This window comes from Microcaecilia unicolor, chromosome 1 (assembly GCF_901765095.1).
Source record: "Microcaecilia unicolor chromosome 1, aMicUni1.1, whole genome shotgun sequence".
NCBI classification, from domain to species: domain Eukaryota; kingdom Metazoa; phylum Chordata; class Amphibia; order Gymnophiona; family Siphonopidae; genus Microcaecilia; species Microcaecilia unicolor.
This window is the reverse complement of record NC_044031.1, coordinates 29,872,853-29,944,941: the sequence shown is the minus strand read 5'-3', so window position 1 is coordinate 29,944,941 and position 72,089 is coordinate 29,872,853. Positions and strand designations below refer to the sequence as shown.

General features: G+C 44.5%; 1 protein-coding gene across 1 annotated transcript; it reads left to right on the top strand.

Annotated features, from left to right (window-relative positions):
• The first annotated feature begins 19,256 nt into the window (after nucleotides 1-19,256).
• LOC115463006 (zinc finger protein 501-like) lies at nucleotides 19,257-52,247 on the top strand. The gene is made up of 4 exons (XM_030193200.1): nucleotides 19,257-19,350; nucleotides 34,827-34,940; nucleotides 50,161-50,597; nucleotides 50,831-52,247. The coding sequence occupies exons 1-4, from the start codon at nucleotides 19,257-19,259 to the stop codon at nucleotides 51,470-51,472; spliced, it is 1,287 nt and encodes a 428-aa protein (XP_030049060.1). The 3' UTR covers nucleotides 51,473-52,247.
• Nucleotides 52,248-72,089: the final 19,842 nt, after the last annotated feature.

The window sequence follows — 72,089 nt, the reverse complement described above, 5'->3', positions numbered from 1 at the left end:
CTCTTTTAAGTTTCCACTACTCACTTGCCCTGTACCTTTTATCCCCACCTCTTTAATTCCCTTACCTCTTGTTCTGTCTGTTTGTCTGTCTGTCCTATTTAGATTGTGAGCTGTTTAAGCAGGGACTGTCTTTTCATGTATGGTGTACAGCGCTATGTATGCCTTGTAGCGCTATAGAAGTGATAAGTAGTAGTAATTGCATGAAAGTATAATCTCTCATGCGGTCTCCTGGATATTGGAAGAAAACGGTATTGTAGATTATGTCAAGGGGATAACCACAAATATTTCAGAAAGTTTCAACTCTATATTGAAATGCGTTGTGGAACAACAAAAGATACAGATGGAATGCATGGTAATGTGTTTGTACCATCTACAAAACTACTATGTATGAGAAATCATTCGTGGGCAGTGCCACCTGGGAAATTACCACCTAAAAGACATTTAAAGATCACATAGTAAAGATAAAGACAAAGTTATGCTCCCGAAAGAATACTGTACCCCTGAGGATATAGAAAAATTTATCAGATTGCATTCAGATTCCAACATATCAAAATCGAAGATGGAGCCAACACCATCTGCTTGCAATATTGCAGAGGGACGAGCATTAATAAAACGGCAAAGCATTGTTCTTGTACCCTCTTTGGGAATATTTGTTGTATAGGGACACGGTGGGGATGACCACAATGTAAGGCTATTCCCAGAAGAGAAGTGCTCTTGCAACTCAACTAGGACATGCCTTCACATTCTAGGTGCAAGGGATTCAGTTGGTATGCTTCCTCCAAAGATAGGCATAAAAACTATCAACCTTACAACACTGGCTAGAAACAAAAGGGGAAAGGCTCGTTCTGGAAGGATATTCCCATGTAAAAAAGAAACCTATACATTTATTCCGCCAAACGATTCAATAGTTGCCTCCAAAGATTTTCTTGATGAATATGAAGAAGAGGAATATTTTTTGACCCCTGTGTTGGTGAAACGAATATAATGGCAAGCACAAAAGTTGATGAAGAAGAAGGGTTTATGGATAATGAAACCAATATTCTCCATGAAGGTAAGAGAAAATTAATCAACATTGAAGAATTATCAACACACAGCAATCTGGAAGACGATAAATCTTGTATAATTATAGTACAGCAAGAGGCCCTCACTGGATGCCCACCGGAAGGGTGGAAGGCCAGATTTTAGGACTCAGGCTGTAAAAATACCAGCTAGGTTTAAAAATCTATGACTGGCTGAGCAAGGACTTGCTTTTCCTCCGTTAATATGCGTTCTAGTTAAGATATATCCACTGGAATAGTGGTGGGCCAAGCTACATAGCTTTGTACAGCTGAAAAGCACTGACTAGGCCTGATAACCTACTAATGGCCTTATAGATGAGTCTTAATAAAATCAGGTACAAATTGAATGTAGCACTTATTAAAATGGAGTTTGTCTTTCTATGAGATGAAACTTAGATCATAAGATAATAGAAAAAGAGGAAGTGAAACTGATATGCTAAAAATAAGATGTTCTGGCAGAAGAGAAAAACATGTTGACAAAAGAGGAAATTGCGAAATAACTTGCAATAGCTAGAACGGAAGGAGTTGGGTACAGATAAACATCTGGCCGGATAGGAAAGTATGATCTCAGAAATTGAGAAATATTAGGAAAAAAAGGTACCTCACAATAGACTTCTATTGGGACTTGGGGCTATAAAAGGGATAAGATTTTGATAGAGAGTTGGAGTCCTTCCCCGACACCTTGGAAGCAGCGAAGCTCTGTCCGGTTATATCCAGAATCTGTCCAACTTCTGTACCTAACTGAAGACCCTATTTGGGGTGAGCTGTCCAACTGAATCTGTAATTTGTACCAACTGGAAGACTTGTCTTTGGGTAAGAAATAAAATGTACTTATCTTCCTAAAACTATGTTTGTCTTAATTTCTATCTATTCTTCATTTCCCATTTATTCTACAAACTAATCTACACACACACCTGACACTCATTGTGTGTACAAAATACTGTTACATTTTAATAGAATACATTTGGGTACACAGATGCCCAAGGATTCATTTAAATTCAGATAAACAGAAAGCTGTGGTCATGGGAATCAGATTGGAACTGAGCCTTCTGATGCCTCCACAACGCCGCAAACAGATTGTGGAGGCACAAACCCTCTGTACACCTCCGTGGGAAAGGGTCTCCCCGGGGCGTAGAGAGGGGCAATTAAAACAGTGGTGACCGCCGTCTGCTGCCCCATTCCCTGTCCCACGCTTTACTGTCCTTCTCCTACTTCTTTTTGGACGCAGTGGGGATACATTTGTGCGTCCAAAGCCTCGTTTCTTCCCCCTACGCTCTGTCTTAATCCCTCCTCTTTGAATCCCCTTCCCCATTCCTTTCTTTGTTCTCTTTCACCCTAACTTTTCCTGCTTCTACCTGTGCTCTTGATTTGTACTCCCCTAGATCATGTGTGGGGGTCTGATCCAGACACAGTTCTGTTCCGTCTTACCCAGAATCTACTTTCTGTTCCTTCATGTCCCTTATTTAAGTTTTTTTTCTCCTACTCTCTATGATTTCACTTTTTCCTGTGGTTATCTCCTCGCCACTTGCTCTTCCGTTATACTTTTCTATTACTGTCAGTGAACTCTATAACCTTCGCATCTCCTGCAGTGCACTCTATGCTTTCTCCGCTCCTTTCTCCGTACTTGGTTTTGTCATCTGTTCTTTGTCTGCATCTATGCAGCCCATTTGTCATTGTCATTTTTGACCCGGTGGTCTTACCCTGGTTTGCACCACTAAAATTCCTTGATACACTATGCCTATTCTTTAAAATCATTTTTGTTTGTGACTTTTCACACACTCCTCAGAGCTGACAGCCCCCACTTCCCTGCTTCTGCTTTTTCCTTTTTTTCTGCGATACCAACTTGTACGGAGAGTGTTGTCCACGAGATCTGGGTCTATTTCCTGTATGCCGTACTTAACCCTCTGAGAGGTACTTAACCTCCCCCTTTTACGCTCTCTAATTCTGTTTCTGGCAACTTACACCAATATTTAGTCTTTCTGATTTCCTTGTACCCTCTTGCATGTCTCCTCACTCTGTTTGACTTTTTATAACTTGCTTTTACCGTCAGCTGGAAGCACTGATTATGGTGTGCAGCTCTCTAGTTACTTATGGCCGTTTTATCTCTGCTTTTCCTTTTTTCTCAGTACGCCATAGATGAAGGAAAAGCCTGTTTCCTCTCTACGGCTGTTTTAAAGTTCTCCGCTTTTTATGACTGAGATCTCTCGCTCTATCTTTATTCAACGCCTGTACAAAACCCTATTTGCCTATATTTTTTGTCCGCTATTTACCGTCCCATTTTTCTATATCTTTAGCTTCTCCTTTTCTAAAATTTTTTTTTTTTTTTTTTATATAGCAAATTACAGGTCTGGAGCTTATTTGTAGACCCTTGCTCACTAGGTCCCGTTATTATACATATTAGGTAATGTTGTTCACTACCCATTATATCATATCTTCCTCTCCGCATCCAACACCAGATACTGGTGATCTGACATCTATTCAGATCTCTGGTAAGGACTTTCCGTCCGAAACAAAACCTTTATATTTTGCGGTATGCCACCGAGATTTCGTACGGGCTTAGTGATCCCGCCAACTGTCCTCTTTCTCTATTGATTTTCTGCCCTGGAGATTACATTGCACGAATCGTGAGTATATTTTCATTTATTGCATGTGTTACTATTAAGCTTGCCATTGTATATTCGGTTTTTTTTTTGGAGATAATAGTAACAGATAGTAGTGATATAGGCGTTTTATAAGACAAGATTTGCCAATACTATTTGACACAACCCAGATATCGGTGTTCTACCATACCAGAGTTCTGGTACCCAATTCATTATGCTGCCTCTTGAGAGAGTGATAAATCACTTCCCAGGAGACCACATAAATCTTATAAAGTTTTGCCAAATATGGCATTCCTGGAATAAGTTTCAGCCTGGACTCTCGTGGCCCCGTAAGGGCACCTTTAATACCAAAACTCTGCAAAGGTTATTAGACTTTATTTACACATACACACCCGATTCCACCCGTCATCTCCACTATCAGATTCTCAGTAGATGGGTATCGACTATCACTGATCACGTGATCCCAGACACTGTCGATCTGACATCGTTATTGATACCTGGTGAGGTCAATCTTAATCCGCGGCCTAGTAGACGGCCCCCTGCAAGAGCCGATTCACTTATTCCACATAACTCCAATGCTCCTAGTGCTAACAATCAGTGCCGGGACTATCGCTCTCAGCCTACTCCCAGCCACCGAACTGAAGTACAGTGCAACCGTTGTTTCCAATTAGGACATTACGCCATGGAATGTCCGTGCTGGCACTTTCCTCATAGTCAATACCGTCAACCTCCTTTAGACTCCCCATCGCTGCGTGTCTCCCGGATGCAGATACGACAGCCACAGAGAGACCGCAGGCGACCGAGTGACCTCCCCTCGCTAGACAACCCACATCACCAGGACTGTAGGAATCATTACCCTGATGATCGTGGCCGCCGGTCTCAACCTGAAAAAGGCCCACCGGACACTAATAGGCGACCAAGAGACTATCGTTCCCAGCCTAGCTCTGATCGCTATGCCAATATTCTGTGTTATCGCTGCCAGCAATATGGCCATTATGCCTTCCAGTGTTCTCAACCACCACATCATCTGCCCCGAGCTCAAGTTCGGGCAATGCGGCTATTACGAAACCGTCTGTCCACGACCACGACTACGCGTACCTATAAAACACAGATCTAATTTTGTTGCTCTCAGTTACTCATACTACTCAGCTCCTCATTTAATATCCAGAAACCATTTATCTGTATATGTGTTGGTGTGATGTTTCTGTTTCTATTACAGGTGATATGTCTTTATTTTATATTTTTCTAGGTTTAATTGCAAGTGTATATTTATGGTACCATACAAATGACCTAACTAAGTCAGCAAGTTATTTATTTGTTTCTATGCGTACCTTCCCTGGGGAGTTCTTATCAACTGCAGGGATGAGCGATCCCCAGAGGATATTCATTTTATGTTTTTTTTATATATATACCATTAACTGACTTATTTATGCCATTTTACTTTATACGGGATCCCTTTTAAATAAAAGCTGTGTATTGCTCATAGTTAAAATGTTTTCTGCTTCAACTGTTACGCTGTTTAAATAGATGTGACATTCACTTCTTTAGTTTTTTTTTCATGAATATAAAGCCTTTATTTTTGAAATCTCTTTATGGTATGTGTGATATCTGAAAGCTTTTCATTATTTCCTTGTCTAAGAAAGAAGCAATATTTAATAACCATTATCCGTTCTATGGAATAAATGCGAGAAATATTCCCTTGAACTGGCCATTCGGGGGAGCATTTTGCGCTGATCATAGATTTTGTAGTATTCTTGAACAGAGAGTTGGTGAAGCTTTCAGACATAAACAAGGAATATTATGCACTCCACTTTCTGATTCCTTTCTATTTAAAACAGGTTATCACAATAACCCCTGGAATGCCAACTATTGCGCTTTTTTATCTCTCTGCCTTTCACTGCTAGTGATTGTGAGAAAAACTGGAGATAAACTATTTGTGTGCAGCGGTCCTGGAATTTATGCTTTGTGTATTTAACTAACACCTTGCTTCAACTAACTCTTGCCACGTGGTGATTTTGTCTTGAAGCGATATGCTTCTTCTTACTTCTTTAATTGATTGAAGAGGGTTACTTAAACTGTATGTGAAGGTCAATCAAGGGTGGCTGCACTTTTGAAAGTTTTTTTCTTCAATTTATCTTTTTCAAGGAACCTTTTTCTTGCATTGCCATCTGAATATGCCTTGCTGCAATTCAGATGTATAATATTTTGTTTTATTTATTTTTATTTTTTTTTTATCCTATTTTTATCTTACACCCCTCAGGGTGGTTTTCTAAAATTTTTTTTTTATTTTTCATTTTCGATGCTTTTTTGTTTTGGGACGCACTATACTTGGGATACACCTCACGGCCATCCCCTCTGATGCTCTACCGACTCTTGCACCTTTTCTTCCCTGCCCTCCTCTCTGATGCTCTCCTCTTACATAATTTATTTATTTTCCTCCTTCCGATTGCCCCTCATATCCTCCTCCCTGGCCCCCATGTATACCCACGACCCGCCTCCTAACCCCTTGTCTAATTCTTGTATTTACGCAATGGTTCTTCATGACTCCCGCTAGCATTATGACTTCTTCCAATAAATTAACCACATTAATTGCACTACTGGTCTGTTTAAGTTTTGCCTTTCCCCAGATGGATACAGGAATCCCGTTGACGTCCCTCACCGAGGAGACGACTGCTAGCAAAGAAGAGCTACCCGATAATGTATCTGATCTGAAGGCTATGTTGCAGCAAAGAATCGCTAGATTAAAGGACAGATGCACAGACCCCAACATTACCCGGTGTGAGATACGAGACATTATTGAGCGTGAGTTTCAACAGATGCATCAATTGGTCCATCAGCAAAAGAGACAGGCTCTCCACTTACTGGAGTTGCAAGAAGCTTTGGCCTCTACCCTTCTTTCTGAATCATCTAGCTCGTAAGTCCTGCTGGCCTCCTGCAGCTGAGGGCCCAACCCTTGGTGAATGGTAGTCATTGCAGGTGAAGACTCTATACCTACTGGCCATACATAGCAACGCATTATCCGTGCCTTTTGCCTATTTTTGTTCACCATATTCCTGACCCTCCATACATCAATAATTTTATTGTGGGTTTTTTTTGTTGTACCCTTTTCGTTTGTTCCATATATTTTACTATTGTTATTTGATCATTTCTTTGTAATAATTACCAATCTGTCTTGCACATTATGCAAGCCAGAAGTGGGGATATATTATGCAAATCCCAATTTCTAGTATTAAGAGGGTTGCAATTGACCCCTACCAAACAGGAGATATAATTTTATATATACTATTGCTATTTATGTAAATTGGCTTTTCATTATTGAACCCTTATGGTTTCGCTTTTGCTTTTGTATAGCACTGTTTTCTCCATGTTTACATTGTCTTTCATTTCTCTTGACATCTATATATTATTTGACTCTTGATGGACTGATTATGATGGTGCATGCCTAGAATAAAGACATGGAAAGATCCGAGTTTGTACACCACAACTATGTCTTCAAGATCTATCCAGGCCCAAATGATGTTAGATCCCCTAAGGTTGTGGCAATAATCTTTACACCTTGCAAACTACTGGATCACAAGTTTTGGGTCCATGTGAAAGATATACGGGTTTACTCAGCCGTAGAACCAGATGTTACCAGCCTAACCATCTCAAGACCAGCCACTTCCTTCAGCAGGCCAGCCTGAAAACCCAGATCTCCGTCCAGATTATTCAGCGCTTCCACCGCGTCAACCATGATCGATGAAAGAGAATTCAGAACTGATACTTAATTTGAGATTTACTGTTGCTGTTTATGGACATTATAGATTCATATTTTGTTTTATTTTTAGTTGAGCAGTAATCCTGTCTATCTATGGAAAAGGTTTTATTTTTATTTTCCTATTATTTCCTTTAATGTTCTAATTGTTTTTCTAAGAGTTTCCCCGTTATTTCTGTTTATGTAATTGAAATTGAAGTTGATATTGCTCAGATACAAGGGTAACATCAAACCCTAATACTGACTATGATATCATAATGTAGGTGTAAACTCTGTTAGTATCAACCAGTTATGCAATTGTTTAACTCTGGTGTAGGCTTACTTAAGTTGCATGTCTTTCTGTAGGTTTGACTAAGCTCCAAGTGGGGTAACGGATATATAAAATGCTTCCCATACTTCCAGGTCATTATGCATATGTCAAAATCCATGCATGACCTTTGTTAATATACATTTTCCTAGGATTGACCATTTTTTTGCTGTATGAGGCAACCTCATACTTGCTATCCACTTTTTAGTGCTCATGATTGGATGCCAATGATGAGTAATAGTAAGGTCCAGGCATTCCGACCTGTTTAAAGATTCTGAATACCTACAACCTAAAACAGCCTGCAATCTGAGTACTAACCATATATTTGTTGAGCCACCATAACAATGCTTAATCGAAACCACTGTTCCTTCCGAGGACCACTGAGATAGATACATTAGATTATCTCCCCATGTATTATGCAACAGATACAATAGAAGTCATATCAAGACCTGAAAGTATTTATTAGTATGATCCACCTGAAATTGCTAGTACCCGCATACCTATACCTTCATGGGATTTTGTAGATGAACTCATGGATTTGTCCCATTCATAAAACCTCAAGAGAGATGACATCAGGATTAAGCCCAAGGGGTGGGGAAATATAAAGGGAATTCCATATGCCCAAAAATATACCACCTAAGAATGAAGTTTCCTGTCTTGCACCATACCTTCTAGCAATTTGTAAGACCAAAACTCCCCCTCTCGTTTGATAGCTTGCCACCTTCTGGAATGGATGATGACGAGCTTGACGAGCTTTGTGTCACCCCTCCTCAGAGGGGGTGACAAGTGGGGAATGTATAATTATAGTACAGCAAGAGGCCCTCACTGGATGCCCACCGGAAGGGTGGAAGGCCAGATTTTAGGACTCAGGCTGTAAAAATACCAGCTAGGTTTAAAAATCTATGACTGGCTGAGCAAGGACTTGCTTTTCCTCCAAGTTAATATGCATTCTAGTTAAGATATATCCACTGGAATAGTGGTGGGCCAAGCTACATAGCTTTGTATAGCTGAAAAGCACTGACTAGGCCTGATAACTTACTAATGGCCTTATAGATGAGTCTTAATAAAATCAGGTACAAATTGAATGTAGCACTTATTAAAATGGAGTTTGTCTTTCTATGAGATGAAACTTAGATCATAAGATAATAGAAAAAGAGGAAGTGAAACTGATATGCTAAAAATAAGATGTTCTGGCAGAAGAGAAAAACATGTTGACAAAAGAGGAAATTGCGAAATAACTTGCAATAGCTAGAACGGAAGGAGTTGGGTACAGATAAACATCTGGCCGGATAGGAAAGTATGATCTCAGAAATTGAGAAATATTAGGAAAAAAAGGTACCTCACAATAGACTTCTATTGGGACTTGGGGCTATAAAAGGGATAAGATTTTGATAGAGAGTTGGAGTCCTTCCCCGACACCTTGGAAGCAGCGAAGCTCTGTCCGGTTATATCCAGAATCTGTCCAACTTCTGTACCTAACTGAAGACCCTATTTGGGGTGAGCTGTCCAACTGAATCTGTAATTTGTACCAACTGGAAGACTTGTCTTTGGGTAAGAAATAAAATGTACTTATCTTCCTAAAACTATGTTTGTCTTAATTTCTATCTATTCTTCATTTCCCATTTATTCTACAAACTAATCTACACACACACCTGACACTCATTGTGTGTACAAAATACTGTTACATTTTAATAGAATACATTTGGGTACACAGATGCCCAAGGATTCATTTAAATCCAGATAAACAGAAAGCTGTGGTCATGGGAATCAGATTGGAACTGAGCCTTCTGATGCCTCCACAACGCCGCAAACAGATTGTGGAGGCACAAACCCTCTGTACACCTCCGTGGGAAAGGGTCTCCCCGGGGCGTAGAGAGGGGCAATTAAAACAATCTGTTCCCACAATGACTCACCCGGAACCGCAGACAGAAATAGAGCCTCTCAGCACCCTTAAGCCGTGGATGAACAGAAATGACACTTTTCCACACATAGACACCAAGGCAGAAATATGTATAGGTGGATACAAACTTGACCAAAAAGATTTTGAAACGTTGAAAGACAAGGGTTGGCTAACAGACACTGCACTGGACGGTTTCATTACAACAACAGCAATACAAAATAGAAAATTCCAAGTAAATGCAAGCATTTATCCATTCAGTGCCCTTTTTATGGAATACATAAAGGGCCAAAAATTTAGAAAAAGATTAATTGAAAATGAGTTGAACAATCAAAAAGTGCTTGAGCATGACATCTGGCTTTTGCCGGTGAATATTGACAATTCCCACTGGGTGCTTATGGTGGTTATCTTTAAGCATAAGAACAGACTGTATCTGGATTCTCTGCACAATGTGAAAATCGATCCTGTTAGGGATATAATGGCATTTATAAAATGTCAGGCAGGAAAACACCAAACATAGATGAATGGAATTTCTATGCACCCATGGGTATACCATGGTGTTTTTGTTTGTGTCCTCGCAACATAATCATTATAGGAGAACAATTTGACTTCTGTCACACTGATATGAAATCGGCACGTAAATGGATATCACATGAAATGCTAAATTTCAATAGAGAGTCACTTATGGGTGATCATAAATATTATACACCAGGAACGAAGGCGGAGGACATGATGACAAAGCCATGTGTCCCACCTTTCGATATATCACCATCCAGCTTATTTTCGAAAGAGAAAGACGCCCATATTTCGAACCAAATCGGGAGATGGGTGTCTTTCTCCCGTGGGCGAACAAATCGGTATAATCGAAAGCCAATTTTGGTCGTCTTCAACTGCACTCCGTCGCAGGAACAAACAAAGTGGATGGGGGCATGTTGGAGGCGTGGTGACGGCGGGACTGGGGCGTGGTTATCGGCTGAGGAGAGATGGGCGTCTTTAGGTGATAATCGAAACAAGAAGGGCATTTTGGACGAGAATTTGGTCCGCTTTATTTGGACTCTTTTTTTTTTAAAGGTCCAAGTCCCAAAAAAGTGCCCCAACTGACCAGATGACCACCGGAGGGAATCGGGGATCACCTCCCCTGACTCCCCCAGTGGTCACTAACCCCCTCCCACAAAAAAAAACCCCACTTTACAAACTTTTTTTCCCAGCCTGTATGCCAGCCTCAAATGCCGTACCCACCTCCATGACAGCAGAATGTGTTCTATCCTCTGACAGCCTTTCCCTGGTTCTGATGTGGCTCTCGGGTGAGTGTGACACCTTTTCTGTTATGGGCACTGCAGAGTCACATCAGCAATGCATTGTGGTGGGTGTAGGGTATTGGGCTCCGTGATTCCACTAGCTTGTGTTACATGCTCACAATGTTGATAGTTGGTAGGCTCTACTCTCATGGTGCTTTTCCCTCTGCTTACTGGGTCAAAGTGTGCCATGTTTTGTTTCCGGTAGTCCATGAGGTAGTGGCCATTTTTGTAAGCCAGTTTCAGCTCCATTTCATGTGTTACCCACGTTACTGAAAGTGGGCATTGTACAGCATTCTGCCAGCTCTGGCCTACTGCTAATCTCAGTACCAGGGAGACTCTTTGCCAGTGGGGCACAACCTCTGATCTGCAGTTAACTGTGAGTAAACGTGCTTATTCCAATAAAGGACGTTTCTGAGACATTAATGTTCAGGTGTCAACTGGTGTGCCAAGGTTCTACAGCAGCAACAAGTCCTAGAGGCCTGCGTGTATGCTGGTCCCTGGAGCACTTTTAGTAGGTACCGCCGTGCACTTCAGGCAGGCGGACCCAGGCCCATCCCCCCTACCTGTAACACTTGTGCTGGTAAATGGGAGGCCTCTAAAACCCACTGTACCCATATGAAGGTGCCCCCTTCACCCCTAAGAGCTATGGTAGTGTTGTACATTTGTGGGTAGTGGGTTTAGGGGGAGGGGGTTGGGGGCTCAGCACCCATGGTAAGGGAGCTATGCATGTGGGAGCTGTTTCTGAAGTCCACCGCACTGACCTCTAGGGTGCCCAGTTGGTGTCCTGGCATGTCAGGGGGGCCAGTGTACTACGAATCCTGGCCCCTCCCACGACCAAATGGCTCGGATTAGGTCATTTTTGAGCTGGCCGGTTTTAGTTTCCATTATTGCTAAAAAAAAAAACCCACCCAGCTCAGAAATGAACAAATCCATGGCATTTGGTCCGTACAAAGTGTATTTTCGAAAATATGGTCTGTCCCTCCTCTTCACTTACCCGTTTTCAGACATAGATGCCCATGGAGATAGGCGTTCGCATTCGATTATGCCCCTCTATGTCACCCTCTACAAAGTGCAAGCACCTTGACATACTGCAGTGTACTGGCCTAAACTTTGATTGAAGGAACATGGAAAAAATGCTATGCAAAAGATGCATGTAACAGCCCAGTAGATAACAGTATGGTGTTCTGTGATGGTGATTGCCAAGACTGGTACCACTACAGTTGTGTGGGAATACAAGAAGTGAATCAAAAGACACTATACCTATGTCCAAAGTGTCAGGGTTGAGTTAGCACCATGTAGCAATATTCCAGTTTGTCATCATTTAAACATTTAAGTCTGTATTGATGAAGCCAAAGAAATCAACTTTTGAAGTTAGAAAAAATAATCGAGAACGTGATACATATTCCCAGGGCTTCCGATAAGGAATAAATGGCAATCAACCACAACACAGATTGGTTGCCTTGACGTATAACTTAAATGATAACTATGTGCAAAAACACAAGATAAATCAGCATTAGATTAAAGTCTTGTGAAAAAGTAGCATGTAATCATTTGAGATAATGCAATCAATATGAATATTTGTTGGACGACACAGGTAATAAAAATGTGGCTCCATCCAATCTCTGACAAGGTGGTGTTAATGTAATACCTTGTAAAGACTATTGAAATATGCAAATGAACAAATGATTTTACATTAACATCTTGGTAATTCAATGTGATCGGAGCTATGCTCTGCAAACCCAACATAAGTCGACATACAGAGAAAAATATAAAGAGAAAAATTCATACAGTGCTCAATAGCTACTCAAGTGAGCAGAGAGGGAAAGTGACACAGTATTTGAACAACATCAAACTCAACATCACGGATGTTAAAACCATGTAATCTGGCTGAAGCAGCACTATGAACCAATGCTTGGACACCACATCACTAGTAACCGCCAAAACTCACCAACAGGCAATCAGGTCGTAGTAGCACTGCGCTCAAGCTGATCAAACACCCAGTCTATCCATCACTTGAATTCGCAGACATGCACCACCCTCGCTCCATGCTGTTACTCACCATCTTGTGTTGGATACTCTCCCCTGTATCAGACCTCTCATGCACAGATACAGCGCAGCAGATGAGAATAGAACCCGCAGAGCAACACAACACTGACCACGGGAACAAACAGACGATACCCCAGATTGTATATCCACAAAGGGACAACAGCTACATGAAATGTACAAATTGCTAGACTTTGTTGAACAACCTCAACTCATCCAGGGAAGCACAAAACAGCAATGCAACAAATAAATGTATTCCCAAAAGCAAATAAATAATAAAAACAATCAGTGAGGGGTGTACAACAAGTGAATATCAACATTTTGTGAATGAGAGAACAAGGTAAGCGGCCAAAACTCGTATAGGTGAAGGAGTCACAGGCTATGTATGTAACCGCAATATTCATACCTTATGTGCCAGAATACACAATGGAAAAGAAAATTGAAAATGGAGCCCACCAACAGTTATTTTCAGCATCATAACTAAGAATTGTTGACAAGTGTACTTTGATCATGAAACCAGTTGCATGTGAGGCAACAACACTGCTGTACAACAGCACGGAAAAGAAATGTATTTTTACTGGCGTCAGTAAAGTATTCAGTTTATCAGAGTGCAAACATCGTTGTAATTGACAGTAAAAATAAAGCAAGAGAAAAAGCTGGGATTGAAAGGTGCATCAGGATGAACTTTGGTAAGTACCAAATTTCCAGAAATATATATTTATAATATGTGATTTGCAGATCACATTGCAATGTAAATCTATTTTCTTATACATTGTTTGAAGGATAACAATAAACGAAGACAGTGAAATTCAAGGCGGTTTGCCAGTAGCCCAACCATTCCGAACCATGCATACAGGAAGAGCAAAGAGAAACGCTGCAAGGAGAAAATCTTAATTGAAGGACATGGGTAAGGAACAATTACATTTGTGAAGTGTGTGACTTAAAATGGAAAGAACCAATCAATGTACAACACTCCAAACAGTTTGGTGCTAACTAACATACGTAACAAAGAACTGGAAAAGGTTTCATGGCATGCATTTGCATGAACGGTAACGTACAATCTATGTTTGTAATAGATGCTTATCCCTATGTGTCCTGTCTGTCTGTCCTCACCCTTATCCCTTATTTGTCCTGTCTGTCTGTCCAAGTTAGATTGTAAGCTCTCTAGAGCAGGGCCTGTCTCTTCATGTTCAATTGTGAAGCGCTGCGTACGTCTGGTGGCACTATAGAAATGATAAGTAGTAGTAGTAGATGCTTGTAGACAAGGTCCAGTATCATTACAAACAGGAACTGTTGTGTCCATACCAATGCAGTGTCAAAAGATTGTACTTTAAGCCTTTGCTGCTAGTTGTTGAGGATTGCAAGTACACTGTAGCACTTTGGTGATACCAGTATAAGCATCCTCAGAGACAGTACAAGAGCACACAAGTCAAAGTGGTTGACTAACGTTATGAGTAGACAATGAACAAAAGAGATGAGACATGAAGGTAATGTCTTATTATTGGTTGGCCAAATGATGAATATTATTTCCATGTTACATAAAATCTGAAAACAGGAATTTTAAACATTCAGGTGCACAAGATCAAAAGTCCAGCGCTGTTACAGACATTGCTCTAAAAATAGCGCTGGCACAGCGTGCGGCTTTACCACCCCTATGATCAGAGATTATAGCATGCAAATCTATGTAGCTATTATCTCTGATCATAGGGTTAAAGTGCAGGAGGTTTGTGCCTGAGCGCATCCTCACTCACTTGTTTGACATTTCCGAGCTGTCTAAAGCCCAGACCTGTGAAAAGCAGGGGATGGAGGTCCATGGGACCAACAGACCCCCTGGAACTGCAAGGCCCTGGTGGCCTTTTGCTCCCCCAAACCCCCATCTCCCCCACCAAAAGCCAGCGACATGGCAGACAGACAGACCTCCAGTCCCTCAGATCTCACCCTCCGACACAAATTCATGGGGAGCTGCAAATCCGGCGGATCTTCATCCCTCCTAACACCCCCTCACACCTCCTCCAAAAAAAGCCCTGCTGACCCAGTTGGCCGCAAACCAAGCACCACCAACATGGTTACCAAGCGGCCTTTTTCACCACACCCCTTACCTTAGTGGTGGAGGAGAGAGTAGTTCGCTCCCTCCTGTTCCAGTGTCGCCTTGAAAATGGTGACGCACAGCCCTGCCCAGTGCATCATTGTATGTGTTGTGTAGGTCTTTACCACCATAGAATGGCGTTGTCCCTTATATGGTGGTGAAGCGCTGTCTAGCGCATCCAGGATGCATGATCTCCAGCATCCCGTGAACTTGGGGGGGGGGGGGGGGCGGGTGAGTGGAGGTCTGGCAGGCTTCCATCCACCATGTTGGTAGGTTGAGGTGGGTGCTCAGGGCTTGCTCAGTGGGAGGGGTTCCATTGGGGTGGTGGGGGAGGGCCTGCTAGCATACAAATGCATGCTGGACAGGGCTTTCCATTCTTCCACAAACCCTAACACCACCTCAGAACCGGCATAGGGTTTGCGATGATGGCCGCTGATCATTGGGGAACAATAATATAATCCCTGTTTTGAATGCATTTGCATGGTACTTGCGGTCAAAGCCCATGAGCATATTGTTTCACATACTCGGGGGCTGTGATCATGAGGCAGGAGCAAACACAGATAGTACGGTACTAATAGCCTCTAGTGCCTGCATTAGCTTTTGATCATCTGCCTCAGAACCATGACAGCAACAATAAAAACAGAAATTGAAATTGTAGGGTACGGTTGAAAGAAAAAGTAGTGCATTTTGGCACAACAATTCATACACACATGCACCTGACATTTATTCAAAAGACAAAGCAAGTGAAAGTGATAGATGGAAATCCTTTTTTCCATATAAGTTTGTTAGATGGAATGGAAGACGAAGATAGATAAGAATGGTGTAAAATAATGTAATGATTAGAAAAGGATTGAAAAACAGGAAAGAAAGTGAAACCTGATACACGCAAAACATGTAGCACATGTGTGATATGTTTCTGAACATTTGAAACATTTCAAGAATGGCATTAAAGCAGAAGGAAGGGAACGCAAGATATATACGTTGTATTGGCCTTGTGTTCAAAATAAGATGTTTTTTTGAAAATCTATTTACAACTAAAGTTATTATTTTTCATTTCTCATTTAGGAATAAAAGTAATGGAGTGTAAAAAATTATAAGCATGAATAAAAAGCATGCTAACATATTTATAATCGACAAGCAAAAATCACAAACAGTAACGTAGTGTTCATATCATGCATGAAGACTAAAAAGCCTTTTTAGGACAAAAAAGATGATGAAAGGTTGTTAAAACAGTGCGTTACAACTCTTGAGAAAAAGAGCATGCGCAATTTACATCGAATGTATCAAACCAAGGAATGACATCACAGTGCCATGGACTATAAGAGAAATGTGGATGCATGCAAATTATTAGGCCGGTACAAACGTGTGAATAGTGCATTTTTAGAGTTGTGTAATCAGGATTTAAAAGCACACACATGATGTCTTCTAGGGATCATGCACCCTCTGACATATGCAAGCCAAGACTGAAACAGACCGAATACATAACGTGTGGCACACAGAATTGTAATCGATTTCAAACAGGTATTGCAGACATATATTTTCAAAACACTTAGACTTACAAAGTTGCATAGTAAGATATGGACATTGGCAAGTGTAAGTGATTTGAAAATTAGACCAATATTGTTGTAAAATCTAAACAGATTAAAAGGGCATAAAAAGTTTTAAAAACATTTTTTGTGGTACGCTTACAAAAGAATTGCAAAGGTGCAATGAACTTGCAACTGAAAAATCCGTTGGTGATGACGGCATCAAGCTGTATCCAGTGGTAGGGATGGACTGCTCTGAAATAATGGTATACGGACATATGGTAACCCTAAGCGCGGCAAGTACTTTACTTGCCGCCTGGTCATTTCCTGTAGGAAAGCGAGACTTCCCTTTTACCGGCTACTTATCAACAAACATGTTATGCTTTTAATAAAGGTGATTAACACATTTAAAAAATAAGTTTTGGATGTTAACTGAATTCTATTATTCTGTCTCTGTGTATTTCCAGTTTTAGCACAGTATGAGCTATCAAAAGAACAAAATATAAGAAAACCAATAGGCGGCATTAGGAGCTTGTAGCCCATTTAGTTATGTTTCCACAAATGATAGATCTGTTTGACAGAAAATATTTTTATTATTTTGACTTATAATCCACTTGTCCCTGAAATATGCTCAAACAACAGAATAATCCATTTGTGTATCTAAAAGGTAAAGTTCTACAAAACAGATGAAGATGTGATTCCATGTGCCCCAATGAAAAGAGAGTTTAATTCTACTTCCATTGAATTTCAATATATTCCATCATCGTTATAACACCAGGCTTCCCAGGGCAGATTACAACATCAGTTAAGTTGAACCCATAAGGAAACAGGATATTCTCATTGAAATTTGGCCATCTGTATTGTATACAATGTATTTATTTTAGGCTTACCATATGTCTGGATTTACCCGGACGGCGTCCGGATGGGTTTTGCCATTCCGCCCGTTTGTCCGGATTTCTGGACAAACGGGCGGGCGGCGGGCCTAACCTAGCCTCTCCTTCCTTTACTTACTATCTACTGCTCTGGTTGTCTAGTGACCTCTTCGGGGCAGGAAAGAGCCCCCTCTTTCCTGCTCGGAGAGCTGCCCTTGCCCTGCATCCTGTTGCTGTGACGGTGTCAGGATTCAAAATGGCCGCCGAGAGTTGAAGCAGACTCTTTCCTGCCCTGAAGAGGTCACTAAACCACCAGAGCAGTAGATAGTAAGGGGAGGGGAGGTGACGGGAGGGGGGGTAGGGAAGGGGAATATGTGACCCGGGGGGAGGGGAGGGGAAGGGAATATGTGACAGGGGGTGGGGTGAGGATGTGAAAGGGGTGGGGGAAGGGCAGGGGGTGGGACATGTGTCCTCTTTTTGAGGACAAAATATGGTAACCCTAATTTATTTAGTTTTTAGTGTAGAAAAATGAGTACAAAATACCAGCTCTAATAATTTTTAAAGCTGTTTGTGATATTCAATTGTGATTTCATGATATTCATATCTACAGATGGGAAGCATTCAAATAAATTAAAAAGCTGTCTAATAAGAAACAAAAACCTTTTGTCCTCCACCTTTTAAGGCACTGTCTATCCAGTTGAAACAGCTTTAGACTTGTTTCAGATGGAACAACAATTAAAAAACGACAATGTGGAGCAGCAGCTCCTAGGTTTGCATGCTTTGTTTTGAGTGAACAGGGATGACGGCTGCGCTGGTAAGGGGAAACATAAATTGTCCTAATTGGCTTCCTTGCTTACAGTGGACTAGATAGGCTCACTTCCACTCCTGTTTATTTAACCTCTTTATTCTACACAGATGCACTTTAAGGAAGTAAGAAATCCCAGAAACACCTCACACAAGGAGCGTGCATGACCCATTACGTTACCTGAAGTTAGTAGGCAGAGCTTATCATCCTATCAAGTATGTTGTGTTGGGTGTATCAAGATGGCGGTGGCTGCATTTGGGAGAATGAATACTTCCTTGTATGAAGTGGCTTCAGCCTTTTCACATCATGCCATCTCCTTGACCACACCAGGGGGAGGAGCTCTGAACATGCTTTGTTGTCTGTTCTTTCTTTAGTGTCAGCAAGAGCTGCAAAAAGGGGGGAAAAAAAGACTGAGAACAAAAGCAAAAACTTTCTGTCTGTGGGGTCTGGAAATCCCTGCAAGACCCAGTCTCAGATCTGCAGAGAGAATTTATCTGAGACCTGGAATCAGCTCAACCTCCTCCTGTTTTATTTATCTGTCAGGAAAAGGGAAATCTCCAGCTTGAATCTATTCCAGCAGCAGCTGCAGAATTCAGAGGGGAAACAGCAGGGAAATGTCTGCCCTGGTTCCTGATCGAGTAAGAAATTATTCTCTCCTGTTGCACACAGGGTTCCAACACTAACAGGAAAATGTTTCTGTACAATTTTTCTTGCTTTCTCTTCGCTCTCCTTATTTGTCCATGTCGAATGAAGCAGTAGGTGTAGTTTATGTTTATTAAAACAATATTCTGCTAAAGTAAACAGATTAAAGCTGTTTACAGCCAGCCCCAGGGTCCTTCCCTCTGGGATAGTACTGGGCGGACTTATACGGTCTGTGCCCTGAAAAAGACAGGTACAAATCAAGGTAAGGTATACACAAAAAACTAGCACATATGAGTTTATCTTGTTGGGCAGACTGGATGGACCGTGCAGGTCTTTTCTGCCGTCATCTACTATGTTACTATGTACGTATGTGGGAAGGAGGCAACAGAGGGAAAGCTTCAGGCCAGCTGGAGAGAGCAAGACTGCAGACCCTACCTTCCAATGCTGCTGAGGAGGGGGACGGTGGGAGGTAGGAAGGCATGTGGGAGTGGACCCCTAGGGGGGAACAGGGTGGGGGCCAGAAGCTGCACATGAATGGAAGGCAGAGGGGAAGATTCTGCATATGGATGGAAGTAAAGTGGGGGATCCACATGAAGGAAAAGAAAGAGGCGAGGGGGAAATGCACATGGAAGGGAAGTAAGAATACAAATGGAAGGAAGGGAAGGGAGAGGAGACAATTCTGTACATGAATAGAAGGAAAGTTTGTGTAAAAGAGAAGGCAGAGGGGAAAATGCATATGGATGGAAGGGAAGGGAGAGGAGGAAATGCACATGAATGGTGCCATAGTAGGAAAATGTTGCCAGACTAGGACAGACGGTCCATCATGCCCAGTATCCTATTTTCCAACAGTGGCCAAACCAGTTTACAAGTACCTGGCAAGATCCTAAAACAGTAAAATAGATTTTATGTGTTTATCCTACAAATAAGCAGTGGATTTTCCCCAAGTCCATCTTAATAATGGCTTTTGGACTTTTTTCTTTTAGGAAGTTAGCCAAACCTTTTTTTAAAACCTTGCTAAGGTAACTGCTTTTACCACATTTTCTTTCAATGAATTCCAGAGTTTAATTACACATTGAGGAAGACATATTTTCTCCGATTTGTTTTAAATTTGTTTTAAATTTTCTCCGATTTGTTTCACTGTGTGTCCCCTAGTCGTAGTATTTCCAGAAAGAGTAAACAAGCGATTCACGTCCACCCGTTCCATTCCACTCATTATTTTATTGACCTGTCATACCTCCCCTCTGCTGTCTCTTCTCCAAGCTGAGGAGCCTTAGCCGCTTTAGCCTTTCCTCATAGAGGAGTCGGTACATCCCTGTTATCTTTTCTGTTGTCTTTCTCTGTAAATTTTCTAATTCCGCTATATCTTTTTTGAGATGCGGTGACCAGAATTTCACACAGTATTTGAGGTGCGGTCGCACTGTGGAGAGATACAAAGGCATGGTAACATTCTTATTTTCATTTTCTATTCCTAATACCTAACATTCTATTTGCTTCTCAACATTAGATATGCTCTTATCAAAACATTGCGTATTAGAATCTACATTCTCCAATTTATTTACCACCACTTGAGAAAAACTGCAATCTGAGAAACAGTGGACTTGAACATACTCTCCATAAGCTGAATTGAATCCCATAATTCTCTTAACATCATTTCCTGGTGGTTCTCAAAAGCTGAAGGCTGCTGAATTCGGGTAGGTGCCTGAATAGCTGTTGGCAACTTGACAAAAGTTAATGATGAAACTGCTTCTTCCACCTGAACCTCCAGCCTGAGGAAGGGGCACCACCTGGGAAGCCCCTATCTGACAGGAAAAGGGATGGAGAGGTGGTGTCTGCTCCGGTGAGCTCAAAGAAACTCCAAGGGGAGAGAATACCTGATTATTGATGGTCCAGAAGGAATCAGGTGTTTGTCCATAGGACCCAGGAGGACACTTGGAGTCACTGTCTCTGTCTTCATTTTATGCTTCCCCTTTGAGAATTATAGTATAGAGTCAAAACTCCCAAGGGGCAGGGTGTGCACCTTACGGCACGCCCCTTTTGGCATGTCCTGCGGCCTCACACCTGTGGCACAAATCTTTTCAAGCCAACAGGACCCTTGATATCTGCGGGTGTCCAATAGGGTGCCTGTTGGAATCAGCACCGACTGTCCCTCACAGGAGGGCTCCTTCCTCTGCAAGTTGACAACGGCAGAGGGCAGCTCCACCTCACACTATTGCCTCAGGCAAGCCACCACCCCCTAATTAAAGTTTGAAAAACCCTTTGTACTTATAAATAAAAAAAATCTCTGAATGTTGATCACCTGATTCTCATAACATGATGTCTATTTTGGTGGCCCTTCACTAGGTGAAAAAATCTCAGCACCAATACAAACCCTCAAAATGACACAGTGATAGTGATTTAGGACAAATTACTACTCTAACTGATGAAAGCTTATTCTATTGTGACAGATCCTCTGTGTACATATGCCGCACACACCGTCCTGTTTCTAAATGTAACTGAGATAAAATAACAATTTACAATGACAGCGTGGATACAGCAGCTGATTGTTTGCTTTGTTTTCTGTGTACCAATATGGCGGCTGTTGGGCTAAACCGGCTTCAGCTTTGTGACGTCATGCCGTCTCCTGTTCTTTCTCCAACCTTAGCTACACTAACCCACAGCCTCTTTATTTCCCACCTCTTCAGCTGTTGCTGCCTCCTCCTTCCAACTGCTACATCAGTCAACATGAGAGATTTCCAGTGTAAGGACCAGGAACTCTGTTCAAAATATTGGAGATTTAAGGGGACAGAACTCGTACTATATACTTCATACTATAATGTACTGGAGCTCTGATCTTACTGACTGAGGTCATATAACAAAGTCTGTTATACCAACGTGGAGGGGCATAATCGAATGGCACCGGCCATCTCCGAGGACTCTGCTGCGAAGGGGCGGAGCCAACCATATTTTCGAAAAAAGATGGCCGGCCATCTTTTTTTTCGATATTACGGTTGGGGCCGGCCAAATGTCAGAGATGGCCGGGTTTGAGATGGTCGGCATCGGTTTTCAGCAATAATGGAAACCGAAGCCGGCCATCTCAAACCCGGCCAAATCCAAGGCATTTGGTCATGGGAGGGGCCAGGATTCGTAGTGCAGTGGTCCCCCTCACATGCCAGGACACCAACCGGGCACCCTAGGGGGCACTTCTAAAAAGAAAACAAAAAAATTAAAATAGCTCCCAACTGTATAGCTCCCTTACCTTGGGTGCTGAGCCCCCCCAAAAAAACCCCAAATCCACTCCCCACAACTCTACATCACTACTATAGCCCTAAGGGGTGAAGGGGGGCACCTACATGTGGGTACAGTAGGTTTCGGGTGGGTTTTGACGGGCTCCCAGTTTCCACCACAAATGTAACAGGTGGGGTGGGGGGGGGGGGGTGGGCCTGGATCCACCTGCCTGAAGTCCACTGCACCCACCACAACTGCTCCAGGGAACTGTATACTGCTGCGATGGACCGGAGTATGACATTTGAGGCTGGCATAGAGGCTGGCAAAAAAAGTTTTTAAAGTTTTTTTGAGGGTGGGAGGGGGTTAGTGACCACTGGGGGAGTCAGGGGAGGGCATCCCTGATTCCCTCCGGTGGTCATCTGGTCAGTTGAGGCACTTTTTTGGGACTTGGACCTGAAAAAAAAGGGACCAAGTGAAGCCGGCGAAATGCTCGTCAAGGCCGGCTTTCTTTTTTCCATTATCGGGCGAAGCTGGCCATCTCAACGCACGCCCCCGTCCTGCCTTCGCTACCGTGCCGACACGCCCCCTTGAACTTTCACCGGCCCCGCGACGGAACGCAGTTGAAGCCGGCCAAAACCAGCTTTCGATTATGCTGATTTGGCTGGATTTGAGAGATCGCCGGCCATCTCCCGATTTGTGTCGGAAGATGGCTGGCGATCTCTTTCGAAAATGAGCTGGATAGTAACATAGTAGATGATGGCGGATAAAGACCTGCATGGTTCATCTAGTCTACCCAAGGTAAACATTATAATGAAATTGTGACTGATGCTGTCTTGTCTGTTGTTCCAGGCCTTGTTCAAGGATGTTGCTGCTTATTTCTTGGAAGTGGACTGGGACATTCTGGGAGAATGGCAGAAGGAGCTGTACAAGAAGGTCATCAAGGAGGTTCATGACATCCTCATCTCACGAGGTAAATATGTCTTTTTTATCATCTACCACACAGGCACATTAATGGAATGGGTGCTGTTATTTTATCAGAGCTGGAAAAATCCCAGGTACTAGGTCCCATGGGCACCTGAAATTGAGACCTGGCTTCTGTTGCAAAAGATAAAATGTTTACCTTAAACTGGAGGATTCATACAAGACCAGCTGCAGTCTGTCTCCCTTTTCTGTACAACAAAATTTTGACCCTTCTTCCTGAGAACTACAACTTCTGAGTAAGAATATAAACCAGGTTTCAGTGGGTGTAAAACCTTGCACCCAAAATTGGTCGCAGATCCCGGCACAAAACACTGTTCTATCAACTGTTTATAGAATAGCGTTTAGCTCCAATTTTTATCAGCATCATTTTTTTGGCTCCATATACAGAACTTAGTCCTATGTTTACACACACACACACACACACACACACACACTTTCATGCACTGCTTGTTCATAACAGGAAACAGATGGAACCTCCCCAGGGCTTCTACATATATATTTAAATGCTATTTTCCTGCTTACTTACAGGTTATTCAATTGTTAATCCTGATGTCATATTCAAGATTAAGAACGAAGATGAGAAATATTTCACTCAACATTTTGAGTGGGAGGAAAAAGAAAACCCAGATGATCTCATTAAGAGTAAGTAAATGTTTTGGGTTTGAAGGTCTCTGAATTTTCAGATCAAAGTCTCCAGGCATTTAGAGACTTAAAGTCCATTTCCTAATTTAGTATTATTGTATCTTTGATGACTCCTTCTAATGTATTTTCTCTTAACAGACCTTCCAGTTGTAACATCTGTGATCTCACTCGATGTTAAACAAGAGGAAGATCTCCCCTTGATGGATCCTCCTAAATCAGAGACGTCTGAACAGACTCACCCTCCTATAACAAGTAAGTATAAAATTCCTCCTTCACATCTTAATAAAATCTGCCGGGATTATTTAGGAATTCAGAGTTGATGGGATAAGAAGTCATTATCCTCTCTGTAAAGCAGATACTGCCGGGAGGTGTAATTGAGCAGCATTGCTATTACTACTAGTACTACTACGTATAATTTCTATAGTGCTATTAGACGTACACAGCACTGTACACATGAACATGAAGAGACAGTCGCTGCTCATCAGAGCTTACAGTCTATTCAAGACAGACAAGTTAGAGATTAGGGAGTTAACATTTATTGTCAAAAGGGTTAATTGTAGAACAGAAGAGAATGGAGTAGCAACATGGAGCGATACAAAGGCATTATAACGTCCTCACTTTTGTTTTCCATTCCTTTCCTAATAGTACCTAACATTCTATTTGCTTTCTTAGCCGCCACAGAACAATGAGTAGAGGGTTTCAACGTATCGTCAACAACGACTCCGAGATCCCTTTCTTGGTCGGTGACTCCTAACGTGAAACCTTGCATGGTGTAGCTATAATTCGGGTTCCTCTTTCCCACATGCATCGCTTTGCACTTGCTCACATTAAATGTTATCTGCCATTTAGATGCCCAGTCTCGTAAGGACCTCTTGGAATTTTTCACAATCCTCTGGCAATTTAACAGCTTTGAATAACTTTGTGTCATCAGCAGATTTAATTACCTCACTAATTACTCCTATCTCTAGATCATTTATGAATATGTTAAAAAGCAGCGGTCCCAGCACAGAGCCCTGGGGAACCCCACTAACTACCCTTCTCCATTGAGAATACTGACCATTTAACCCTACTCTCTGTTTTCTATCCTTTAACCAGTTTTTAATCCACAATAGGACACTTCCTCCTATCCCATGACTCTCCATTTTCCTCTGGAGTCTTTCATGAGGTACTTTGTCAAACGCCTTTTGAAAATCCAGATACACAATATCAACTGGCTCATCTTTATCCACATGTTTGTTCACCCCTTCAAAGAAATGTAATAGATTGGTGAGACAAGATTTCCCTTCACTAAATCCATGCTGGCTTTGTCTTATTAATCCATGCTTTTGAATATGCTCTGTAATTTTGTCCTTTATAATAGTCTCTACCATTTTGCCTGGCACCGATGTTAGGCTCACCGGTCTATAATTTCCCAGATCTCCTCTGGAACCTTTTCTAAATACCGGCTTTACATGGGCTACCCTCCAATCTTCTGGTACCACACTCAATTTTAAAGATAAATTGCATATTACTAACAATAGTTCCGCCAGGTCATTTTTCAATTCTCTACTCTGGGATGAATACCATCCGGTCCAGGAGATTTGCTACTCTTCAGTTTGTCAAATTGCCCCATTACATCCTCCAGGTTTGTAGAGATTTAATTCAGTTTCTCCGACTCATCAGCTTTGAATACCATTTCTGGCACAGGTAACTCTCCCAAATCTTCTTCGGTGTAGACCGAAGCAAAGAATTCATTTAATCTCTCCACTATGGCTTTGTCGTCCCTGATCGCCCCTTTTACCCCTCGGTTATCTAGAGGTCCTACTGATTCTTTTGCCGGCTTCTTGCTTTTAATATACCTAAAAAAAAATTTTGTATGTGTTTTTGCCTCCAACGCAATCTTTTTTTCAAAGTCCCTCTTCACCTTCCTTATCAGCACTTTGCATTTGACTTGACATTCCTTATGCTGTTTCTTATTATTTTCAGTCGGTTCCTTATTCCATTTTCTGAAGGATTTTCTTTTAGCTCTAATAGCTTCCTATACCTCACTTTTTAACCAATGCCAGCTGTTGTTTGGCCTTCTGTCCTCCATTTTTAAAATGTGGAATTTATTTGACCTGGGCTTCCAGGATGGTATTTATTTTTGAACAGCATCCACGTCTGATGTAAATTTTTGACCCTCGCAGCCGCTCCTCTAAGTTTTTTTTTTTTTTTTTCACTTTTCTTCTCATTTTATCGTGGAGGGGCATAATCGAATGGCGCCGGCCAAATACATGGCCAGCCATCTTCGGGGCCGGCCCCGCAAGGGGGCGGCGCCAAGCGTATTTTCGAAATTTAGGTCAAATGTTGAGATCGCCGGGTGTAGAGCAGGTGGCCGGCTTCCTTTTTCAGCCATAATGGAAACCGGACCTGGCCATCTCAAACCCGGCCAAATGCAAGGCATTTGGCTGTGGGAGGAGCCTGCATTTGTAGTGCACTGGCCACCCTGACATGCCAGGACACCAACCAGGCACCCTAGGGGGCACTTAAAAAAAAAAAAATCGCTCCCAGTTGCATAGCTCCCTTACCTTGGTTGCTGAGCTCCCCAAATCCCCCGCAAAACCCACTCCCCACAACTCTACACCATTACCATAGCCCTTATGGGTGAAGGGGGGCACCTACATGTGGGTACAGTGGGTTATGGGTGGGTTTTGGAGGGCTCACATTTTACCACCACAAGTGTAACAGGTAGGGGGGGGGATGGGCCTGGGTCTGCCTGCCTGAAGTGCACTGCACCCACTAAAAACTGCTCCAGGGACTTGCATACTGCGATCAGGGAGCTGGTAATGACATTTGAGGCTGGCATAGAGGCTGGAAAAAAGGTTTTTTTTTTTGGGTGGGAGGGGGTTTGTGACCACTGGGGGAGTAAAGGGAGGTCATCCCTGATTCCCTCCGGTGGTCATTTGGGGCTCCTTTTTGAAGCTTGGTCATGAAAAAAAAGGGACCAAGTAAAGGTGGCGAAATGCTCGTCAAGCCTGGATTATTTTTCCATTATTGGGCGAAGCCGGCCATCTCGTGAGCATGCCCCTGTCCCGACCCAGTCCTGCCTTCACTACCCTACCGACACACCCTCCTTGATGTTTCGCCGGCTCCGTGACGGAAATCAGTTGAATCCGGCCAAAATCGGCTTTTGATTATACCGATTTGGCTGGTTTCAGGAGATGGCCGGCCATCTCCCGATTTGTGTCGGAAGATGGCCAGCGATCACTTTCGAAAATGAGCTGGATAGTCTCCTTTTTAAAGTTAAACGCTAACGTTTTGGATTTCCTGTTTATACTTACTCCAAAGCTAATATCAAACCTGATCATATTATGATCACTGTTATCAAGTGGCCCCCATCACCATTACCTCCCGCACCAGATCATGCGCTCCACTAAGGACTAGGTCTAGAATTTTTCCTCCTCTTGTCGGCTCCTGTACCAGCTGCTCCTTAAAGCAGTCCTTGATTTCGTCAAGGAATTTTACCTCCCTAGCATGCCCTGATGTTACATTTGCCCAGTCAATATTGGAAAGTGTGATTATTGGATTCTACATATTCCAACAATGTATGTATGGTAATTGAAATCACCCATTATTATTGTGTTGCCCGGCTTGTTAGCTTCCCTAATTTCCGATAACATTTCTACATCCGTCTGTTCATCCTGGCCAGGCGGATGGTAGTACACTCCTATCGCTATCCTTTTCCCCTTTACACATGGAATTTCAATCCATAGGGATTCCAAGATGTATTTTGTTTCCTGCAGAATTCAATATATTCTAACTCTCCCATCTTATTTCTTAGGCTTCTGGCATTCGCATATAGACATTTCAAATTATGTTTGTTGTTCCTATTTACATCATGCTCAGTACTTGACAGTATTAATTTGCAATCTTTTGTCTGATTTTTATTTTTATTTAAGGACACCTGATCTACTATGGTCTTTTTTGCAACCTCACTATCAGGATACCCTATCTTCCCTGTTTTGGTGATACCTTTGAAAGATACTTTATCCCAAACCATGCGCTTTTGAGTGACTGTCGGCCTTCCCCCAGTTTCTAGTTTAAAAGCTGCTCTATCTCCTTTTTAAACGCCAATGCCAGCAGCCTGGTCCCACTCTGGTTAAGGTGGAGCCCATCCTTTCGGAATAGGCTCCCCCTTCCCCAGAATGTTGCCCAGTTCCTAACAAATCTAAAACCCTCCTCCCTTCACCATTGTCTCATCCATGCATTGAGACTCCGGAGCTCTGCCTGTCTCTTGGGCCCTGCGCGTGGAACGGGTAGCACTTCAGAAAATGCTGCCCTAGAGATTCTGGATTTGAGCTTTCTACCTAAGAGCCTAAATTTGGCTTCCAGAACCTCTCTCCCACATGTGGGTAGTCATTGGTACCCACATGTACCAAGACAGCCGGCTCCTCCCCAGCACTATCTAAAATCCTATCTAGGTGACGCGTGAGGTCCGTCACCTTTCGCACCAGGCAGGCAAGTGACCAAGCGATCCTCACGTCCACCAGCCACCCAGCTATCTACATGCCTAATAATCGAATCACCAACAAAACTCGTGATCACAGACATTTCCATTATATTTATGCAGTATTAGTGTGTATAACACATCTGTATGTAGCAGTTGAGAAAGGAGCTGCTGACCACAGCATGAATATATTGGGGTATTTCTAGAATACATTTTTGATGATGATCAGTACAGCAGTACCCCTCTTTTTTTTTAATTCTGTACCAGTGGAGGTGCCTGTGAATAATTCTGTGGTAACTTAAAAAAAAACAACACATATTTTGCTGTCTTTTTCTTATAATAGGTTTCTACAATGTCAGGCCTGACATTTTAATCCAATTTGAGCAAAAAGGATTAAGAACTGAGCCTCGGGGATCTGAGCAAACAGGAAATCTGACCACAACAGGCAGATGTGAGGAACTGCCTAAAGCATGTGATGAAGCTACGATTAAAGCTAGTAATGAGGTGATAAAAACTTTTCCTATAAGAAAGATTCCCTCCTGTGGACCAGGGATAGTGAGAATGAGGTGTTATAATCACAACCTCTGATTTCTAACTCTTGTTGTGTAGATAATGTGTTTGTTCTATTTTTCATATTTTGACTTTTCTTCTTTCATTTGTGTTCTCTCTTATTTTTTTTTCGTTTCTTCTTTCTCTTATTCTCCCTCACCCTTATCCCATATCGCTCTGTCTCATCTCTTCATCTTTAGTATCTATTGTCTCTTATCCTTTGTTAATTTTTATAATCTTCCCTATATCTCTCACTCTTTCTGACCTCTCTGTATCCACTTTGCAATCTGTTTCCTGCTGAATTTTTACTCTAGCACTAACACCCTCCAGTTTAATCCACTCTGTCATGATGATATAATTTCTACCCTTATATGCCTATTATATGAGGTCTTTTCATTTAGTGCAACAAACGCTAACTTTCCCATCTTAATTTTTCAGGCTTCTAGGATTTGTATACAGACATTTCAAAGTGTGTTTTTTGTCCGTACTGTATTTACAACTTTCTTAGTAGTTGTCAGGGATAGTTAGCAGTCTTCATCTGCTCTTCCCTTGAAGGCATCTGGCCTACTTCTGCCTGTGGGGGAACAGTTTTACTATGGTTTTCCTTCTTGTTGGAAAGTTGTCTCCATCAAGTATGTTTTTCGTTTTCCCCCAGGGAGAGTTGCAGTGGTTTAGTATGTGTGTGTGGGTGTGTGGTGTGGGGGGGGGTCTGGGGGTTCTGTGTTTTCTGCTGTATTATTTGACATCTGTTTGTCCTCTTTAAGTGATCTTTTGTGACAGAGTATTGTTTGTCAATTTTTCTAAGTCTCCTGGCTCTCATCAGTCACAGATAGTTGAGCATTTTAGTGAGATCTCAGCACAGTGTGGTCAGAATGGCCTAAAAGACTGAGATGATGGTGGTACCTACTGATCAGCTGCATTTTTGTCTTTACCCTCCTTTCTTGACCCTATTCCAATTCAGCATCAAATCTGTTATCTAGGTATAGTACTTGACTCTGCTGATATTTCACCCACAGGTTTTTGTAATGTTTGTTTTTTGTTTTTTTAACTTTATTTGCTGCTTCATCTTCACACGTCAGATGGTTTTTGTATGCTGACAGAATTGCTGATTTTATCTTCATTTGATTACCTTAATATTCTATATTTCCTCAACAACCCTCCAGACCGGTCAAAACGCTTGCGTTATACACGCCTACCAGCAGAGGGAGACTGAGAACACCTGACTTTGAACACTGTGGGGCCCCTTTTCGTGGCCTGTGGTAGTGTAGGCGCGTGTTTTGGGGCCAGTTTTTACTGTGACTACAAAAAAGGGCTTTTATTTACTGGGACGGGAAAAGGGCCTGCAGTAAAACCAGCATTCATCTTAAAACCAGCCTGAGCCCTTAATGCCACTCATTGATCTAGCGGTAAGGGCTCACGCACTACACACGTGGTGACCATTCGGCGTGCGCCAAGTGCCGATTACCGCCGGAACCGGTGCATAGGTGGAAATAAATAATTCATCCATGCGTTGTGGGCATGCGCCAAATCTGAAATTATCGCTGTGCTGGCTGACGGTAGTCTCATTTGGGAGTGCACTGCACACGCGTACAGCATACCACAACTTAGTAAAAGGGCCCTCGTGCAGAACGCCAACCAGCCAGTATTTCTCATTCTCCAGCAGAAGGTAGACGTGGCAGTCTGTGCAGCCTAACCGGTCTGTTAGGCCCTAGGGAGTACTTTGGTGCTCTGTGGTTGTTTTTTCTTTGGGGGCTTTTCTTCTTCTTGAGTTTTTAGCCTGGGGAAAAAAAAACCCTGTGCCTGGTCCCTTGTAGTGCTTCTGGGGTTCTGGAGTGTGGGTCCGGTGGGGCCCTGTGTCCCCTTTGGGTGTTAAACCCAGGTGGCCAGGTCCCTCCCCGTTCTCTGCTCTCTGGAGTGGACAGCTTTGTGCTTCTGTTGCCGTGTCTGGGCGGAAGCTTTGAGTGCCTTGCTCAGCCTTCAGCAGTGGGGCTCAAGTTTAAAAAAAAAAAAAGAGAGAGAGAGTAAACAGCACCAGACTCAGTGCCGGTACGTTTTGGCTGTCTGGGAGAGCAGAGTGTTGATTCTATGCTGGAGGGGAAGTCGTTTTTTGCTTGGTTTGTAGGGCGGATCGCATCTTTCCTCCCTGCTGTTTTTACCGCAGTGATGTGTGCAGTCAAGCTCCTCCGCTGCCGCTCGTGTGCGCACCAGGGGTTGAGGTGCCTGGATCACAGTGCCGGCTTTCTGATGATGCGACTCCACCCGATTTGACTGTGGAGCACAGCGCAGCAAGAACAGCTGGAACAGGCTGCTGTGCCAGTGGGTTCACCAGTGGTGGTTCCATTTTTGGCGGTTCCCGCGCTGCAGGGCCGCCTCAGTTGTTGCAGGAAGATATTCGGTCTGAGCCTCTTTTGGCCGGTGAATGCTTGTCAGGTCTCTCAAGGCTAAACTGGATTCGTGAGCCCTTGGGCCACTGTCGTAGAGCGACAGTGGCAGGCAAAACCCCCAACCAGGACTGGACAACACACCAACACAGCAGGGAATTGCAGACGCAGATAAACAGGCAAGGATACAGGACTGGAACAGACTTCACCTACACTTGACCACCATTCCCCAGGGGTTGATCCCGCAGGTGCAGGTGGCCGGCAGGACTTACAGGATCCAGGAACACACACAGGGAAAAGGACTTAAGAGCAAGCTTGACTAACAGGGCCAGAAATCAGGACACAACTGGGGAAACCTCCCCAGGTAACAGGACTCAGCAACAAGCTTGCACAAACAAGGACTGGAGGGAAAGGCAGAGGGAAACAAGAACACCAAATAGACCGACAAGGCTAAACCCAAAGCTGGGCTACAACTACTACCTAATACCTGAACACAACAGAAGGCTGAACACCAGGCAGCCAGCAACACACAGGGAAATAAAACAGAAAGCCCACAAACAGACATAACACTGAGGCAGCAGGCAGAAGTCCCCAAACCAATACACTAAGGCAGCAGGCAAAAGCCCACAAACAGACAGAACACTGAGCCAGAAGGCAGAAGCCCACAAACCAACACACTAAGGCAGCAGGCAGAAGCCCACAAACAGACACACTACTGCAGAAGGCAAAAGCCCGCAAACAGACACACAAAAGTAGGAGGCAAAAGCCCACAGACAAAACACAGAAGCAGAAGGCAAAAGCCCACAGACAGAACACTAAAGCCAAAGGCAAAAGCCCACAAACAGAACACAGAAGCAGAAGTGCAGATGCACACCAACTGACCTATAGCGATGCAAAGGCAAACTTAGAAAGTTCCCAGGTGAGGTCATCAGCAGGGTGGGGCTCGGCAACACAAAAGCAGAGCACAGCCTGGCTGGAACAGGATCCCGGAATGGACTAGCCTGGACTGGAACGGATTTCAGGATTTCCACCCAGGCTTCAGGATTTACACGCTGACTTAGCTTGGCTGGAGGAACCCCAAAGCAAGTCCGATAGGGAATATAGTCACAATTGTGACAATGCTCAGGAGGGATGGGGATCCCTCCTGAGTTTGTCTGGACCTTATATAAGGCTGATGCTCTCGGTGGTGGCCAAAAGACCTCACTTGGATTGGGCTGAGGATCTGGATGCCGTTTCCCTCCTGGGCTCAGAGGAGGTTTTTAGTGAGCTGGAGGAGGAAGATTCCCTGGATTCTTAGTCTTTCCTTAAGCGTAGTTTTGATTTATCAGCTCTAGTGCTGCAAGCGTCCGTTTGTGCGTGGCTAGTGGCCCGCGCTTGCTTTCGCTGGGCAGATTCGGTTTTGGACAGGGCTGATTTAGTGCAGCAGTTGGTGAAATTGGAGATGGGCTCTTCTTTCCTGGCTGATGGCCTTTATGATTTGCTACATGCATCAGCAAAGAATATGTCCCTTGTAGTTGAGGCACGGAGGGCACTTTGGCTACAGGGTTGTATTACCCTACCCACCCAGGTACCCTCCCAACACAGATTAGGCATTAATTTGGAGTCGTTATTCGATAAGAGGGCAGATCAAAGAGATAATGCAATCACAACGCGTTAAGCAGCAAACTTCTTCCCCTATGGGACAGAGAAGACAGATAAGGGCCCCAGAGCTTCAAAAAACGGGTTTTACGATTGTGACATCCTCTCACCTCCCTCGATTTAGAATTGCCCATTTAATGCCTAGTTCATCCATTCTGAGGGAGTTACATTGGACACCTGTAAAATATCGCACACTACTTAAACGTCTTCCTTCTAGAAACCTTTGTTCTTCTTAGCAGTGCTGTGCTGTGCTCATATCACCCCTCTCCTCAAGTCACTTCACTGGCTTCCGATCAAGTACCGTATACAGTTCAAGCTCCTCCTACTAACCTACAAATGCACTCAATCTGCAGCCCCTCATCACCTCTCTACCCTCATCTCCCTTTACACTCCTACCCGTAACCTCCGCTCTCAGGACAAATCCCTCCTCTCAGTACCCTTCACCACCGCCAACTCCAGTCTCCGCCCTTTCTGCCTCGCCTCACCCTATGCTTGGAATAAACTCCCTCAACCCATACGCCAAGCCCCCTCCCTGCCCATCTTCAAATCCTTGCTCAAAGCCCACCTATTCAATGTCGTTTTCGGCACCTAACCATTGTACCTGTATCCAGGAAATCTAGACTGCCCCCAATTTGATTGACTGCACTTTTGTCCTTTAGATTGTAAGCTCCTTAGAGCAGGGACTGTCCTTCTTTGTTAGATTGTAAAGCGCTGCGTAACCCTGGTAACGCTTTAGAAATGTTAAATAGTAGTAGTAGTGGTATAACACTTCTATGAGACAGTGTGTGTTTTCAGTATGATGTATACAACTGGAACAGTTTACCCTTGAAGTTGCGGTGGGAGTAGCATTATTTGATTCTTTGGGAAAAAAAATAAAGCCTTCACTGTTTTTCTTCTGCTTAACAATTTTATTTTGAATGATTTTCTCTTTCTATTATTTCTTTTTATGTGAACTATGTAAAAGTATGTTGATAGGTGTATATTTAATAAAATGAAATGAAAAAATAATGACACTTTGATGTAGGGTGTCCTGTTTGCTGTTCTAGGTATTGGTCACATTCAAGGATGTTGCTGCTTATTTCTTGGAAGTGGACTGGGACCTTCTGGGAGAATGGCAGAAGGAGCTGTACAAGAAGGTCATCAAGGAGATTCATGACATCCTCATGTCACGAGGTAAATGTGTGTTTTCTGTCATCTACCACGCAAGCACATAAAAATCACAGGAACCTAGATACCAAAGGCACCTGAAATTTAGATCCTGGCTTCTGATGCCATCCCATATTCAATACGAGCCTGTGAAAGACTCCACTGCTACAGGATCTGCAAAAGATGCTGCTCTCTGTTGTAAGATAAAATGTACAACTTAAACTAGAGGCATCACACAGCACCAGCAAGAGTCTCTCTCCCATTCCTATACAAAATATTTTGGCACAGAAGACCAGAGAGAGATTTCCTCTGAGACTTCTGCATAAGGTCATGACATATCAGCTGCACACAAGTCAGCTATACTGTACAACGTATAACCTCTCCAAATGGTAACCAGAAGATTGGCAGCTGCAATGCCTCCACCTAGGAGGGAAATGAAGAGAAATCTCTATACCAGAACATAGAGGTATAATCTTAATCAAGTGTCGGGCCACTGCTGCCTCTTCTCTCCAAGCTTTGTCGGTCAAATACACACACCCCAAGATACTTATACACTGATCTCCATGCACAAATCACGCACTGCTCCTTCAAAACATGAAGCAGAGGGAACCTCCCAAGGGATTCTACAAATACAATTTAAATATAATTTTCCTACTTCTTATTAACAGGTTATTCAATTGTTAATCCTGATGTTATATTCAAGATTAAAAAGGAAGATGAGAAATATTTCATTCAAAAATTTGAGTGGGAGGGAAAAGAAAATCCAAATGACTTCAACAGTAAGTAAATATTTTGGATTTAATGGGCTTTGCATTTTAGATCACAGGAGATGGGTCAATAACATCAAACGTTTGGACACTTAACACTAAATTAGGAAACTGATTTTATCTAGATACCTCGTGAATCCTTGTAAATGTGTTTTCTCATCACAGACCTTCCAATTGTAACATCTGTGTTCTCACTGAGTATTAAACAAGAGGAAGATGTCCCCTTCATGGAAAATCCTGAATCACAGATGTCTGAACAGACCCTGCCTTCTATAACAGGTAAGTATAGAATTCCTCCTGCACATCTTTACTAAAGTCAGCTGGAATCATTCAGGAATTCAGCGCTGGTGAGAAAAGTTTGTCATCTCCTCTCTCTGTCTGTTTCCCTACTTTGGACAGATTAAACTGTCTGTGGAGATGGAGGAGGCATGGATAGAGGTGGGTATCCCAGCAAAACCCTTCATCCTAGAGTGTCTTGGGGTTGAGAAATGTGCACTGTTGAATGGGCTGCTGGAGGTGGAGAGGCTTCAGCACTGTTGTGGAGGGACATGACTGATGAACATGGTTCAGTTTGACTTAGTCATGGACATTTTGCGTTGCTGATAGGTTAATGCAAATCACAGTGTATAATGCAGTTTATCGTAATGATGCCATTCCCAATTCCAAAATGGCAGCCACAACCTCATGCAGGCTGCCATGGGAAGTTTCGACTGCCATTTCTAACTTTATGTTTATTAATTTTCTAGTAAAATAACTGACAGCATCTCTTAACAGAAAAAATTAAGAACAAGTGTACATTTTGTTACACAACAAACTGCCACCTCCAATAATGAAAAACTAAAAGTAGACCCTCCCCATCCCTTCCCCTCACTCCCCTCCCCAAAACTCAGATTGTCCTTCCAACTAGAGGAATCGACCCACATTTCTTGATATTTGCATTTATTAGATGTTTTTTTTCTTTTTTTTTTTTAACTCTTCTTTATTGCAATTCAAAACTTGAACAATAGTCACACAGCTCATAGTAAAATATACAACACATTAATTGAGGCACATAGTTAAATATACAACACATTAATTGAGTCACCTTAATTTCTAACATTTTATCCCCACGAACCTCCTCCCCTCCCTCCACCTCCCTCCCTTCCTACCCTTTGCCCCCCCCCCTCAAAGTTAAGCATTCAATATTTTGCTTCTTGCTACTGTAGTGAGAGTGTCCCAAAATGGTGACCAGATACGACAGAATTGGTCGCCTCTCTTGGAGGCCAGGTCCCGAATCCCTTTCTTCTCCAAGGCACATTCCTGGATCATTGCCGATCTCCAGTGGGAAATACTCGGGCGATCCACATCCAGCCACAATTGCAGGATGACACGCTTTGCCATCAAAACTGCTGCATTTATTAGATTTTAAGGTAGTCAGTCTATATCGTTTGCATATAATATACAGTCTGTTTTGGCATGTCCTGTATATGCCAATGTGAGGCAATAAACAGTCGAGTTGCTGTAAAAAAACCAATATCATTAATTTATCCATAGCTCCTGTTATCCCTTCCACTCTCCCACTTAGTAGGGCATTTTCCATAGTACATGCCTTACGAGTCTCAAGTAACTGTTGCCCATATGCAGATACCTCCTTCCATAATTTCTGGACCTTAGGACATTCCCACCAGATGTGAGTATATATGTCCCCCTCCGGCTACACCCTCTCCAACATAAACCATCCCCTTTCCTCATAATGGCTTGCAGTTTAGATGGAGAGTAATGCCATCTCACCAGTACCTTAAGACCATTCTCAATAATGTGAGGTGCATGTGTCAATTTATGAGATCGCAAGAAGATATCTTTCCAGTTCTTCATAGAAAACTCTCTCGATCCCTGTCCCATGCCCCCTTGTAGGTAGCCTTCCATTTATCTAAGGTGCTGAGGAGCCCATAAACAAAAGATATATAACCTCTAATAAATTGTCCACCCACTAAATTTTCAAAAGCCGACTTCAGGCCTCCACCCCCTGCTATTAGTTGTTTTACCTGAATGAAATGTTTATCTTGAAGGTAAGAGAATAACATCTCTAGCTGCCAGTTGATAGTGAATTTGTAACGTTCCAAAATGTAGAATTTGATTATCTCCTATAAATTGACCAAAATAGAGAAGACCATGGGGCTCATTTTCAAAGCACTTAGCCTCCCAAAGTTCCATAGAAACCTATGGAACTTAGCCTCCCAAAGTGCTTTGAAAATATGCCTCCATGTCTTTCCCATCTTTGAAACAAGCTGTTGCCTAGCTTGTATGTCCCATGTCTTATTCTTAGTGGTCCTCGTAAACGGGTTTTGGACCTCTTGAATGTGTTTGAGCATGCTAGCTGCCCAGGAGAGAAACTTCAACTGAAACGTACTAGCCTCTTGTTCTGCTAGCACCCATTGTTTGGGTAGGGTTGGGTTGGGGGTACCTGCTACTCTAACACTGCCTTAGGTTGTGCAGCTTGGTAGTATTTTTCCAGATTGGGTATATCCATCGCCCCATTCCCTTTAGATTGGAACACAGCCTCCCGGGCTACTCTGGATCTCTTTTTTCCCTATATAAAGCAAAATATCTTTCTATGAAGTAGTTCAACAGGGAGAACTTGGAATAAATATAAAAATTTAAGGAGAACCATCATTCTCACTGCCTTCATCCTTCCTATCCTGGATGGTATTAATTAATCCCACCTCTCTAAATCTCGGTACCAACTACAGAGTGTCTCCCAGTCCGCCCCAAGTTTAATACCGAAATACTAAACCCATTGAAAGGGAAAACGTTTCCTAAGATTTGTCCCCTGCATTTTGGAAAGGGATATATTCAAAATCTCTGTCTTAGTGGGGTTAGCTTTGAATCCCAACAAGCTTCCATATTCTGCCATTTGCTCCTGTAAAGCCATTTGGGCTTTTTCTGTACCTTGAGTCAATATCAAAAGATGATCTGCAAACAAGGACACTCTATGTTCCTTACCTCCTATTAAGTCCTTTAATTTCCCTAAACTTTTGTGCCAGAGGTTCTACCACCAAGGCAAGCAACAGGGGCGACACTGCTACTGCTATCGTAGGTATCCACTCTTGATGTGCCTTCCAAAAGATAAAATAACTGTGACGAAACACTGAGTTTCTAAGCCTGAAAACTGTATTATTTCATGAAATGTTTTTCTACTAGTTGGCTAGCAGATGGCTCTTGTTTTGAGTTTTAAAGCTGTAGCAGAAAAAAAGGCTTTCTCTTTTCCAGTTTAAGCTTATGGAAAGGCAATCTGCAATCATTGGCCAGATACTTTCAAAGTTGATGCCCTGGGGCTCTGATTAGCCCTGGACTTCAAACTAGCCAGGAGGTACTGGATTTTTCTTTATTTTCAGTGTGGGGCTACAGAGGAGGAACATCTCTGTCCTGAGATCTTGTTCATGGCTTGTGAACAGTTTAGTTCCTGAACTCCCCAGGTAGTAACAAGTGTTAGATAGTTCTAATGTTGGCCTTGTTTTGGTGGTTATCTGGTATTGCTTGCTGTAATTTTTCATCTGGTTTTTCAAACATTCACTGTTCATTTTCATGATAATAAACCTATAGTTTATTAGTTCTGCCGTCCTGGACTGACTAAGAATCCTGGCTTATGATTTTGGGTTTGCTTTCTAGAAACTGTGGAACTCCAGAAATCACCAGAGAATAATCTGAGAGTTGGAGACTAGCTCAGAGGCAAGCAGGACACAGTCGGTGGGAGGAGGGTGCTAGTATAGAGCACATGCCCAGGTGCAGGCGGTCCTGAGCAATGTGGGAGACAGACCCTCCAGGTGGCCACAGGGTTAACCCCAGGCGGGTGCTAGGCATTTGGTGACAATAATACTTTGTTTTTATAGTCCGCAATACCTCGCAGTTTTATGTGGGTTACATACAATAATGAGACTAGACAAACCAGAAATTACAGCATAACATTATCATGAATTAAAACTAATATGTTAATTTCCTTCCATAATTTATTTATTTATTTCAGAACATTTATACCCCACCTTATACCACTTAAAGCAGCCTCAAAGCAGCTTACAATGAACTGTAAAGTCAAGTACAATGACAATAAAGAGGGCAGAAGAATCAGAGGGAGAAGGAAAGGGAAGGGAAAATGCACTGGAAGGCTGTGGCCAGGTCAGAGGGAGTACAGGTACAATGGAAACAGAAAATTGATTAGATAAGAAGAAACAAAAAGGAAGGGTGAGAGAGTCCAAAATGGGTAGAAAAGACTTCAGATGATAATTGGGGGTCGAGGTGTAGACTGAACCTCCCTTTGCTGCCTGCAGAGAGCAAGGTGGATTGAACAGTGAGACGATGATGAGATGCGAGCGACCCAGCAGTCCGACTCGAAGAAGCAGGCTGCAGAAGAAGGTGAAAGCTGCTTCCCAACCAACCGCTCCAGTTCCTGAGACGAGGGACGCATCCACCAGGCGACACAGAGCCCTGGGATTGAGGCTGGAGGAGTGGCCTAGTGGTTAGGGTGGTGCACTTTGGTCCTGGGGAACTGAGGAACTGAGTTTGATTCCCGGCACAGGTAGCTCCTTGTGACTCTGGGCAAGTCACTTAACCCTCCATTGCCTGCTGCATTGAGCCTGCCATGAGTGGGAAAGCGCGGGGTACAAATGTAATAAAAATAAAAGAATGGCAGAGAAAACATCCTCTTGCTTGAAATCGATGTCTTGTGCCTCCTTAAACTCAGTGCTGGATTGGTGATTCAATAGGACCCCTTGGCTGAACAAATTTGTTTTGAGCTTGATGCCTGAACGATCCAGGAAGAAATTTCCTTGTCTATTTTAGCAGTCTGATACGAAAGCAAAGAGTCTAAACACCTCTTTTGTATTTCACCCTTCATAGATTGAAAGTACTCTTCTACCATCTGCTGCTTGCCTTCCAGTAATAAATCCTACCTGATCAGGGTTAATTATAGTGGGCCGTGAGAGAGGGATTGACATAGAGGCAGAAAACACTCCCTCACTGGGATGTATCCTATCCGGCTCCATAGCTTTTTCCACTTTCAGGTTTTCAAACCGTTTATAAACGCTTTCTTCTATGAACGGCGCAGTATCCACTCCATTCTCCGATATTCCCTCCTCAACCAACTATGATCCTTCTCCAGAATTTTCTTCCATGAACACTGAAGAGAAGTATTTGTTCAGCACATTCACTTTATCCTCGTCACTCTCCACATAGCTATTCTCAGCATCTTTCAGTCTTGCAATTCCTTTCCCCAATATATCTAAAAAAAGGTCTTGTCACCTCTCTTTACATCTTTAGCCATTTTTCTTCTGCCTGCGCTGTCACTAGCTGTATTTCCTTCGTCGCTTCTTTAAGTTTAATCCAATAATCTTTTCCGTGATTCTCTCGTTGCGTTCTTTTGTATTTCTTGAACAAAGCCTCTTTTGCTCCTATTTTTTCAGCTACTTGTTTGGAGAACCACATAGGCTTTTGTTTACTTTCCTTGTGTAAAGATCGGTTGCCCTATTTATAGCAGTTTTCAGCTTGGACCCTGCACTTGCGCTTCACCTATCCTGACCCATGCCATCAGCTCCTTCTTCAGATATTCCCCCATTTTACCAAAATCAGTACATCTGTATCTTAAAACACCTAGCACCTGCCTGGGGTTACCCTGCGGCCACCTGAAGAGTCTGCCCATCACTTTTACTCTGTTCCCCTCCCCTCTACCTATACCCTCTAGCCCCATCTACCTTCTGCTCCTCCCCCACCGCAGCCCCATCTTCTACTTCATTCCCGTCCCCTCTACCCATAACCCCTAGCCCCATCTAACTCCTGCTCCTTCCCCCAGCCCCATCCATCTTCTGCTCTGTTCCCTCCCCCACAAGCCCTCTACCCCTAGCCCCATCTGCCTCCTGCTCCCCCCCCCACCCCATCCATCTTCTGCTCCTTCCTTCCTCCCCCCACACACCAGTTTCATCCATTTTCTGCTTTCCAGGATCTCTTGTCTATTTGACTTTTTTTCCGCCATCGTTTCCTCTGTGTCCTGTATCTGCCTTCTGTGTCCCCATTCCTCCCCCGTCCCATTTCTCCCCTTCTATTCTCTGCACTTCCACCCTAGCCTCTTCTCAATCTCCCCAGCCTCTTCACTCTCTCTCTCTCTCTCTCTCTCTCTGCCCCCTGCAGTAAAGCTGCTTCTTCTCTCTCTCTATACCCCTTGCCATCCAGCCTCTTCTGTCTTTTTCTCTCTCTTTCGGTCCCATGCAATGTCTCTTCTATCCCTCATTCTCTCTCTGTTCCTCCTGCCATACAGCCTTCTCTCTTTCTGTGCCCCCTGCCATTTTTCATCTTTTCTCTCTCTCTCTGTTTTGTTCTTACCAAAGTTAAAATAAGAAAGTATTTTGCAGCAAAAATAACGCAGGGTAATTGGGCTACACAGGCAAAAGGGAGAAGCCGGCTGGAGGAACACCTATATCTCATTGTTAGGTGAGACCAACAAGTGAGAGATGGTCAGTAGTCTTCTTGCCCCTTCCTTACAAGAGACAAGTTCTCTTAGCTTAGAATTCAAAGAAGTTGGTTCTGTAAAATGTCATTTAATTTTTGATTGAGAAGGCACATAAAAGATGCATTTCCTGGGTCCCAATTGGGCCCGTTCTTGTTAGAACTTCTTATCGCAGTTATAGAAAGTAAGGGGTCATGGTTCTGAGGAAAAGGTGATGTTCTCAGGAACCAGTTACATAAGTACATAAGTAGTGCCATACTGGGAAAGACCAAAGGTCCATCTAGCCCAGCATCCTGTCACCGACAGTGGCCAATCCAGGTCAAGGGCACCTGGCACGCTCCCCAAACGTAAAAACATTCCAGACAAGTTATACCTAAAAATGCGGAATTTTTCCAAGTCCATTTAATAGCGGTCTATGGACTTGTCCTTTAGGAATCTATCTAACCCCTTTTTAAACTCCGTCAAGCTAACCGCCCGTACCACGTTCTCCGGCAATGAATTCCAGAGTCTAATTACACGTTGGGTGAAGAAAAATTTTCTCCGATTCGTTTTAAATTTACCACACTGTAGCTTCAACTCATGCCCTCTAGTCCTAGTATTTTTGGATAGCGTGAACAGTCGCTTCACATCCACCCGATCCATTCCACTCATTATTTTATACACTTCTATCATATCTCCCCTCAGCCGTCTCTTCTCCAAGCTGAAAAGCCCTAGCCTTCTCAGCCTCTCTTCATAGGAAAGTCGTCCCATCCCCACTATCATTTTCGTCGCCCTTCGCTGTACCTTTTCCAATTCTACTATATCTTTTTTGAGATACGGAGACCAGTACTGAACACAATACTCCAGGTGCGGTCGCACCATGGAGCGATACAACGGCATTATAACATCCGCACACCTGGACTCCATACCCTTCTTAATAACACCCAACATTCTATTCGCTTTCCTAGCCGCAGCAGCACACTGAGCAGAAGGTTTCAGCGTATCATCGACGACGACACCCAGATCCCTTTCTTGATCCGTAACTCCTAACGCGGAACCTTGCAAGACGTAGCTATAATTCGGGTTCCTCTTACCCACATGCATCACTTTGCACTTGTCAACATTGAACTTCATCTGCCACTTGCACGCCCATTCTCCCAGTCTCGCAAGGTCCTCCTGTAATCGTTCACATTCCTCCTGCGACTTGACGACCCTGAATAATTTTGTGTCATCGGCGAATTTAATTACCTCACTAGTTATTCCCATCTCTAGGTCATTTATAAATACATTAAAAAGCAACGGACCCAGCACAGACCCCTGCGGGACCCCACTAACTACCCTCCTCCACTGAGAATACTGGCCACGCAATCCTACTCTCTGCTTCCTATCTTTCAACCAGTTCTTAATCCATAATAATACCCTACCTCCGATTCCATGACTCTGCAATTTCTTCAGGAGTCTTTCGTGCGGCACTTTGTCAAACGCCTTCTGAAAATCCAGATATACAATATCAACCGGCTCCCCATTGTCCACATGTTTGCTTACCCCCTCAAAAAAATGCATTAGATTGGTGAGGCAAGACTTCCCTTCACTAAATCCGTGCTGACTTTGTCTCATCAGTCCATGTTTTTGTATATGCTCTGCAATTTTATTCTTAATAATAGCCTCCACCATCTTGCCCGGCACCGACGTCAGACTCACCGGTCTATAATTTCCCGGATCTCCTCTGGAACCTTTCTTAAAAATCGGAGTAACATTGGCTACCCTCCAGTCTTCCGGTATTACACTCGATTTTAGGGACAGATTGCATATTTCTAACAGTAGCTCCGCAAGTTCATTTTTTAGTTCTATTAATACTCTGGGATGAATACCATCAGGTCCCGGTGATTTACTACTCTTCAGCTTGCTGAACTGACCCATTACATCCTCCAAGGTTACAGAGAATTTGTTTAGTTTCTCCGACTCCCCCGCTTCAAATATTCTTTCCGGCACCGGTGTCCCCCCCAAATCCTCCTCGGTGAAGACCGAAGCAAAGAATTCATTTAATTTCTCCGCTACGGCTTTGTCCTCCTTGATCGCCCCTTTAACACCATTTTCGTCCAGCGGCCCAACCGACTCTTTGGCCGGTTTCCTGCTTTTAATGTATCTAAAAAAGTTTTTACTATGTATTTTTGCTTCCAACGCTAATTTCTTCTCAAAGTCCTTTTTTGCCCTCCTTATCTCCGCTTTGCATTTGGCTTGGCATTCCTTATGATCTATCCTGTTACTTTCAGTTGGTTCTCTTCTCCACTTTCTGAAGGATTGTTTTTTGGCTCTAATGATTTCCTTTATCTTACTGTTTAGCCACGCCGGCTGACGTTTAGTCTTTTTTCCCTTTTTTCTAATACGTGGAATATATTTGTCCTGAACCTCCAGGATGGTTTTATTGTTCCATCTTTTCTCTCTCGCCTTAAGGCACCCAGGTCTCTTCATCTGTCTTGTTCCCTCCATAACCCTCCAGCCATAATATAGCGCTGATGGAAACACTGGCCACCTGCTTCCTTCTCTCCAGCTATTTCCCTCTTCATCAAACATAGTCGTGGACATAATTATACTGTAGCAGAGTTCCTCTCAGGGAAAGGGGGAGGTTTCTTCTGAGGTAATTTAATTGCTTTGGCCTGAGTAGTGCAGGGGAATGTTTTTGTGTTTTGTTTAATCCACAGTAAGAGAAATGTATTCCATATCATCATGCTGATCAATCCATAGACTGGTGGGTTGTGTCCATCTACCAGCAGGTGGAGATAGAGAGCAATCCTTTTGCCTCCCTATATGTGGTCATGTGCTGCCGGAAACTCCTCAGTATGTTCTCTATCTCAGCAGGTGGTGGTCACACACAGTAGCAGCTCTGGCTAGGCCTCCAAGCCTAATTTTTAGGTTTTGTTGAGTGCCTGGGGTTGAGGGCTCTTCTTGAGCAAGTGCAAACCTGGTGGTGCCAGGTCCCTCCTTTTCTCCCCCCTCCCGCTGGCTCCGTTTAAAAAAAAAAAAAAAAAAATTTTGGACATCCTTAAGGGCGTTTATTTCGACGTTTATTTAAACGTTTATTGCAGCTACTCACTGGGACACCAGGTCGTTACAGCTCGGAGCGGAAAGCAGGTAATTTTACCTTTTGTAGCGGGCAGGGGGTTCCCCGATTGATCTCCACGTGGCTGATGGCGTCGGAGGGCGAGGGCGCAAAGAATCGCTCCCCGGACCGCATGTGCGCGTCTAACGGGGATGCGGGGGTTTTAAAGTCTGATTCGCCCTTGTTGGGTGTCAGTTTGGAGGCCGGTCAGTGTCCCGGTTCTTCCTCCGGTGCGGCAGTTTTTCCCGCCATAAACGCCCATCCTCCGCTGCTCGCCTCCGCCATCTTGGCCGGCCACGCTGCTCGGACGGCTTCTTCTTGGGCCGCCCTTGAGGTGGGAGACGTTAATGCCATGGCCGCCCTTCATTTGGGCGACGGCAGAAAAGCGGCTAAAGTTAAGCGCCGTTCTTCCCGCGCGGCTCCTTTGCGGAGTGTCGCGCCGGACGCCATCTTGGATGCGCAGCATGTTTCTCCCCCGCTCTTGCGAGCGCCGGTTTAGGGTGCGTCTAGGGCTGTGGCCCAGGCTGCTGAAGTGCACAGTCTGGGGGGTTTCTCCCCCGAGTTTATTTTGCTGCTGCATCAGGCCTTCCTTATGCAAAACGCTGCCCTTGCTCCCTTGTCCGATAAAGGGATTGAGGCCCCCGGAAGTAAACGCCCTCGGGTGGATTTCCAGGTCTTAGAGGACTCTGTCTCCTCTGATGTAGATGAGGGCAGCGTATCTGAGTTCTCCCAACGGTCCTTTGGGGATTCCTTGGAGGAGACGGATTCCCGCTCGGATGGAGCGGATGACCCCTCTGCAGCGCGGATCTTTCGCTCAGAGGACTTGCACAACCTGTTAATGCAGGCCATGAGCATTTTGAAGATTTCCTCTCCAGAGGACGTCTCTCCCTCAGCCCCTGTTGGCTCCGCCATTATGCTGGGGACGAAGCACCCGCCTAGAACCTTCCACGTGCATGATGCCATGCGCACCTTGATTTCGGCTCAATGGGATGTCCCGGAAGCGAGCCTCAAAGTGGCTAGGGCTATGTCCCGCCTCTATCCTTTGCCTGAAAGTGAACGGGAGACCTTTCTTTGGCCTACCGTGGATTCTTTAATCACTGCAGTGACTAAGAAAACGGCGTTGCCGGTGGAAGGTGGCACGGCCCTAAAGGACGCCCAAGACAGAAGATTGGAGGTGGCCTTAAGATCGTCCTTCGAGGCGGCTGCTTTAAGTTTGCAGGCCTCAGTTTGTGGCTCCTATGTGGCCAGGGCGTGCCTGACGATTGTGCAGCGGGCTTCCCCCTTGGATCCTTCCTTGAGGGCTGACTGGCCGGCCCTGGAATCGGGCCTGGCTTATTTGGCAGACTTACTGTATGATGTCTTGAGAGCCTCGGCTAAAGGTATGGCTCAGACAGTCTCTGCGCGGCGGTGGCTTTGACTGAAGCATTGGTCTGCTGACCACGCATCTAAGTCCCGCCTGGCTAAGTTGCCTTTTAAAGGCAAGCTGCTCTTTGGGGTCGAGCTGGACAAAATTGTGACCGATCTCGGCACGTCTAAGGGCAAGAGGGTTACCAGAGGTCAGGGCTCGGGCCAGTGGTGCTCGCCCTGGTAACTCCAGAGGACGGTTTCAGGAAGCCTGTCGGTACCGCCCGGGCAAGTCGGGCTCCTCTGCCCCCTCTTCCTTCAAAAGGAACTTCTCCCCCAAGCAGCATTCCTTTCGCAGAGACCGCCGTCCCGGAGGTGCGCCCTCCGGTCCTCCCCCAGGGTCTCGTACCCAATGACGGGGCCCTGGTCCATGGCCCAGTGCAGATTGGAGGACGCCTGTCCTCGTTTCTGGGCGAGTGGACCAGGGTAACTTCAGACGCTTGGGTTCTGGAAGTCATCAGAGACGGCTACAAGCTAGAGTTCTGCCGACCCTTAAGAGACGGGTTTGTACTCTCTCCCTGCAAGTCTCCGGTCAAAGCTGTGGCAGTGCAGCAGACCTTGGACAACCTGATACGCCTGGGTGCGGTCGTTCCGGTGCCAGAAAATCAGATTGGCAAGAGACGTTACTCCATTTACTTTGTGGTACCAAAGAAAGGAGGTTCTGTCCGGCCTATCCTCGACCTCAAAGGGGTCAATCGGGCCTTGAAAGTGCGGCACTTTCGCATGGAGACTCTCCGCTCTGTTATAGCGGCAGTGAAGGCAGGGGAGTTCTTGGCTTCCTTGGACATCAAGGAAGCGTACCTGCATATTCCCATCTGGCCTCCTCATCAACGCTTTCTGCGTTTTGCAGTCCTGGGCCGACACTTCCAGTTCAGAGCCCTCCCTTTTGGGTTGGCTACTGCTCCGCGGACCTTCTCCAAAGTCATGGTGGTCATCGCGGCCTTCCTGCGAAAGGAAGGAGTACAAGTCCATCCTTATCTGGACGACTGGTTGATCCGAGCCCCCTCTTATGCAGAGTGCGGCAAAGCTGTGGACCGGGTGGTTGCTCTTTTGAGCTCCCTGGGGTGGATCATCAACTGGGAGAAGAGCCAGCTGCGCCCGACTCAGTCCCTGGAGTATCTGGGAGTTCGATTCGACACCCAAGTGGGCAGAGTGTTCCTGCCAGACAATCGGATTGTCAAACTTCAGGCTCATGTGGACCAGTTCCTAGTAGCCTCTCATCTTCGGGCTTGGGACTATGTGCAGCTGTTGGGCTCTATGACGGCCACGATGGAAGTAGTGCCCTGGGCCAGGGCTCATATGAGACCACTACAACACTCTCTGCTGCAGCGCTGGACTCCGGTGTCGGAGGATTATGCTGTGCGCCTTCCCTTGGACCCAGCAGTGCGCAAGACGCTGAGCTGGTGGCTGCAGACAGACAAGTTGTCTGCAGGAATGCCTCTGGTGACCCCGGAGTGGATTGTCGTCACGACGGACGCCTCTTTGTCGGGCTGGGGAGCCCACTGCTTGGGAAGGACAGCGCAGGGGCTCTGGTCTCCTGCAGAGGCAAAGTGGTCTATCAACCTCCTGGAACTCAGAGCCAATCGGTTGGCGCTTTTGGAGTTCATCCCGGTACTGGCGTTGAAGCCAGTACGGGTCCTGTCGGACAATGCCACGGCTGTGGCCTATGTCAACCGCCAGGGAGGTACCAAGAGCGCCCCTCTAGCCAAGGAGGCCATGAATCTATGCCAGTGGGCGGAAGCGAACCTGGAACAGCTGTCAGCGGCCCACATTGCCGGAGTCATGAATGTCAAGGCGGACTTTCTCAGTCGCCATACCTTGGATCCCAGAGAGTGGCAGCTATCTGCTCAGGCGTTCTTGGACATCACGAAGCGCTGGGGCCAGCCGAGCCTAGATCTGATGGCGTCATCGGCCAATTGCCAAGTGCCGCGCTTTTTCAGCAGAGGACGGGACCCTCGATCCCTGGGAGTAGATGCTCTTCTCCAACAGTGGCCGACACAGGAGCTTCTCTATGTGTTCCCACCCTGGCCCATGTTGGGCAGGGTGCTAGACCGGGTGGCAAAGCATCCGGGCCGGATAATCCTGGTGGGTCCGGACTGGCCCAGATGTCCCTGGTATGCGGACTTGATCAGGCTCTCAGTGGACGATCCTCTGCGGCTGCCAGTGGAGCAGGGCCTGTTGCATCAGGGTCCCGTGGTGATGGAGGATCCCTCCCCCTTTGGTCTTACGGCCTGGCTATTGAGCGGCAGCGTCTGAGAAAGATGGGCTTCTCAGACAAGGTCATCACCACTATGCTGAGAGCGAGGAAGCGCTCTACTTCTACTGCTTACGCCGTGGTTTGGCGTATATTTGCAGCGTGGTGTGAAGCAGGCTCACTTTCTCCCTTCACTGCTCCAATTTCTTCAGTGTTGGCGTTCCTGCAAGAAGGTCTGGAGAAAGGCCTGTCGCTCAGTTCCCTTAAAGTCCAGGTAGCGGCTCTGGCTTGCTTCAGAGGCCACCTGAAGGGTGCTTCCCTTGCTTCGCAGCCAGATGTGGTGCGCTTTCTCAAGGGAGTTAATCACCTGCGCCCTCCTCTGCACTCAGTGGTGCCTGCGTGGAATCTCAACCTGGTGCTAAGAGCCTTGCAGAAGCCGCCTTTTGAACCCTTGTCGAGGGCATCTCTGCAAGACCTGACGTTGAAAGCAGTCTTTTTGGTGGCTATCACTTCAGCCAGAAGAGTTTCCGAGCTCCAGGCACTCTCATGTCGAGAGCCCTTTCTGCAGTTCACTGAGGCAGGAGTGTCTATTCGCACAGTGCCTTCCTTCCTGCCCAAGATTGTTTCTCGCTTCCATGTGAATCAGCAGCTCTGTCTCCCTTCCTTTCGTAGAGAGGACTACCCAGAGGAATACTCTGCTCTCAAATATCTGGATGTGAGACGAGTCATCATCAGATACTTGGAAGTGACCAATGATTTCCGGAAGTCGGATCATCTGTTTGTCCTGTTTGCAGGTCCTCGTAAGGGTCTGCAGGCTGCTAAGCCTACAGTGGCAAGATGGGTCAAGGAAGCCATTGCAGCGGCTTATGTGGCCGCGGGGAAGGTGCCGCCTATCCAGCTGAAGGCTCACTCCACTAGAGCTCAGGCGGCCTCGATGGCAGAGGCCGGGTCCTTCTCCTTGGAAGAGATTTGCAAGGCGGCAACTTGGGCATTGGCCCATACCTTCTCCAGGCATTACCGCTTGACTGTGGCTGCTCGGGCGGAGGCCCGGTTTGGAGCTTCAGTGTTGCGGTCAGGGATTTCAATGTCCCGCCCTGGGTGAGTACTGCTTCGGTACATCCCACCAGTCTATGGATTGATCAGCATGATGATATGGAAGGTAAAATTATGTATCATACCTGATAATTTTCTTTCCATTAATCATAGCTGATCAATCCATAGCCCCTCCAGATATCTGTATTGTTTATATTCTGGTTGCATTTCAGGTTCAAGTTTAGTCTTCAGTTCCTGATCAGGAGGACTTCCTGTTCAAGTTTTTCAATGGATTCTTCAAGAGTTGAGACGAATTTGTGTTACAGTGAGCTGCTGCATTCCTCTCCCCTCCGTTTTACGGGGCTGGATTGAGACTTAAATTCTGCCGGCGCTCCCTCCCGCTTCGTGCGGCAGTTGGGCAGCTTTGTACCCCTCCTGCTTCGGCGGTGTTAGGGTCAGTCAGCTCCTCCCGCGGTTGCGGTTGCAGGATAAGCCAGATCCCCCCGCATCGGCAGGTGTGGTGTCCCTCCCCCGCTCCGCGGGGATGAGCTGGACGGATTCCCCTCCCCCACTTGTGTGGGGATGAGCTGGGTTAATTCCCCTCCCCCGTTTCGGCGGTGGTGAGCTGGGCAGAGTGTCCCTTTGTGGGTGTAATTCTCTAAGTGCTGAGTCCTGCGGATGGAGCTTGGATATCGACATACTGAGGAGTTTCCGGCAGCACATGACCACATATAGGGAGGCAAAAGGATTGCTCTCTATCTCCACGTGCTGGTAGATGGACACAACCCACCAGTCTATGGATTGATCAGCTATGATTAATGGAAAGAAAATTATCAGGTATGATACATAATTTTACCTTTAATATCTTCATACCTCTAAATCTGTACCCTTCAGATTAACTAGGACTTATTCTCAAGAATCCCCTGGGGCTGCCTAACCCCCAATGTTCAGTGGCATTAAAGCAGGTAGTACCGGTACCCTGAATATTGCCTCTGATCGCTCACAAAATAAGGGGCGGTTATGAGGGGGAGGCATATAGGAGGAGCCCTGGGTTATGCAGGTGTCGGCTGGCTCACATAGGACATGAACTACTGAATATCGGGCTGGCACCCACATAACTTATTTTTAATTTTTTTATTTCAACCTCCCCCCAGCTCTCTTGACAATGTTCCATCCTCCCCACCCCTCAGTTCTACCTGTAGCCCAGGTGCTCCAGTGGATTTTCTGGGGTAGGTGCACATTCTCCTCGCGCCTGCCCACCTTAAGTATATACTTTTCCATAGCTGTAAAATTAATGATCGTACTCTTTATCCAACAGATGATGGATTTGGGAATGAGAGTGAAAGAGTGAGAATGTGCGATGAGCAGCAGAAAGAGGAATGGAAACAAGAAGACTCCTCCAGAGACAGCACAGATCCTTCAGCAGACTGTGAAGGAGGTATCGGTAGCATAATACCAACCGATGAGAAAGCAGCAGCTCAGAAAGGAGAAAGATTAGAAAGACAAAAGAGAAACTGTAGCTTTTTCCCAAGACTTGTACAACCTGGAAGACTCAACAGTGAGAGAGATTTTAAAAGTGCTGATGTTTGGGAAACCTTTACTACCGAGTCCAATTTTATTGAGCACCAGATCAGTGGGCTTAGGACTGAAGTTCATGACTGTCAAGGTATGCACAAAACTAACCCATCTGGATACTCTGGAAACTGTGAAAAACCATGTAAATGTTCAGAATGTGATAAATGTTTGAGAACCAAGGTGAACCTGGAAAGCCACAAAATGACTCATAATGGACCATTTGCATGTTCAGAATGTGATAAATCTTTTAGCGTCAAAGGGCACCTGAAATGTCACGAAATGACTTATACAGCAGAGAAACCATTTAACTGTTCTGAATGTGGGTTCAGAACCAAGGGAAACCTGGAAATCCACAAAATGACCCATACAGGAGAGAAACCATTTCAATGTTCAGACTGTGATAAATGGTTTAGAACCAAGGGTACGATGAAACAACACAAAAGACTCATACAGGAGAGAAACCATTTAGCTGTTCAGAATGTGATAAATGTTTCAAAAGCAAGTTCAACCTGAAAAATCACAAAAGAACTCATACAGGAGAGAAACCATTTCAATGTTCAGAATGCAATAAATGGTTCAGAACCAAGGGTACGATGAAACAGCACAAAATGACTCATACAGGAGGGAAACCATTTCAATGTTCAGAGTGTGATAAATGTTTTTCAACCAAGGTGAACCTGAAAAGGCACAAAATGACTCATACAGGAGAGAAACCTTTTCAATGTTCAGAATGTGATAAATGTTTCATAATCAAGGCCGAGCTGAAAAATCATGAAAGAACTCATACAGGAGAGAAGCCATTTAACTGTTCAGAATGTGATAAATGTTTCATAACCAAGGCCAAGATGAAACGTCACAAAATGGCTCATACAGGAAAGAAACCATTTCCATGTTCAGAATGTGTTAAATGTTTCCATAGGAAGGACCAACTGATACGGCACAAAAGGACTCATATGGGAGAGAAACCATTTCAATGTTCAGAATGTGATAAATATTACCATAGGAAGGACAAACTGAAACACCACGAAAGGACTCATATGGGAGACAAACCATAAGTGTTCCAAATGTGATAAATGTTTCAGAAGGAAGGCCAAGGAGAATGTTCACGAAAACTCATAAGGAAGAAAAAACATTTTAATATTAAGTATTTGATAAATGTTTTAATAAGAAGGTCCAATTGAAATAGCACAAAAGGACTCATATGGGAGGGAAACCATTTAAATGTTTAGAATGTGATAAATGTTTCAGAGGGAAGAACCATCTGACTCGGCTTGCAATAAATCACAGTAGAAAAACCACGTAAATATTCAAGATGTTATACATGTTCAGTTACTGTCAGAGAGGAAGGTCAGAGCAGGCCAATGGCCTGCACAAACAACTAGGAAATCTGAAAAAAGGGATTGCATAGGCCTGTCACATAGTTTAAGGCATTAAGACATGCTTAAGAGCAAGGATTGTGGACCAGTATGTGTGCACTGTGTGGCAGTTCGGTACAGAGTGTTCAGGAGTTCATTGCACTTTAAGCATTGTAAAAATAGTAACATTATAAGCTCTTCTGGGCAGGGAGTTACATATTTGAATTATATTAGCTTTACTTATATAAATTTCATTAAGGTAAGCCTGTATGGAGATATGTACTTTAACATTTATTCTGTTCATTATTTCCACTGCTTCTAAGCTTGTATTCTAAGCAGATAAGGAAGGTACCAGGAGCAAACTGTCTCTGCAATGTTAGGAATTTAGAGAAAAAACTGTAGCTGGACATGACATAGAAACAAGTTAGAAGATGGGAAAGATGGTTATGGAATATGGGACGGATGGAATTTTTGTCTGCTGCTTGAATTAAGAAAAATAAAGAGAATCTTGCTGAATTTGACAGCTGGATGTGTGAGAATTTTGGGGGTAAGACGTCCCCATCGCAGAGGTGGTGTGAAGAGGTTAAACCTCACGGTGAGTGTATGGTGGGCTGGTTACAGAGACCGAGATGCAAATGGCATATAATGAATCATACAAAAGAGAAACCATTTAAATTTTCCTGAATGCCATATCGAGCTGCAACGACATGAAATGACTTATACAATAAACCAGTTAAATATTCTAAATGTTTTAGAAGTGAAGCTGCAATGGCCTATAGGGTGTCACCGGAGAGAAAAATGGTTTAAAACAAATGTATAAAGGGACCTATTGCAGGCTTGCTCTGTGGCAATTCGGAAGTACCGCTGGTCTGTAAGGTGTGTTAAGCCACTGATCTTCAGAGCTTCTACCGCTCCTGAGGTCTTTTTCCTCCATTACCACAGATAAAAGAGTAGAGAAACATCCAAGAATAATTCCAAAATTAGAAAAATAATAATAAACAAAACGATACATAGGCTTAGTCCACATCTAGGAAAGTGCAGTAGGCTAACGAGGAAGCTGGAAACTCAAGAGGAAAATGGGAACACTGTAAAGCAGAGCAGGCGATGCAAATATATTAATCTATCACTCCAAAACCTCAAAAAGCTGATTAGCAAGTACCGGTTTATCAGAAAGAAACAATTCCCCAAAATATAACTATTGCTTCCCTCTTGAAGGCATTTACGGGGAAATTTAAGGAAAAAAGTCGCTCCCACAGCCAAAACTTTACTTTTAAGTGTGGCAACTGCTTTCTACATAATTGCTTCTGCCTGGAGACATCAGGAAACAAATAAATTTGGTGACCACAGAAAGGTACAGATTTTTTGGAGAAATATAATTTAAGAATATTGGGGGGTTTCAATTTTAGAGGAAAATGTAACCAGAAGACTAGCTCTTTTTTGCTATCAAATCCTGTGACTCCAAAAATTGAGATAAATCTAAACTTTCTACAGGACTAGACAGTACTTGGTCCATTTCACCCTCTCCTCTTATGTGGATTGAGCTTCTTTGAACATAAAATATACCCTCGACAGATAGAACAGCTGCATGAGGATACCCAACAATATTCTTTAGATACAGTTTCAGAAGCTGTAAAGGAGCCAGATAATGAATCACTAGAAAATTTAAGGGTCTTAAGGGGCCCTTTTACTAAGCTGCAGTAAAAGGGGGCCTGCGCTAACGTCAGTGCGTATTTTTGATGCTTGCAGAGTCCCCAAAAAAGAAATGGCCGTGCGATAAGTATCTAGGTGGGAGTAAGGGTTCCGTCACTAACTTAGCAGTAACCCCCTGCGGAAATATTTTTCCAATATTTCCACTAGCGCTGGAAATGCTGCGCGTTCGGGTTGGAGCTGCCACCGCACGGCAACCCTTCAGTTAAAAGGACCCCTGAGATTTTATTTTCCAGAGCTTCCAGGTGTGAATGAATCGGCCAACTGTCCTTAACAGCAGAAGCTGCAGTGGATTGCAAGGTAACAACAGTTTGCTCCTTCGAAATGCTGTTTCAACTTTTATAAGTCTCTGATCCATCTCTTTCGTTTTAACCAAACTTTCTTGAGAGGATTTACACAATGAAGGAGTAAGTAGTTCCTTGTATGGATTATTCACGCCGCTTTACAACTTGCCAACTATCTTGAAGCTAAGCCACTCCTTTCTTAGTAGAGAATGACACGGAGACAAAGTTTGTCCCTGTCCCCGCAGGTTCTGTCTCTGTCCCCGTCCTGTCCCCGTGGGCTCTGTTCTCATCTGTAGAAGCCTTGAACACTTATAATTTTATATTTAAATCTTTTTATTAAAGTATAAAAAGGAACAAGATGCTATGCAACTATTTATAAATCACCAATAGAAAACAATAAGAAAAACAAGCAATTTGTCTTCTTAGAAGATGTGCTGGTAGCAGGATGTACAGGATCCCCTATTTGCTAGTTGTGGCCAGCATGTTTGCTTGTTTTTCCAAAAAATCAAAATATCGTCGTCTGCATCAGGCTTCAAAGTAGAAAATGGCACAGGGGCAAAGTTTGTCCCTGACCCCAGGGGCTTTGTCCCCATTCTCGCCCCTTCCCCATGAGGCTTACTGGCATGTAGTTTCCAGCATCTTCTCTGTCACCACTTTTGTGAAGAGGGATCACAGCCGTTCTCCAATCCCACAGAACCTCCCCGCCTCCAAGGATTTATTAAACAAATATTTAAGAGGACCCACCAGAACCTCTCTGAGCTCCCTCAATATCCTCGAACAGATCCCGTCCAGACCCATGGCTTTATCCACCTTTAGATTTTCAAGTTCAAAAACACTCTTTTCCAAGAAATAAGCAGTGGATTTTCCCAAGTCTATCTTAATAATGGCTTATGGCCATTTTTTTAGGATGATATCCAAACCTTTTTTAAACCCTGCTAACTGCTTTTACCACATTCTCTGGCAACAAATTCCAGAGTTTAATTACACATTGAGTGAAGGTAATCAATAGAAATAAAATAAAATGTAGAAAAGAAAGTAAGATGATACCTTTTTTATTGAACATAAGGTATCATCTTATTTTCTTTTCTCTGTTTTATTTTATTTCTATTGATTACCTTTAAAAGTGGACTAAAACGGCTACCAGATCACTCTACGTTGAGTGAAGAAATATTTTCCCTGATTTGTTTTTATGTTTAAATCTTTTTTATTAACAGCAACATGAAACATTTATTCAATTTTCTTAACAGACACTGGGTACAAATCTCAGCCAACTTATTAAGATCATTATATACGTTTTACATTTTCTCCTTCCGCCCCCCCCCCCCCCCCCGGGGGGGGGGTATCTCTTCCTTCAGTTCAAGGGATCTCCTGTCACTTCTACATGTGCTGAAGTTTTATAAGTTCAACAGGTGGCTCCTGGCCTCTGGGGTAAGTGTCATCCAGAAGGGGGCCCAACATTGCTGGAATTTCTTCTCTGCCATCGTTTCTAAGTTTATCACTCCCATCCGTTCTACCCGCATTAAACACAGCATTCTAGCTCTCCATTGCTGCTTCACAGGTGGTGCAGCCGAGACCCATTCTGCCAAAATGACCTGCCTAGCAATTATAATAGCCTTGGTCACAAATTCTGTGAGTCCTTTCGGACAGGGTTTGCATAGTCTAGGATGACCAAACAGTAATGCTACATCATAGTTCCAAGTAGAGCCCCAAATCCTCGACACCTTGGACACTATAGATCTCCAGAACTTCTCCACACTTTTACATTTCCAAAACATGTGTCCCAGTGTTGCTCCTTCACCACCACATATGGAAGGCCTGCCTAGGGGCAATATATAGGCGTACTGCGAATTTATATTGCATTTCCCAGTGACTCGCCACCTTGGTGATGCGTCTTATGGACAAAACATGTGACTTTATTTGTGAGGCTTTTATGTTCACGCCAAGTCCTTGCCCCACTGACCTGCCAGCTTAGCATAGTCCAACTCCGACACCACATCTCGTATATGTCTATGGTGAAATGTAAGCAGTACTTCCTGTTGTGCTGCCAAGGCAAAAGCGTCCGCTAACTCTTCTTGCACATCTTCCGTCAATGATTCCCACTCTAAGGAATCCACATAATGTTTGAGTTGCATATAGTAAAATGCCTCCGACTCTGGCAGCCCATATTCTTGTTGTAATTCTGGGAAAGTTTTAATCCTGCATTTAACACATGGAACAAGTATACCACTCCTCTTTGTTTCCATTTTTGAAACACTGGGTAGCAGTGGCGTAGCCACGGGTGGGCTTGGGTGGGCCAGGGCCCACCCATTTATGGCTCAGGCCCACCCTACAGTAGCACATGTTTAGTGGTAACTGGAGGGAATCCCAAGCTCCGCCAGCTGAAGATTTTCCCCTGATGGTAACGAAAACGCTACTCTCCACGACACCGGCACCTGCGCATGCTCAGTTTTCAGTGCATGCCTGTTGCCAAGGTGGAAAGAAGCGTTTTCCCACCAGCTGAGATAATTTTCTTTTTTTTGGGGGGGGGGGGGGGGTAGAACACTTGGTGCCCACCCAATTCTTGCCTAGGCCCACCCAGAATCTGTTGTCTGGCTACGCCCCTGCTGGGTAGAGGCTCCCGGGTGGAAAGTTCACATTCCCACAGACTGACCACAGGGGCGTGACTTTTGCAGAAAATTTGTGCAGTCGGCACACCCAACTCCACACCGCCTTAGCTGAAGACATGATCCCTGAATGTTTCAGTATCTCTGGAATAGGAGTTCCTCCCACATGCAGGTAATTAGTAAAGTGCGTTCTCGGTTCAATCCGAAGCTCCAGATCTGTGTTAGAAAATTCCCGTGTCCCTCGGAACCAGTCATTAATATGACGCATCCCGCAGGCCACCGTCATGTGCCGTACGTTCAACAGTCCTAGCCCCCCGAACTCCACCGGGGTGGTTAGCATGGATATTGGTAGGTGCGCCTTTTTGCCTCTCCAAAGGAACCTCTGTATCATTTTATTCAACTTCTTCTCATCTGATCTCTTCAGATACAGAGGCAACGTTTGAAATACATACAACCATTTGGGTAACAGACACATATTATATAAGGCAATCCTCCCAAGAAGTGTGATTGGCAGGGACCCCCATGTGTTCAACCTGTCCTCTGTCTCCTTTAATAACCATTCTACGTTCACTTTATAGAGCATTTCTAAGTTTGCAGGGATCCTTATTCCTAAATATTTTATGGGGCTTAACGTCCACCATAATGGCTGAGGGCCCTTCCATCTCCCCTCCCCCTCCGCACTAACGGGAAGAATAGAGGATTTTGTGTGATTTAATTTAAACCCCGAAATCCATCCGAACTGAGCTACCTCCCGTAGCAAAGACTCCAGAGAGCCGCTCGGGTCTGTTAGGATCAGTAAAAGATCGTCTGCTTACGCAAACACCTTCATGCATTGGCCCCCCCACTTCTACTCCTTGTACCTCCCCTTTGGACATCAACATTCTTAGCAGGGGTTCAATTGACAACGCGAACAATAGGGGGGAGAGTGGGCAACCCTGTCTGGTTCCTTTGTTTAATGTAAATTCCTCCTCTCTCCGTCCATTGACAATCACCCTAGCCTTAGGATTTTTATATAAAACCTTCACTGCTCTCATAAACCATCCTGATATGCCCATCCTTGCCATAACCCGAAATAAATATTCCCAATTTACCTGGTCGAAAGCTTTTTCAGCGTCTAGGCTAATTACCCAGGCTGGGCTTTTTTTCGCCTTACATGTTGCCATTGCCAACAGTAGTTTCCTCACATTGTGAACCGCTCTCCACTTCCTTATGAACCCTACCTGCTCTGGGCCTATAAGGCTAGGCAGACATCTTGCCAGATGTTCTGCCAGGATCTTTGCTACTAGTTTTAATTCTACATTTAACAACGAGATTAGTCTATAAGACTCAGGTCTCTCTGGCGACTTACCCGCTTTCGGGATTAGTGTTAAGTGAGCCAAATTCGCGTAGGCCAGGAGGCTACCTTCTGCAATCACCTATTCCATGTAACTTAACAAGTGTACTAGGGCCTTGGGGGGGTAACAATTTGTAATATTCCCCCGAGAACCCATCTGGGCCTGGGGTTGATCTCAATTTTAGCATCTTAACTGCTTTCTGTAATTCCTCCATTGTTAATTGTGCATTTAAACCATCTAGGTGGTGCTGCTGTATCTTAGGAAGTTTAGCCTCCTGAAGATAAGTTAAAAGGGATTCCCCCCACCCCCCCCCTGCACTTCCTGACCTTTATATAAAGGTAGCATAGTAATCAGTAAATATTTGACCTATTTCTTTTTGAGCTGAGGTCAATTTATTATTTTTGTCTCTGATGGTGGCCACCGTTCTAGGTCCTCCCCAGTTCTTAATTACCCTGGCCAGCAAGCGCCCCGTCTTATTTCCAAACCTATGGAGCTTATACTTTTGGTATAGTGCTGATTTCATTTCTGTCTTGTGCAGCATTGAATTTAATGAAATCTGCACTGCCCTCAGACTGTCCAGGTTCACCCTCGTAGGTTTCTGCGCATACACTTTCTGAGCGTTTTTCAGTTTTGATTCCAATAGTAATATTCCCGCCGCCCTACATTTATTACGTTTACTACTGTAAGCAATAATATCACCCCTGAGAACCGCTTTGGACGCCGACCAAAACAGCACTGGTTGGGACTGAATGTGACTTTGATTATTCTTTGCATAATCTTTCCACGTATTCTTTAAGTATTTTTGGAATTTAGTGTCTGAATGTAAGTATGCTGGGAATCTCCCCCCCTTTCCCTTCCTCCATCTGCCTGCAGCTCTACATCTATCCACACCGCAGAGTGATCTGAAATTTCTTCCAGTCCTATTTCAACTGTTAACAGCCTCGGGAACATAGAGCGATCTACCAGTATGTAATCCAGTCTGGCTTGTGTGTCATGTGCTCTCGACCTATGTGTGTATTCATGTTCCATAGGGAGAAGTGCTCTCCAGGTATCTATTAAGCGACCTTGAGAAAAGCACCAAACCCCCTTCCCGCTGCCCTGAGTAGTGTGGTGAAGTGCCGTGAGAGCTATCTAATTCGGGGTTGTAAACTAAGTTAAAGTCACCTACCACTACCAGCTGCTTATTATTACAATTTAGACACTTCCCCACCAACGACCTAAGGAATTCTGGGTCATGACGATTCGGGCCATAAAGTGCTGCCAGCCTAATCTCAAGACCTGGCAGCCACACATCCAATATTATATATCTCCCTTCTGCTCCCATAGCCACCATTGTGTTAGTCCTTTCCTAAAAAGGATTACTATCCCTCCTTTCTTCCCTTTAGCCGCTACTGAGAAAACTTCTCCCACCCACAGCCGCTTCATTTTACTGTGCTCTATATCTGAGAGGTGTGTCTCCTGTAGGCACACTATATCCACTTTTTTCCTCTTCATTGCTGTCAGGATCTTCGCCCTTTTAATCGGGGAGCTTACCCCCTCGACATTCCACGTCATTATTCTCGCACGCATTGTGGCTTACAAGGCCTCCCCCTCTCTCGTGGACCCCCTATGTTCCTCCCCTTCTCCGCTTCCCATTCTCTGCCTCCTATTAACTGTTGCTGCAAACAAATCCCTTTATTTGTTCCCCTATTGAACAGTCCCGCCCCCCCCAACCAACCCTGTTCCCCACTGACTTGTGCCCGTATGACCAACAAGCTTCCCCCCTCCCCCCCTTTAGTGTCCCTTTCTCCGTCTCCAGGACTAACCTGTTTCTGGAGTGTGGAGACCACTCAAGCACATGAGGCACCTGCCCATACTGCATTCCATGTCTGCCCTATTTGTGTCCATCAACCGCTGATAACTTTTTCTCCTGCGCCCCGACTGATCAGTACCTTTCTCAGTTTGCTTCTATCAGGGCTGCTGTCACCGCTGCCGCCTTCGCTTCGGATACCGTTGTGAATTGTTTCCATTGTCCCTGAATCAGGATCCGTAGATTTGCTTGAAACTGTAAAGAATCATTTGCACTGAAGCGGAGAAATCTTGGAAAATCAATACTTTTTTCCCTTCGTAGTTCAGGGTGTCCCGGCGGAGTTTAAAGCCTTGCAGAATTTCCACTTTATGTCTAAAGTTGAATATTCTAGCCACCACCACTTGTGGCTGTTCTTGGTCTTTGGCTTTATACCCTACTTGGTGCGCCCTTTCTATTGTGAGTGGGCCTATGGTGTCCGAGAGTGCCAATTCTTTGGCGAGCCAAGTCTCCAACCAGCTTGTTAAGTTGCATTCTGGGATTTTCTCAGGTAGTCCCACTATCTGGATGTTATTTCTTCTTGAACGATTTTCCAAATCTTCTAGTTTTTCTTGAAAATCTCCGAATTGCCGCGTTAGGTTAGCTATGTCCAGGCCATATCCACGGCCTTCATCCTCTAGGGCTGATACCCTCATTTCTAGGTCTCCCACTCTTGTTCCCACACCGTCCAACTGTGTGGTTAATCCTTCCAACTTTTGTTCTATCTCAGCCCATTTCGGGTCCCAGGCTTTTGCCACCGCAGCGGTGATCTGCTTTAACTGTGTCTCGGAAAATCCTCCGGATTGTGGGGTGGTCTCCTCTGCCATCTTGTTTTCCTGATCGCATGTCTTTATCTTCTCTTTTTTCATTGTTCTTTGCGTCATGTTCCTCGGGGATTTCCTGAGGTACTTGTCCTTGCAACACTCAAATTCTCTAGTCGGAGCGATTATCGGGCAAGCTCTGTTTAGATCAGAATTAGGCAAGGGACTCAGAGCTTCAGCAACCTGCTGCTGTTCAGCTCATGTCCTCACGTGGTCTCCCCTCTCTGATTTGTTTTAAATGTACTACTTTGTAGCTTCATTGCATGCCCTCTAGGCCTAGTATTTTTGGAAAGAGTAAGCAAGCAATTCACATCTAACCGTTCCACTCCACTCATTATTTTATAGACCTCTATCATATCTCCCCTCAGTCGTCTTTTCTCCAAGCTGAAGAGTCCTAGTCGCTTTAGCTTTTCTTCATAGGGAAGTTGTCCCATCACCTTTATCATTTTTGTCGTCCTTCTCTGTACATTTTCTAAATCCACCATATCTTTTTCTTTTTTTTTATAGCAATTTAAATTTACTAGTGATAAAATAACTTGCCAGAAATACAGAGCAAGTAATACACAAGAATTAATTCAATCAGGTAATTCTATATTCTTCTTTGACCACTAAATAGGGAGAGTGAAACAAGACAAGGAGATCAATTAAACAACACTAAACAAAGAAAAAACGTGGTATTAACCGGATTATCCCCAGTTATTATTCGTCTAAATTATTATTCCACAATGATCGTCTGGTTGGCTCCTTGAAAGCCAAAACGGTGTATAGTCAATTCATTCGGTTATTGGAAAAGTAATGGAAGCGATGCTGAAGGAAAGGATAGTGAATTTCCTGGAAGCCAATAAATTGCAAGATCCGAGACAACATGGTTTTACCAGAGGGAAATCATGCCAAACGAATCTCATTGAATTCTTTGATTGGGTAACTGGAGAATTGAATCATCGACGTGCTATAGACGTAATCTACTTAGATTTTAGCAAAGCTTTTGACACGGTTCCCCACAAGAGGCTCTTAAATAAACTAGATGGTCTGAAGATAGGTGCCGAAGTGGTGAACTGGATTAGGAACTGGTTGACGGACATACGACAGAGGGTGGTGGTAAATGGAGTCCGCTTGGAGGAGGGAAAGGTGAGTAGTGGAGTGCCTCAGGGATCGGTGCTGGGGCTGATTCTGTTCAATATATTTGTGAGTGACATTGCCGAAGGGTTAGAAGGTAAAGTTTGCCTATTTGCGGATGATACTAAGATTTGCAACAGAGTGGACACCCGGGAGGAGTGGAAAGCATGAAAAAGGATCTGAGGAAGCTAGGTCTAAGGTTTGGCAATTCAAATTCAATGTGAAGAAATGCAAAGTGATGCATTTAGGGAGTAGAAACCCACGAGAGACTTATGTGTTAGGCGATGAGAGTCTGATAGGTACTGAGGGGGAGAGGGATCTTGGGGTGATAGTATCCGAGGATCTGAAGGCGACGAAACAGTGTGACAAGGCGGTGGCCATAGCCAGAAGGTTGCTAGGCTGTATAGAGAGAGGTGTGATCAGCAGAAGAAAGGAAGTGTTGATGCCCCTGTACAAGTCGTTGGTGAGGCCCCACCTAGAGTATTGTGTTCAGTTTTGGAGGCCGTACCTTGCAAAGGATGTTAAAAAAATGGAAGCAGTGCAAAGAAAAGCTACGAGAATGGTATGGGATTTGCATTCCAAGACGTATGAGCAGAGACTTGCTGACCTGAACATGTATACCCTGGAGGAAAGGAGGAACAGGGGTGATATGATACAGACGTTCAAATACTTGAAAGGTATTAATCCGCAAACAAATCTTTTCCAGAGATGGGAAGGCGGTAGAACGAGAGGACATGAAATGAGATTGAAGGGGGGCAGACTCAGGAAAGATGTCAGGAAGTATTTTTTCACGGAGAGGGTGGTGGATGCTTGGAATGCCCTCCCGCGGGAGGTGGTGGAGATGAAAACGGTAACGGAATTCAAATATGCGTGGGATATGCATAAAGGAATCCTGTGCAGTAGGAATGGATCCTCAGAAGCTTAGCCGAAATTGGGTGGCGGAGCAGGTGGGGGAAGAGGGGTTGGTGGTTGGGAGGCAAGGATAGTGGAGGGCAGACTTATACGGTCTGTGCCAGAGCCAGTGATGGGAGGCGGGACTGGTAGTTGGGAGGCGGGAAATACTGCTGGGCAGACTTGTACGGTCTGTGCCCTGAAAAAGGCAGGTACAAATCAAGGTAAGGTATACACATATGAGTTTATCTTGTTGGGCAGACTGGATGGACCATGCAGGTCTTTTTCTGCCGTCATCTACTATGTTACGATGTATGTTACTATGTTAGTAGAAATAATACATCTGATTCCATTCTTTCTCTTTTAAAACCAGAAATTGTTTAACAATGCAAACACTTCTCTCAATTCAAATCCCACTGATTAAGGCAATCCCAGTTTTCACAGGCTTCAGTCCTTTTGAATTAATATTACGAAGTAATAATTTATATTACCAGTGCTTTTTTTGTGCCGGTACGCGACGGTACGGCGTACCGGCACCTTTTTTCTGGGGCTCCCCTGCTCGCTCCCTGCTGTTTGCACCGATCCCTGCCTCCTAAAACTTATTTTTTCGCGAACCTGCAGACTGAAGAAATAAAACAAACAGCTGACAGGCTTGCCTCCTTCGATCGCGTCGGCCGCTTCCTTTCCCTGCATTCTCAGCGCGTCCCGCCCTCGAGGAAAGGAAATGACATCAGAGGAGGGCGGGACGCGCTGAGAATGCAGGGAAAGGAAGCGGCCGACGCGATCGAAGGAGGCAAGCCTGTCAGCTGTTTGTTTTATTTCTTCAGTCTGCCGGTTCGCGAAAAAATAAGTTTTAGGAGGCAGGGATCGGTGTAAACAGCAGGGAGCGAGCAGGGGAGGGTGAACAAGTGGGGCTGGGGGTTGTGTGGCCAAGTGGGTCTGGGGGGGGTGTGGGCAAGTAGGGCTGGGTGTGTGTGTGTGTGGGCAATTGGGGCTGGGGTGTGTGTGTGGCCAATTGGTGCTGGGGGTGTGTGTGGGCAAGTAGGGCTGGGTGTGTGTGTGTGTGGGCAAGTGGGGCTGGGGGGGTATGTGTGGCCAATTGGGGCTGGGGGTATGTGTGTGTGGGCAAGTGGGGCTGGGTGTGTGTGTGGGCAAGTAGGGCTGAGGGTGTGTGTGTGTGTGGGCAAGTGGGGCTGGGGGTGTGTGTGTGTGGGCAAGTGGGGCTGGGGGGGTATGTGTGGCCAATTGGGGCTGGGGGTATGTGTGTGTGGGCAAGTAGGGCTGGGTGTGTGTGTGTGTGGGCAATTGGGGCTGGGGTGTGTGTGTGGCCAATTGGTGCTGGGGGTGTGTGTGGGCAAGTAGGGCTGGGTGTGTGTGTGTGTGGGCAAGTGGGGCTGGGGGGGTATGTGTGGCCAATTGGGGCTGGGGGTATGTGTGTGTGGGCAAGTGGGGCTGGGTGTGTGTGTGGGCAAGTAGGGCTGAGGGTGTGTGTGTGTGTGTGGGCAAGTGGGGCTGGGGGTGTGTGTGTGTGGGCAAGTGGGGCTGGGGGGGTATGTGTGGCCAATTGGGGCTGGGGGTATGTGTGTGTGGGCAAGTGGGGCTGGGTGTGTGTGTGGGCAAGTAGGGCTGAGGGTGTGTGTGTGTGTGGGCAAGTGGGGCTGGGGGTGTGTGGGGGGGGGCAAGTGGAGCTGGGGGTGTGTGGGGGGGGCAAGTGGAGCTGGGGGTGTGTGGGGGCAAGTGGGGCTGGTGGTGTGTGTATGGGCAAGTAGGGCTGGGGGTATGTGTGTATGGGCAAGGGGGGCTGGGCAAATGGGGCTGGGGTTTGAATGATCTCAGGGGCAGGTGGAGGCTGGGGCGAGTCACTGGACATTGAAGGGAGGGGGAGGATGGGGGCAAAAGAGAATCGCTGGACATGGAGGGGATGGGATAGTAGGGCAGGGGAGAGAGGAGAATGGAGAATTGCTGGACATGGATGGAAGGGGAAGGCAGGGAAGAAAGAATTGCTGGACTTGGATAGGAGAAGAGGGCAGGGGAGAGAGGAGAATCACTGGACAGGGGAGGGGAGGGGAGAGGAGACATGCTGGACATGGATGGAGGGGAGGGAAGATAGGAAGGAGATGCACATGGATGGGATGGCAGGAGAGGAAGGAGAAATGCTGGAAATGGATGGAGAGGAGAGCAGAGCAGGAGATAGAGGAGCATTGCTGGACATGGATGGATAGAGAGTTTGGCGGGGAGAGAGGAGAAATGCTGGACATGGAAGAAGAAAGGAGGAAAGTAAAGAAATAAATGGAAAGGAAGCCCTGGAAACGGAGTTAAGAGAACAGATAGACAGCAGCAGAATCAGACACTTGGACCAGTATGGATAGAAAACAGTCACCAGACAACAAAGGTAGAAAAAAATTATTTTATTTTCATTTTAGTGTTTGGAATATGTCCAATTTGAGAATTTACATCTGTTGTCTTATTTTGCACTGGGTATACTGGAGCTGTAACATCTTACAGAAATGATTTATAATGAAAAAAAATCACAAGTTATTGTTTTTCTCCTATACTAGTATATTTTCAATGATGTCTGTTTATATGCGCCATGGCTGATATAAGGGGTGTGGCTAATGTGGGTGTGGCTATCATAGGGGTGGAGCCATATGTGGTGACCCCGCCCATAATGAGTACCGGCACCTTTTTTTCTACAAAAAATGCACTGTATATTACTAAGAGGAATAATTTAAAGAGGAAAAAAACACTTTACAAAATTGTTGAGGAAATATTTCTGAGGAAATCTTTAGGAGTCATACCCGGAACTACTCAACTCACTGGACAAATCTCTCTTGTCGTCCTCCTTCTCCTCCACTGCTAACTCCAGGCTTTGCTCCTTTTCTCTCGCGGCACCTTATGCCTGGAATAGACTTCCTGGACCTATACGTCTAGCTCCATCTCTACCTGTTTTCAAATCTATGCTGAAAACCCACCTTTTCACTGCTGCTTTTGGCTCCTAGCCACAATTGCTCTCCCCTTGTCCCTTCCTCCCTTCTCACCCATTACTTCCCTCACCTGTAACTGTCTTGTCTGTCTGTATTATTTAGATTGTAAGCTCTTTTGAGCAGGGACTGTCTCTTTGTATCAGGTGTTCAGCGCTGCATGCGTCTGGTAGCACTATACAAATGCTAATAATAATAAATAACTACATACGTACATACGTAAGTATTGCCATACTGGAAAAGACCAAAGGTCTATTGAGCCCAGCATCCTGTCTCCAACAGTGGCCAATCCAGGTCACAAATACCTGGCAAGATCCCAAAAATGTACAAAACATTTTATACTGCTTATCCCAGAAATAGTGGATTTTCCCCAGTCCATTTAATAATGGTCTATGGACTTTTTCTTTAGGAAGCTGACCAAACCTTTTTTTTAACTCCGCTAATCTAACTGCCTTTACCACATTCTCTGGCAATGAACAATAATCTCAGTATTAATCATCTGTAATAATATTCATTTTATTCTAAATTTCTGGTCTATTATCATTTTCAAAATCTTTCCTACTACTGTAAAGCTTAATTTGTTATATCGATTTTCATTCTCAAAGGACTCGGTTAAGTTATCCATGTAACTCACTAGTAAGATTATATCTGGAACAAATTTATTTACTACCATCTCTAAGTCACAAAGCGCCTTCCAGATGATATCAATGTAACCTCCACAGGAGCCAAAAATTTCAAGCTGATTCCTCTTACGGGTTTAGGAGTGGTACCTCCGACTGGGGTTCTGCTGTAAACTTCCTCCGTTTCAGCATACACTCCTAACTCACTCCTCCTTTGGACATGGTGGTTAAATGATTTGGGAGCAATAAAGTTGTTTCCAGGTCCAAGAGCGTCGACGTTCCTTCGCCGGCGCTAATCAAAGGACTCGCCAACCCAATCATCTGTGGATTGCTAATCGCGCAGCGGTCCCACACTTGCTGCACAGGGGACAAAACGCTGGCCATCGGCGGCTGATCCCCAATTGTCCCCTTCCTCTCAGTTAACGTAACTGCAATTGCAAAGAGGAAATTCAGGTAATCAAAGCAGAACTTCAGAGGACAGCTGGGTCGTTGAGCATACGAGCTTCAGGTTGCCATCTCTCCACTCTCCCAAGTTTTGGACACTCTTTCTCTGGTTTCTCCTCAGAGGCCTGTCTGATATGGGTAACCCTTCAGCATAGCCCTCTGAGTCATTGAAACACAGAAGCCCCTCCACCACTACAAGGTGGTGTCCCTTCTGAGGGGCCGCCATGTCTTTTAAATTTTTTATTTTACACTGCCATATCTTTTTTTTAGATGCAATTTGAGGTGTGGTTACACAATGGAGTGATACAAAGGCACTATAACGTCCTCATTTTTGTTTTCCTTTCCTTTCCTAATAATACCTAACATTCTATTTGCTTTCTTAGCCGCCGCACTGAGCAGAAGGTTTCAACGTATCATCAAAGACAACACCTAGATCCCTTTCTTGGTTGGTAACTCCCAATGTGGAACCTTGCATGACCTAGCTATAATTCGGGTTCCTTTTTCCCAAATGAATCACTTTGTACTTGCTCACATTAAACGTCATCTGTCATTTAGACACCCAGTCTCGTAAGGTCCTGTTGTAATTTTTCACAATCCTCTTGCGATTTAACAACTTTGAATAACTTTGTGTTATCAGCAAATTTAATTACCTCACTAGTTATTCCCATATCTAGATCATTTATAATTATGTTAAAAATCAGCAGTCCCAGCACAGACCCCTGTGGAACCCCACTAACTACCCTGCTCCATTGAGAATACTGACTATTTAAGCCTACTCTCTGCTTTTTACATTTTAACCAGTTTTTTTTACATCATTTTTATTAAAGTTTCATAAACAGCCACACAGGATGAAAACCATATGACTGTCAAGAACAAAGTCAGCATCTCTATATTACAAATCCAAATGAACCCCCTGAACTCCCCCCATCATCCCTCTCCTCCTATCCCTTAGTCCAGACTACTTCTTAACTATTGTTCAGCGCTCCCTTAAGCATTCGGAATACGGCTAAGGGCCACTGGGGTTAAGGAATCCCAAAACGGGGTCCAGGCACACAAAAAGCTGTCTCCTGCCAGAAAAGCAAGGTCCGGGATACCTCTATGCTCCAATGCACTGAGCTATATCATCGATGACCACCAATGATGAATTTTGGGCATCTCCGGATGGAGCTACAAATTAAGAATAATCTTTTTGGCAATCAGTACTGTGCGCCTCGAGTCGTCTGAATACAGCTGAGCAGCACCGGGAAATCCAAGCATTTCCCATAGTTTTAAACTGAAACTTTCTCTAGAAGTGGACACTTAACAGCCAAAGAACGTTAAAAAGGATAGTAGGAAGGCTCAAATCTTGTTCTAAAAGACAGTTATTTTCTGTTCTTTGGTTGCTTGAGAGGTAGCACTGCTACTGATCTGAATTAGGTGTTAATTAAGGTGTGAGGAAGCAGAATATTTGCAAAGGATACTGAGTTAGCTTGAAAGGGTCTGTTTGAAGCAGTCTCCTTAGATTCAAAACTATATAAAGAGGAAAGGTCCCATTTAACTTCCCTGGCTCATTCCTGTCCCACTTAACTTTCTTTCTGAGAAGTTCTGAGAGAAGAGGACATTTCTCTGGTAAGTGACATTATTTTGCTTTGTGCTTTGGAGCTTAAAGATTGGGGTTTAAAGGAGGAATTGTAGGTTAGTGATAGGCAGAATAAAAATATAAAAAAGCAAACTTTATCAACTAATCTCCATACTCTTTTCCCCCTAGTTTTAAAACTTGAACTTTTTACCACAGCACTAACAAATAGCCTCTAGCAGGCTCAGGGAGGACAAGGCTATAGCGGAGAAACTGAATTAATTTGCTTCTGTCTTTATGGAATAAGATGTAAGAGATCTGCCTTTACCGGAAATAGTTTTCAAGGGTGATGATGCGGAGGAACTGAAAGAAATCTCGGTGAACCTGGAAGATGTACTGAGCCAAATTGATAAATTAAAGAGTAGTAAATCACCTGGACCAGATGGCATACATCCTAGGGTACTCAAGAAATTCAAGCATGAAATTGCTGATCTGCTGTTAGTAATAGGTAGCCTGTCATTAAAATCCATAGTATGTGAAGTTTAAAGGGTGGTCATTGTGACGCCGATTTTTTAAAAAGATTCTAGAAGTGATCCGGTAAATTATAGACCGGGAAACCTGACATTGCTGCCAGGCAAAATAGTGAAACTATTATAAAAAATAAAATTATAGAACACGTAGACAAACATGGTTTAATGGGACAGAATCAGCATGGGTTCAGCCGAGGGAAGTCTTGGCTCACCAATTTGCTTCATTTCTTTGAAGGCGTGAAAAAGCACGTGTATAAAGGTGAGCCAGTTGATATAGTGTATCTAGATTTTCAGAAAGCTTTTGATAAAGTTTCTCATGAGAGACTCCTGAGAAAATGAAAGAGTCGTGGGATAGGAAGCAATGTTCTGGTGTGGATTAGGAATTAGTTGTTGGACAGAAAACAGACGGTATGGTTAAATGGTAATTTCTGTCAATGGAGGAGGGTGAACAGTGTAATGCTGCAGGGATCAGTGTTGTGTTTGGTCATGAGCCCTTGGACTTAGGCTGAGGCCTAACACAGACTGAGCCTGCACAAATACAGAGACAAAAGGCTATGAAGCCCAGAATACTCAGGAAGGCCAGAGAGCACCACCAGAAAGGACAGATAGAGCACTCATACTGGCCGCAAGGCTGAACTGGAACCCACACATAACAGAGTCCAAGGATACAGGCCGCAAGGCCGAACTAGAACCCAAACAATCAAGAAAGAAGGGAAAAAGGAACAGAACAAGTCCCAGAAGGGAAAACTAACTAGGCCGCTCATACTGCGCAAAACACAGTCACAAACGAAAGGTCACAAGACCAAACACACAGGTACTAACAGTACCAACAAGAGCAAATAGTAGGAAAAGGGAAACCACACAGAGAGGCAGCTCAGGGCTGTGTCACACAGCAAGCGGAAGAGCAGCCCAACCAGGAATCAAACAACAGATACAGCAAGTAAAGGGTAAAAGGGAAACCACACAGACAGACAGCTCAGGACTGTGCTAGGAAGCACAGCTAACAGAAGAGTAATTCACATAGGTTGAAACAAGAACCACACACACAGAAAGAGCTCAGGGCTGTGCTCGAAGGCACAGCTAACAAGAAGAGCAGTTCACTCAGATTTAGGGTTACCATATTTTGTCCTCTCAAAAAGAGGACACATGTCTCGCCCCTGCCCCGCCCCTTTTGCATCCTTGCCTTGCCCCCTGTCACATATTACTACTACTACTACTATAAATCACTTCTATAGCGCTACCAGTCATACGCAGCGCTTTACAATTGAACATGAAGAAAGACAGTCCCTGCTCAAAAGAGCTTACAATCTAAATCAGGACAAACAGACAGGACCAATAAGGATAAGGGAAGGACAGACAGAAGGACACATAAGGATAAGATAAAAGTTACAAGTCAGGAGTCGAAAGCAGCATCAAACCCATAGGCCTTTAGCCCGGATTTGAAGGCAGCCAGGGATGGAGCTAGACATAATGGCTCAGGAAGCCTATTCCAGGCATAAGGTGCGGCGAGATAGAAGGAGTGGAGTCTGGAGTTAGCGATGGAGGAGAAGGATGCAATTAGGAGAGATTTGCCTAGTCAATGGAGTTCTAGGGAAGGAGTGTAGGGAGAGATGAGGGTGGAGAGGTAGTGAGGGGCTGCAGAGTGAATGCACTTATAGGTCAATAAGAGGAGCTTGAATTGTATACGGAAACAGATAGGGAGCCAGTGAATCGATTTCAAGAGAGGGCTGATATGGGCTTAACGACTTTGGCAAAATATTAGTTGTGCGGCAGAGTTTTGAACAGATTGAAGAGGAGAGAGATGGCTGAGCGGAAGACCTGTGAGAAGCAAGTTGCAGTAGTCTAAGCGAGAGGTGATGAGAGTGTGGATGAGGGTTCTGATAGCGTGTTCAGAAAGGAAAAGGCGAATTCTGGTGATGTTATAAAGGAAGAAATGACAGGTTTTAGCAATCTGTTGAATATGGGCAGAGATGGAGAGGGAGGAGTCGAAGATGACCCCCGCCAGCAAAGGTACTAGGCAGCGGTGGGAGGGAGGATTGAAAGTGGTGGGGGAGGGTCAGCGGCAGGGGGGGTGAAAGTAGAGGGGGCCAGGGCTAAATCTGTGGGGGCCCATGCCCCCATGGCCCCACCTAGCTACACCCCTGGTTTATAGAAAGATGTTGCAGGGCTGTTTTCTTTATCCCAGTCCTGTCATTTATCTTTTTAGAAAATTTAGTAATTAAAATGATTTTTATTTTAACTGCTTCCCAGAAGTTTGTTCTGGCCTCTTTGATTGGAACCTGCTTAGAACTGTTGAGGAGTTAGCAGGCTACAAGCCTGGATGTAATGTAATGTAATGAAGAGGCAATGTGGGCAGGAAGATTGAATTAGAGAAGCACAGGATCATTGTGCTGCCAGCTGCTTTCTCCTGCTCTCAGCTGGAAATGGATGGTTGTGAGGGGAGAGGGCACATATACAAAACAGGGGCGCCAACCCCCCCCCCCCCCCCCCCGGCTGTGGTCTGGAATCTCCCCATTCCTTCTTCAACCCCCTTCCCTAAGCCTACCTTTGTTTCCCAAAAGACGATGGCGATGGATGAGGCAGCAATTCCCATTGGCTGTCAAGCCCTGCCGCCTGCACCAACCTCTTTTCTTTACTGTGGTTCGCTCTGAGGAAACAGGAATTTATGTCAGAGGTGGGCCGCAGTACAGAGAAGATGCCGGTGCCACCTCCGACTTTTGATAAACAAAGATAGGCTTGGGGGAAGGGGATTGAAGAGGAAAGGAGGGAGATGATAAATAATTAAACTTTAAGGCACATTTCATTGAATTTACATTATTACAGTGTGGAGTATTATTTTTTGTCTATTAGATTGTAAGCTCTTTGAGCAGGGACTGTCTTTCTTCTATGTTTGTGCAGCGCTGCGTATGCCCTGTAGCGCTATAGAAATGCTAAATAGTAGTAGTAGTAGATGCCAGAAAGTGACCCTGCCGCTCCCTGAAGATTGCTGCCTGAGGCCTAATGGTAGGGCCGCCCAAGATACAAACATTGGCTCCCCCGGACGCTGGATACCTTCACTATACCCCTGAAGGGACGGGGCAGAGAAGGGTTTGGGGGTGTTATTAATAAGCTGGCTATTCATAGGACCACAAACTATATACTCGACAGGGAGTAATCTCCACAATTAGTTAACAAAGATATCTAGAAAGATAGGAGATTCCATAAGTAGAATATTGGCATATTCAACTACAACACTGTTGTTTGAACCACACTGGCGTTTCAGAGGAAAAGGCCTCAAGAAGCCCCCAGCTCAAGTTTAGCTTCAGGGGCAGCCCTGCTTCATCATTGGCCAAAAAACCTCATTACTTTTTCTGTTATTCTTTGTTTTTTTTATATAATTATTTTATTTGCTTTATAGCAATGTTCAGAGCATAGATTAGTTTAACTTAGCTTGTCTGTTGCTTCTTCTCTTTCGGGTACTTCCTGCACCTCAAGTCCCGGCCACGACCTATGATGGCCAGTGTTTCGATAACCTGCCTCAGGGTCTAGTGGTCTGTGTTACATTTATTTATTTATTACATTTGTACCCTGCGCTTTCCCACACATGGCAGGCTCAATGCGGCTTAC

Excerpts from the sequence above, each read along its gene's own strand:
- LOC115463006 (XM_030193200.1), top strand. The coding sequence starts at position 19,257 with ATGTGGGAAGGAGGCAACAGAGGGAAAGCTTCAGGCCAGCTGGAGAGA. Across the intron at positions 19,351-34,826 it reads TGCTGCTGAGGAGGGGGACG|ACCTTCCAATTGTAACATCT; the intron begins GTGGGAGGTAGG and ends TTCTCATCACAG. Across the intron at positions 50,598-50,830 it reads ATAAATGTTTGAGAACCAAG|AACCAAGGGTACGATGAAAC; the intron begins GTGAACCTGGAA and ends TAAATGGTTTAG.